This window comes from Budorcas taxicolor, chromosome 17 (genome assembly GCF_023091745.1).
Source record: "Budorcas taxicolor isolate Tak-1 chromosome 17, Takin1.1, whole genome shotgun sequence".
Lineage (NCBI taxonomy): Eukaryota > Metazoa > Chordata > Mammalia > Artiodactyla > Bovidae > Budorcas > Budorcas taxicolor.
The window spans coordinates 63495493-63557448 of NC_068926.1; the positions used below are offsets into that span (position 1 = coordinate 63495493).

The window sequence follows — 61956 nt, forward strand, 5'->3', positions numbered from 1 at the left end:
GCACGGACTCCACAGCTTTCTGGGGTCACGCGGCAGCTCACCACACAGCAGCTCCCTGGCGGAGGGGGTGCTGCAGACAAGGGGAGGTCTGGGGAAGCTGGGGCTTCATCCTCCCGCCCCCACTCCCAGGCCCTTACAAGCACGGTTTCCCTGACCACACTCCCCAGAATTCTCAGCGCACCTCCCACCCCAGTGCAGCTGCTCCCCGAAACTCCTCTCCCCCCCACCCCTTCCCTTCTTGGGACTCGTCTTCCCCCTTCTGTCTGTCCCCTCTCCCTTCCTCCCTGGTCCTTGTAGCATTGCCTATGTCCTGCTGCCCGCCAGCTCTCCACCTCTGCCTTTCAGAACCCCAGGTAATTAACTCCATCCCACCTGGCCTAGCCTCCTCTCACCTTTATCCTGTAAGGACCAACTGGAAGGACCATCTTTCTCCCAGACCCTGCTTTCATCAGGAGCCCACAATGCATTACAGACAGGGTAGTTTTGAAATCTAACTTGGTCTTACAGTTTGCACACATACACACACCCCACTATGGCCTAAGAGTAGCTGTTAGCCCCCTCTTGCCCCACACCTTGCTATCTGCTTCCCTCTCCTAGCCCTCCCTTCCCAGGACCTCTTCCGATATTTCCCTACCCCACCCAGCCCCCTTCCTTTCTGAGGGGGTGAATTGCCTACATAATTACCTATATAGGCGCTTATTGTGGGCAGTCCCTGGCTAAGTGCAATTTCCTACAGTCACAACTGAAACGACCTCCCATTTTGCAGATGAGGAAACAGCCCAGTTGGTGGTGGCGGTGGTGCAGGTCAGCGCATAGGGCCTGTGCTCAGCCACAGGGTTCTCACTGTCCAGGGGAGCTTCCAGGGTGTGGGCTGCAGGAACACAGTGGACGGCAGACCTTCTGGAAGCAGGAGAGGTGAGGGATGGCTCCACCCTGGACAGAGGTGGGGGGCAGACCCAGAGGCACTCCTCTGGTCTCGGAGCATCAGGGCGGGAAGGCAGGGATGCTGGTCTCTGCCCACCGTGGGTGCTGGGGGCTTTAAAGGAATGTTGAACACCTGGGTGGCCGAGCTTGTGTTTGGTTTCCAATTCCTTGTTTTTTTGCCATAAGTATTTCTTTTCTCTTCTGTCGGTATCAAATGGAGACATGTGGCAACTGCTGCTCAAGTCAGACTCTGATCTCTTGAGTGGAGGACACTGCCCAACTCAGCTGTCTCAATGTTCAGGGCAGTGTTCTCTACACAGTGTGTACAGAAATGGAGGACTGGGTATTTAGGGGCAAGAAAATGAACAAAAGGGAACTGCAGCCTTTTAAACCAGCTAATAACCAAAATAAAGTGAGGGAGAGAAAGAAACCACTACCACACTGCAAGGAGAGCATCACAGCGTGGCTTTCACGTCAGCATCACGGAAGGCTGAGAGAGGCCTTCCAGCTGTCTAGCTAGAGATGATCCTAAATGCACGTGACTGAAATTATGTGTCAGGATGTTCACAGAAACCCAGTTTTTAAAAGGAAAAACTGGAAGCCAAATTAGAATGAATAAATAATACCATTTACATTAGCACCCCAAAATGAAACACTTAAGGTATAAAGTCTTAATAAAAATTTTTTTTTTAATTACATGCTTATATCGGAGAAGACGATGGCACCCCACTCTGGTACTCTTGCCTGGAATATCCCATGGACGGAGGAGCCTGGTGGGCTGCAGTCCATGGGGTCGCGAAGAGTCGGACACGCCTGAGCGACTTCCCTTTCACTTTTCACTTTCATGCATTGGAGAAGGAAATGGCAGCCCACTCCAGTGTTCTTGCCTGGAGAATCCCAGGGACGGTGGAGCCTGGTGGGGTGCTGTCTATGGGGTTGCACAGAGTTGGACACGACTGAAGTGACATAGCAGCAGCATATCCTTTGAGGTAGGTTTTTCCCTACCTTTTAGCACTTTTGAGTAATCATAACATTAAGTCATAAAGTAAATAACCCTCTAAAATGAAGACACGATGGTGTCAGACTCCCTAAAATAAAATTACACGTGGTTTCATGGCCAAACTTCATCACGGTCAGCAAGCACTGCTGATGCTAATGTGTTTGAAGGTATTATGATGATGCTCTGTATTTTATGAAGACTGAAAACTACCTAAAAACCCAGATTGTAAAAAAAAAAAACAATTCATTATGGGACTTCCCTGGTGGCCCAGTGGTGAAGAATCGTCTGGCAGTGCAGGGGACACAGGTCCAATCCCTGGTCTGGGAAGATCACACATGGGGGCAGCTGAGACCGCGGGCCACAGCTACTGAGCCTATGCCTTCTCAGAGCCTGCGAGCCGCAACTGTGGAGCCCACACGCCACAGCTAGAGAGTAGACCCTGCTGGCCGCAATCAGAAAAAACCTGGACGCAGCAGTGAAGACCCAGTGCAGCCCAAAACAGATTGTCAAAACCGTAAATATTAATTTACCCATAAGGAAATATGGATGCACTGAATATGTTTATTGCACAAATGGTTCCTTCAGCCCCATGAGTTACAGCTGGCTCTGTGCCTGCCAGGGACATCTGCTCATCTGTGCACTTGTTTGATTCCTGTCCCTGTTCTTGTTCAGCTTTGTAACTTCCCCAGGCCTAGCAGCACATCCTCCCTAGAGAGGATATATGTGCTGAGTGAGCAAAAAGAGTGAAAAATCATTCACATACGGAACATGTGAGTAGTGGCTTCAACACCATCTGTAACAACTTGAACCGTGCAGGAGAATCTGCTGTAGAATGATCCACAAATCATTAATTTTACAGTAAGTAGGAAAAGTTGCTTAAAATAATAAAACCAATATACGCAACCAATAAGTACAAGCTAAGAAGAGTACGTGCTACACCAGAAATAGTTAAGACAGTGGATGCTCCAAATCTGGAAACAAACATTGAGGCCCAGTTCAGAGAGGAAACATTTAAATATATTAGGGTAGAGAACTAGTATAACAGAGACTGCGGAATCCCAACCACTGGACTGCCAGGGAATTCCCTGTAATAAACTTGAATGGTAATAAGACTGCTGCCAGGCTTCACGAACAAAAATCTCAAGGAAATAAAAAATATTCAGTAAATACATGAGTGCCTATTTACCAGGCATTCTGTCCATTTTGAGTTCTATGCTGGAGCTCGGGCAATGTATGACCGCTAGTAATTCCGTGTAGTTTTACTTAGAAGAGGTTCCAGTGGAAATGAGAACGGAGACAATACCACTGACACAAGAAAGTGAAAATATCCAAACCTGTTAGAGATGTGGATTAAATCAGTAAAACTCTTATCATTCTATACAACCCACTTTGCAGCAGTTATTAAAAGCAACAGTGACAAAATCTTGGAAGCAGTGCCATCAAACCAGAACTTTATTTCACAATTAACGAACATCTGAGAGGAGGAAATATGAACGTGCATAATGAAAGCAGTGCTCAGGGGTTCATAGTCAAAAGAAATTTAAGACAAGAAAATGAAAACCAGGCTAAGGATGTACTTCTCAGCTCCATTTGTTTTTATGGCACAACAGAAATGAAAGGCAGTGCCACCCTGAGACTCGGGATTTTTTAATAAACTCTGGTTTTTAATAACCTGGAACAGAGCCCTGTAATTAGTTGTAATTTACTGAAATATGGAATCTTGAGCACGATATAATGAAAACTGAAATCTCAGAGGAAAAATATGAAAAAAAAATACAAGTCATAAAAATATTATTGCTATAAGGAACTTATGGCTATTTATAGAGATTAATCTAGGACTATGTCACATTGATAGGACAGTGAGAAGAGACATTTTTGGCTGATCTGCAGTTGAGTCTGATCTAGTTTCTTCAGGTTCAATGCCCCTTCCTCTGGGGACATAAATCTCAAAAGGCTGCACATGGCTGAGCCCTATCCAAGACACTAGAGGCCCAAGGTGTCCTGCCAAAAGGTTAGCCAGCCAGGTGACCTTTTGAGGCTCAGTTACATACATGTTGGGGTCACCCATCACCCTCAACAAGGCTCTATGCAAATTCTACCAAAATGCTTCTAAAACGAGGAAAGACTCATTTCTCACCACCTTTTCAGAAAGCATCCATGGACGCCACCAAACTGTCTTAGGGTTCATAGTTCTTTTCTTCCAGAAAACAAGACATAATCGTTTGGGGACCTAAATTAATAAACCCTGAAAATAATAAACTAGACCAAGACCCACACGTTTTGTTTTCAATAGAACAAATTTAAATGGCAATTTTAAAAACTGAAAAACTTGTCTCCTATCTGTAATGAAGAGTCCTCACTGGAGGTGGACAATTAGAGGTGAGACAACAGGAAACCTGTAGCCTGTCATGGGATACAACTTATAACTCCTAGCACCAATTCATTTTATTTTATTTTTCTCCTAGCACCAATTTAGAATCCAACATTATTTATCAACATATCACAAGACTGTGACACCACTGTCAACGTGTGACTATGAAGTCCCCTTCTGGAATAAAAAAGGCAGGAAAGGGCCTCCTGTATAGCCATCACAGCTTAAAGTCCAGCCGGACCCTCATGCCATTTAATCGTGGACCTGAACATTCACTCAACTATTTTACAGCAACCTGAACACTGGAACAGAGCCTGTACAATGGTCTGGCAGCAGCATACCAGAGACCTCACCATCCTCACTCTTTGTTCTTCCAGTACCAACTAAGTCAGTTCCAAGCGATTCGGGGATGTCCATAATGCTGAGAAGAAAGAAAACATAAGGCTGATTAAGTCAGTAGTCGCTGGAGCATTAGAAATTAATCTCATCTCAAGAAACAGCTAAAAGCGCCATTTTATAAATGGCTGTTTCCATTTTACAGCTGAAAAGTCTCTGACCCTAAGCCATAAATGAGGCACTCTGATTTGTTAAGTACCAGCCCTAAGTAACACTTCACGTGGCTCTGTGAGTCCCTGATCTGAGACACGCACTGATCCACGGTGCAGGAAGTTTAGAAAACGCTGCTCCCTGCACTCGAGAGCCCCGGCTGGCTAGGACACCGGCGTTCTGCAGCAGGTGTGCGACCTGCTCCGCTCCATCAGCTTCCCAGAGTCTCTGACCAGCGGAGCCGGCCTCTGTCTGACAGCACGTGAGTGCCAGGGTGGCCCTGGTCAAGGAGGGACAGCGGCGACGTGCCTGCTGAGCCCTCGGTCACTTCCCTGGTGCTTTATTCATCAGCTCCCCCAAAGCACGGGTGATGGCCTTCGCTTCTCTGTGCTCCCCTGAGGTCCTGCACCAGGGGTCACTCAAGTACTTGGGGAGACAGAGAAAGAAGGAAGGAGAGAACCAGATGACAGGGAGGGGGTGACCATAGTGCCGAGGGCAGGAGAGGAAGGGACCCAGGTCCCGATCACCCACTCAGCTGGGCACTGCTGTCCCGACAGCTAGGACCCAGCCCCATTGCACCTTCCCCCCTCACCAGCCGCCCCAAACCTCCTCCCAGATTGCTCTGTCCCAGACAGGGTCGCCAGGCACCAGCAGAGCAGTCGGGACCTCAGTCATCAGGCTGCAGTGGCAGGAGCCAGAGCAAAGTTGCTCCAAGGTCTGTTTGAGGCCCGATGAAGGATCGAACAGACCGCGTCCAGGCTCCCTACCGGTCAGGAAAGGAAAAGCCAAGGTGCTGGGAAGCAGCCCTGTGCCCGGGGCTGTGAACGGGGGACCAGGAGGGCAGGGCCGGCTGGGCAGCTCCCTACCTTGGGCTGGTAGACCTGCTTGGCCATCATCTTCGCCTCCTGCTGCAGCAGGGCGGCCGTGAGCTGCTCTTCCCGCCTCGCCTCCTGTTCCTCCTCCTTCTCCTGCTGGTCTGCCTCCCACGCCTGCAGCTGCCGCTCTGCCACCTGGGCACCAAGAGGAAAGTCACCCTGGACGGGCCACGGGCAGGACCCTGCCTCCGATCTCAAGGGACAGCCTGGGTTCCCCTTACTGGAGCATCAGCACTGAGCACCAGTGCCCTCGTGGGAAGGATGCCCGTGGACCCGGAGAGGTTATGTGTGTGGTCATATGTACCTTGTGAAACACTTTGGATGTGGCCACGTGTTTGGAAGATTCTTTTGTGTTAACTATTAGGTACTGAATTGAATAAAAGAGACTTGGGTCCAGAGAGCCAAGTGGTTGCAGAGGCAACCAGGAAAGAGGTGAGGGGCAGGAATAGTAAGCATTGCTTTCCTAGGAGATGGAGGACCCGGAGCGGGGCTGGACCTACAACCAGAAGGGTCAAGGTTCCAGTGGGAAACAAAAATGGATGCCCTGAGCTCTTGATTGTGGGCTTCTTAGACAAAGTCCAGGCCAGGCTGTAGAAGTAAGTCAAGGGCCCCTGAGTCCCGTGCCTTGACAGCGCAGCAACCCCAGCAGGGCCTGCTGCCTGTACGCTCGTCCCAGGGCTCAGCCCCACCTGGGCTTCCAGCTCCTGCTTCCTGGCCGATTTCAGTTCCTCACTCTCCTCTTTCTCACGACGAGCTGACTCTCTTGCCGCCTCAAGATCTTGAATAAGTTGCTCTCTGTGTCTCAGGGATTCCTCCTGCGCCCGTCGGTTTTGTTCAATCTTTTCCTGGATCTGTTGTTGTCTTCCGGTCAATACCTATCCTTAGCAGAAAGGAAGAGGGGAGGTTTTAGTTAGACTTTAACAGATGCCTCTTCCACCAGCCGTGGACCACTCTGCAGCTACACAGACACCAGCCTAATCCTCAGCCTCAGGCCCAAATGCACCAGGCAAGCCTACTACAGGGTCAGCCCAGACAACTAGCTGTACTTCCCACATGTCCCCATCACACACAAGGTTCACGTGGATGGTGCGTGTGGAGACAGCCAAGCACCAGAGACAGAAGCAGGCAGGGGTGGAGCCCTGTCCCCACAGACACACAGCTGCAAGGTGACTCTCACTCCCTATCAGTGAGTGCCAGAAAAAGCAAGAACCATGAGCCACGCAGGCAGCCAGAGGTAGAGTCGGGGTCATCCTGCCAACCTTGTGGCTGTGAATTCACTGCTCAGAGCAGCAGAAACCTGCTGTGCTTGATTCTGGAGGATTCGTCCAGAACACGGTCCAGTCTCGGGAACCACCTGCCATTCCAGACAGCCAGGCTCTCTGGACAGGACAAGTGGCCACAACAAGGAGGGATGTTTTAAATGGGAGGGAAAAAAAGTCAAAAGATGCTGGAGAATATCTGGTATTCCCAAAAGAGCACCAGCTGGGACCCACATTCCCACAGGTTCTAAAATGTAGCATGCTGGCATGCACAGAATACAAGATCCATTTTAAACTACTTTAAGATAACTTTCAATACATGGATAATAAAGGGTTTCTTCCCCCAAAAGACTTCCTTTGAATTGGGGTGTGTCTTATAACAGACTCCTTCTAAATCGCAAGTGAAACAGTCACGCTCTTTAGTCCGCTTCTGGTGTTGCACCCCAGGAAAATAATCCTAAACATGGAGGTTTCTGCACCAGGTGTTCATCGCAGTGTTTCTTAAAAGGCTCCAACTAGAAAAAAATGGACCCACAAAAGGAATAGAAAAACAAACTATTGTCTACCCACGTGATATATGTCATCAAAATGATATTTACAAAGAAGATATAATAATATATTAAAATGATAGAAATCAAATAGCTCAGCATAATAAGTAATATGTAGGAAAAATGTTATGCATAGAAACAGAAGCATAGAAGGAAATAAATAGTGGCTGTGGAGATGATAGGGGTCTAGGTGACTTTTCGGTTTTACTTTTCTGTACTGAAACTTTTTTCTAGTAAACATATTACTTTTATGGTGATATAAAAGACGACAAAATAACCTGAGGAGACTCTGTTCCCTGAGCATTTGGCAGGGTCAACACATGGTCACCAACCCCAGACACCTGCCCGGCCGAGCTGCAGCCCTTCCCGGGATTACCTCGCTCATCAGCCGATCTCGAGCGCTCCTCTCGCGGGCCCACTCTGCCTCTCTCTTTTCCCACACTTCCTTGGCCTCTTCCCTAGGGAGACACAGAGCGGATGACAGCGGGCTCCTTACCACCGCCAGGGGCAGAAGAGAACCAAAGAACAATCACAGCTCCAGGGCGCCAGGTAACGTACACTTTCTGTGGGGTCAACCTCCAGGTAAACTTTCAATGGATTACAGGTAAGGACACTTCACAGAAAATACTACTGTTGCAAGCACTTTCAAGTTCTCTTTTTTAACACTCCCTCTACTTACAGAAAGCACTGGTGATGACATGCACCCAGGACATTTAAACACAGAAGTAAATGAAACCACTGGGACTGGAGAGGAGGAGGGGCACGCCAGCGCCTGAGCTCTGCTATCACGTTTCTGCGGCCCCTCTAGTTCACCCTGTGGTCCGGGCAGGTGAGCGGCCTTGACTATCTGTGGCCCAAGTACTCTGCGAGCCCAGCACCAGCCTGGACGTCAGGATTAAAGAGGAGGAGGACCGTAATGCACTCAGCACTGCCTCTGGCACACAGTAAGTGGTCAATAAGCGTTACCTGTTATTCCATTACTTCACTCTACCAGATGGAGTTTTAGGATCCAGACTCATTTATATAGGCCTAAAACTCACTGCAGATGGTGACTGCAGCCATGAAATTAAAAGACGCTTACTCCTTGGAAGAAAAGTTATGACCAACCTAGATAGCATATTGAAAAGCAGGGACATTACTTTGCCGACTAAGGTCCATCTAGTAAAGGCTATGGTTTTTCCTGTGGTCATGTATGGATGTGAGAGTTGGACTGTGAAGAAAGCTGAGCGCCGAAGAATTGATGCTTTTGAACTATGGTGTTGGAGAAGACTCTTGAGAGTCCCTTGGACTGCAAGGAGATCCAACCAGTCCATTCTGAAGGAGATCAGCCCTGGGATTTCTTTGGAAGGAATGATGCTAAAGCTGAAGCTCCAGTACTTTGGCCACCTCATGCGAACAGTTGACTCATTGGAAAAGACTCTGATGCTGGGAGGGACTGGGGGCAGGAGGAGAAGGGGACGACCGAGGATGAGATGGCTGGATGGCATTACTGACTCAATGGACGTGAGTCTGAGTGAACTCCGGGAGTTGGTGATGGACAGGGAGGCCTGGTGTGCTGGGATTCATGGGGTCGCAAAGAATCGGACACGACTGAGCGACTGAACAGAACTGAACTGAACTGAAGATGCATTCAATGTCTCCATAATTTATAACAATTTCCTTTCAAATTTCTAAGATGTCAGATGAACAGATCCTTACTTTAAACCCCAGTGGTTTCCACCTTACATAACCCAAGGGAAACACCCACAAGCTAGGTCCATTAGCAAAGGTGTGCACCTCACAAACGATGGACAGAGGAACAAGGACGGGTGTTTCAACAGCAGCAGACAACCCTCATGGTGACCTGCTGACCTGCGGGGACCATGGCACGCGGGGACATCAGGATGCCACCTCTTACCTCAGCAGCATCTGCAGCTCTGCCTCCCGCGCCCTCTCGAGCTCCAGCTGCTCCTCAATGACTCGCTTCATCCAGGCCACATCGGCCAGGGCCTGCTCCCGCCGGGCCTGGTGCACACGCTGGTTCTCCTCCTCCTCCTCTAACAGCGCCTGCAGGATGCGCTTGTCCGCCTCCTAGAGGACAGACGAGGAAGCGCAGTTACCGCAGGTAACAGCCTTCCTCCCTGACCGCAGGTCTTCTGGGAAGTCGTGGGCCATTTCCAGAGAAGGCAGGGTGTGATCACTCAGGGCCACTTTAGAGGCCACAAACACCCAGGAGCTTTTCTCTGCCCACCACCGGGAGAGACTCTCTGCACCACACGCACAGCCTGCCCTCAGACACACCTGGCAGCCCAGCTTTCTAGAACACAATTTGCAAGCAGTTCCACTGCAAAGGACATAAGCTACAGAAATGCTCAAAATGCTTCCTGCAGCTGTTCTGTGAGCAGAGAGCCAGCCAGGATGAGAGATCTCTCCTGTCCCATCTCAGCGAGGGAGCCCGTCTAAATACTTGCCAGAAACACTGAGCAGCTAGCCAGAAAGGGCAAGCTCAGTTTAAGAACACTGGTCTTGAGGTCTGAGGTGTACTGTTAGGTACTGTGTTGCGCAATGCCACATCAAGTACATTCAAAAACGAAACCAAGAAGCCCCAAACCCACCACTCCCCTGAATGTGTACAGCTCACCCCTGAACAATGTGGGTTTGAACTGGGCGAGTCCACTAACCACAGTTTTTTGTCAATAAGGATAGTACTTGTATTTTTATTTTATAGATCTTTAATATTTTAATTTTTATTTTATCTTGGAATATAGTTGATTTACCATATTGTGTTAGTTTCACGTATACAGCCAGGTGATTCAGTTATAATGGAATATATCCATTCCTTTTTAAAATCTTTTCCCATATAGGTAATTACAGAGTACTGAGCGAAGTTCCCTTTACAGATCTTTATATTAACTAAGTGGGGGAGAAGTGTCTGACTAGAGATTACAGTGTGCAGACTCAAAAGAGCTGGGGTTTGAGTCCTGATTCTGTCCAAACTGTCTTAGCTTCCTGCCCTTCAGGGAGTCATTTATCAGTTTCTATCAGTTCCTTTGTTTCTGAGGCAGAAACAACAGTTCACAGGTTTTCAATTCCATGGGGGTCAGTGCCCCTAACCCCCATGTGGTTCAGGGGTCAACTGTATATCCAGAAAGATGTATACCCAGACACCTCTGGGGAGGGGCAGGGATTGCAAGGGCTGCTGGTCAACAGGGGATGACCCTTGGTGGTTGCTCATGAGAACGCACCCGTTACTAAGCAACGAAAATCATGTCTTTCAAAAGAAAGTACAAGCAACACCAGGCTGTCACTTCAGACTTACCAGTTCCTCTTGGATCTGCTGCGTGCGTCTATTGAGCTTCACATTATACTGATGTCTCAGGAAGCGTCTAGAAATGAGAAGATATGGGTTGCCTTTAACGTTTGTGATCATAAAGAATTCTGCAGAGGTTAGACTGTTACTTTCTACAGACTGTATCCCTTCTGCTTTCAGGGTTAACAGGGCAAGCCTGAGAAAGTGAGAGGCATCGCTGGCCTGGGATGGGCAGGTGAAGGGTGGGGGCCTTCCCACGCATACCCCAGTTCTGCCTTCTGCCGCAAGGCTGCCATCTGCCTCCTCTCCTCCTCCAGCGTCTCCAGCTCCCAGCGCTGCTTCAGCAGATTCTCCTGCTCCTTCTTCAGTTTGGTGGCCTGTGGTTACCGGACAGCAAACCCGGTTAGGCTCGTCATCCCTCATCTCCCTTTCTAGCAGACACGATGCAACAAGGGCAGCCTGGCCACCTGGTACCCGGGATCCCCTCCCACTTTCAAAGCACTAAGCCCTTTGGCCCAGCTCACTCAGTCATCCTGGCTGGGTCTTTCCCAACCCCACCGACAAGAATGAAACCCTGCCCCACATGACCCTGCACTGCCCACGCTTACTGCAACTGAACCTCTGTCTCCCCGACCTGACACAGCCCCCAGCTGTATTCCCAGCAGCCAGTCTAGTGCTCGGGCACAAAGGACCCAGTTCTTGAGTCATTGAGGCCTGGGGGAGGGGAGCTGCTCCCCTCAGAATTGCTGAGCACAGGATTCTTGGAACAGCCTCCTGGACCAAAGATCCTCATGGTTTGTCCCGAGACCCCAAAACTACTAGCTGGGGAGAGCTGTGGGCTGGCTCAACAGACTAAGTCAAGTCTACCAAGCGCACTTGAACTCCGGGGTCTCAGAGGCCCTCAGACAGCAGGCCTCTACCCACATCTGCGGGGACAGGTGTGATCCCCCGAGGGTTAGCGTTCAAGAATCCGGCACACAGAGTGAGTGTGGAAGAACCACTGGTGAGACCGCATGCCAGGAGAACCCAGTGTGGCTCCCCTTCTTAGAACCACCTCCCGGATGCCATCTCCATGTGGAGCAGCTTCTTAGATGCCTGTTTCCTCACAATGAGCGGCTGCAAGTGAGGAGGCCTGGCGGCCGGGGCATGCCCTCACCTCCATCTCCTTCGCCTTCAGCTCCTCCATCTGCTGGCGCAGCGCCTCCGCCTGCAGCTTACTCTCCAGCTGCCTCCTCTCCTCTTCCACTTTCATCCGTTCCAGCGCTTCCCGGCGGGCCGTTTCATACTCATTTTCAAATCGTTTTCCCTTTTCCTCTTCAGCGGCTTCTTGCTGCATGGAGCCAAAGGAACGTAGGGGTCAGCGTCTGTAACATGGAGCCAGTGAAGACCTCACCGGTGGTCAGCAGGCCGCAGGGCCCGTTCTTCACTCCGACACGTCTACACCTGAGCAGGCTGTGCATTTATCAGCCGTGAGGCCCGGGCTCAGCTCTCACGGTGGGAACCATGGGTGTGGTGCTGCCCTCAGAGAAGAGGCTGGGAGCACAGTGCCTGGCACGGGGCAGGGAATCAGGGACACCGGGTTCCTTCCCTTTCACAAGTCGACAAAGCGCTTTCCAAAATGAACCCAGAGGCAAAACGATGGGTCCACGAAGTGTGGACTGCCATCACCAGAAGTGCTGCTGTCAACCCGGGTTGAGAGTTTATGATGTGAATCATATCCAGAGGGTACTGGCAACAGGACACCCTTAAGGATGCATACTCCATCTACCATCAGCCGGCCCTGGACACCTGGTCTTATTCTGTCCCAAGAGTGGTCACGTGGGATTCTTGTCTGTACAAGAGCAACAGACATTCCATTTTAACAGGTGTTAAGTAAACCGAGCAAAGGTCTATTTCTGGACTGGAGTCACTGAGATGGAAAACAAGAAACAAATTCAAAGACTTGGAGAGAGTCTCCCAACACATACCACACCTGTTTTTTTTTCCTCTTTCTGCGTTTCCCAAGCGTTTATCACATGCCTCTTGTGAAGGTCCGATTCGATCTGAGGATGAGAAGGCAGAAAATATAAACTTCCTCGGTGGCTCACAGGATGGATGTTCACTGCTGAGCACCGCACCGTGGCCTGGAATGTGACCAGGTATCTTACAAGGAAGTGCATGGTGACCCCACCATACATAGTCTAAATGCAAGTCAGTAAAAAAACCAAAGGACCAGGCGATTCTAAGCCATCTCAAGAACTGGAACAAAGTATTAAAAACTTTTCTCCCACCCAGTCCCCTTGGAGCTGAGCAGACACTGAAATGGAAATCCAACCTCAAAGGCTACTGTGGTGGGTCTAACGCCTGTCAAGCCCCAGGGCAGCAGGACCTGGGTGAGGAGCGGACTCAGCTTTTTGCCTGGCTCCCCAAACCTCCCTCTCCAAAGGAGCAGCTGTGAAAACACACCACCTGTATCAATGGATGCAACAAATTTGGGATTATTAATAAGAGATCTGGGTTTAAAGAATCTTTTGGATCAGAAAATGAATCGTAACAATGTCCAAAGGCTTTTGTTTGGAAAATTGTTTATACAAGTTTTAAATTTTTCTCAACTTACAAACATAAACATTTGCAGCTAACTTGAATGTTCTGAATAAACAACTGAGTACCTGACTTCGGAGGAGCCCCTGAAATCTACGAGTGGCCAAGGAGAGGTTTAGTGCTAACCACATGGCATACCAGAGCAGCCAGATACTCTATTATCACTGGCAACTTCTAAATGTAGTTACGTGCACGTAAATTAACACCACCAAATAAGTTGCTCAGATGGTAAAGAATCTGCCGGCCAATGCAGGACACCCAGGTATGATCCTTGGATCAGGAAGACCCTCCGGGAGAAGGGAATGGCAACCCACTTCAGTATTCTTGCTGGGAAATTCCAGAGAGAAGAACCTGGTGGGCTACAGTCCACGGGGTCGCAAAGAGTCAGATAACGACTTAGAGACTAAATACAAATATATACACAAGTTGTAAACTGAACTAAATTAATGATTTCTGTCATGGGATTCTCTCCCTGTAGCCCAATCTCTGCTGAATGATGTCACCCCAGCCACAGAGCCCCCTTCTCTCCTTGCCCCAAAGTCTTGTGGGTCTGCCCCCTTTCTCCTGCTACTCCAGTTCTGACCACCATCACTCACCTGGGCTGCAGCTGCAACCCCTCAATTGACATCACCCCTTCCCGCCCCCTCGACCCTGCTGCTGCTCCCCAAAATGCAGCCAGGGCCCCACTGCACCTCTGCTGAGAATTTCACAGGCGCCCCCAGGTGCCTCCAAGGGAAGGCCACCCAAGGCTGTCCCAGGTGGCCCCATCTGCCTACCCAGCCTCCACTGTTGGGTTTCCCCCTTCCTATCAGATGTCCCAACCTCTTGCAGCCTCTTGTAGATGTTAAATAACCAAATGAACCAGATCTTCTGTGTGGAGCCTCTTTCCAAAGCGGCTGGAGTGATCTCTTTTGCATCCCAGCACAAGATGCAAATTTAGAAACAAGGCGAGCAATGTGATTTCATCTACTTAGGCAAACCAATGGGAGGATCTCTTTGGTTTTCACCTCTCGAAGTTTGGGGTTGTTCTTTTTCCAGTGTTCATACAAAAGTCGTTCAGCAATCTGCCAAGAAAACACAAAGAGGGGAGACTGACATCACTCTTCCAATCCATCCATGTTTCAGGTAACCCACAGTGAAGTTAGGTGAGCCTAAGAGCTCCTCCACTGGCAGCCAGCACCGCACCTGCCCTTCAGACGTCCCTCGGGCCTCAGGAGGTGTCTGGCTCTCAACAGACACCAATCAGGTGCTGATAAATGACTCATTTCTTCGGCTACGCCAAATGACATGTGGGATCTTAGTTCCGTGATCAGAGATTGAACCTGGGCACTCAGCAGTGAGCGTGGAGTCTTAACCACTGGACCACCAGGGAGTTCCCACAAATGACTCTTATAATGGTGATAAAAAGGGGCCAAAATCTGATGCTACAAATGGGTCCTAGATGCTAAAGATCTACTTCAAAATATACAGCAGGCTTAAAAACACAGCTTAGAGACCACCACTACACAGGACTACTTCGGAAGTTAAGTTAAAATACACCAGTCCCAGCCTTTCATGGGACCAGAGAACTAGAATAAAGAAAAGGGACTCAGATATAATGATTTAAGGGGCCCAAGAAAATAAAGATGACTCCTGGAAAATACACATGAAGAACGACTCAGAGTCAGCACTTTTCTCAGCTGGCTCTGTAGTGAACTGCCATCTCTGCTCCTGAGGGAGATGCCTCGTGGCCTCACCGACAGGCCGGGGACTCGGGCTTCGCACCCTGCTAAAGAGCTACGCAGAGTTACCAGCTTCCTTTGCTCCTCTCGGGCCGCCTTCAGGTTCCCGTGCTGCTCCCGGATTCTCCCTTCCCTCAGGTTCATGCTCAGCCTCAGCTCCTCCAGCTGCCTGGCCAGCAAGTCCTGCTCCTCCACCAGAAGCTGCCTGAGCCTCTGCCGTCGGGCCTCCAGACGCTTCCTGCCCTCCTCCTTCATCTTCTCCCGCTGGTAAGCATGCATGCTGGGCAAGAGGGGCCACCATCAGCCTGGGTGCTTCCAGCTGCACAGGGGCTACATGGCTGGCTGTGTGGGTGACAGGCTGAGACACATGGAACATGATGACCTGGGAAGGCGTCCTCCAGCCAAAGTGAACAGGCCAGGTAATAGAACCACTATGCATAATAGAACCTTGTTCTTGCAAGGAAATGTACAAGAGGCGTATATATGCACATGCTAATATTATCTGAGTAGTTACCATGTACTACATAACCTGGATGGTTTTTATAGTAGTCATGACATAAATCCTATAAATTAGGTTCTGTTTTAGCCCCACTTCACTGATGAGGAAACTGAGGCTCATTCATACAGCAAGTGACACAGTCAGAATTGCTATCTAGGTCTGTCCGACTCCAAAGCCCATAGTCAGAATTGCTATCTAGGTCTGTGTGACTTCAAAGCCCATGCTTTTAACTTCCGTGTTTTCGTATGTATCTCTCTCTATAAAAATGGGTGTATGCTTGTATCTATATTTACACACAAACACAGATGAAGAAGTGTACGGGAGGATACGGACCAGACAGTTCACGGTGGTTTTCTCCTGGGGAAATGGGGCTACCAGGGGACTTCCGGATTCTACATACACGTCTCATCATCTTATCTTTTTCAGTCAAATGTGTTACTTCACTGCTGACCTTTTTTTCAGTTTCCAGTTGGAAAGACATCACCATGCGAGTATCCACGGAAATCATCACATTTCCATGTGAGTATCCACGCCGGCCAGCCACCCTCCCCCAGGTCCTTGAGTCAGTCACATCTCCCGGCAGTAGGTGGCCCTCCAGCCCTAAGGGAAGGTGCTCACCGCACAGTTACCTCCGCTGGTAGGAGGCCCTGGAGCTCCACTCTGCCTGTTTGGAGCTGCGGATGTCGGACATCTGGAAGTAGCGGCTGTTCTGGTCCCACTGCTGCCGAAGATGCGCCTCCTGCTCCTGGCGGCGCTGTCGGGCGGCCTGCTGATCTGGGAGCCGCCGGCTGCACCAGGAGGAGGGCAGCGTGGGGAGTGCCATCTGAGGAGAACAGCAGCGCTAAGAACAGGAGCCTGCTGCAGCCCCTCACCTCTTTGAGGCCCGGTCCTCACCCTGGGCTGCACACTGGAATCGCCTGGTAGAGCCTGGGCCCCAAGACAGACCAATTAAGTCAAAAAAAAAATCTCAGTGCAGGCTCCCAGGCACCAGCATTTTAAAAATGACTTGCTACCAGGACCCCAAATCATCTAGCTGAAGAAGCCTGGACTGCACCCAGCTGTGAGCCTGACATCAGTGAGGGCAGTGCAGAGACAGGGAGCCAGTGCTGACGACACTGGACTGGCACACGGGGGGTTTCTGTGCTCTGCCTAAGGTAACAGAGAGGATAACTGCAGGCATGCGGATGTGGGCCAAGCCCTTGACTTATATGACCTTTTTCATTGTTACTAGCGCCCTGCTTTTTTTGGCAGCTGAGGAAACTGAAGTTCAAAGAGGTAAAATGACTTGCTGAAGATCACAAAGCCAGGAAGCAGAGGAAATTTAAACAGGAGCTGGGAGCCTAATTCATGTTAGCCTGGGATGAGGGCCCAAGCTCTGTAGACTGCAAGATGGTACTTGTTGGGACCAACATGCCCTGGTTGTGAAGTGAAATGAAAGTCGCTTGCTGAAATGAAAGTCCTGTCCCACTCTTTGCAACCCATGGACTGTAGCCCAAGAGGCTCCTCTGTCCATGGTATTCTCCAGGCAAGGATACTGGAGTGGGTTGCTATCTCCAGGTGTCACACCCGGTAATGTTCTGGATGAGCATGGAGGGAGATCCCTCCTTCTTACAGATGGAGAAACTACCACCCAGAGGGAAGAATCAATTTGCACGGGTCAAGGGGGCGATCTGGGGACACGGCCGGAGACTCGAAAGCAGAACCAGTCTCTCCGGACACCTCCCCCCAACCACTCCCGGTCCAAAAGCTGCCCCAGGTGCAGGGTCTACACAGTGCCTAGCTGTGACAGTGCTCAAGGAGCTTCGGGCAAATAAACAAACTCAGAGTCCTCCGAACCGGGAGGAAAATGATCTGCGTCTGAGTCAAGCTTAGCCTGAGACTGCCAGGTCAGATCTGTCTTCAGACTGTGGCAGGCCTGACAAACATTTTTCTTTGCTCCATAGGCCGCCTGCGGATAAATCTTTGCACGAGGATTGAGGAAAGTGAAGATTCCGGCCCTAGATGAACCATCAACAACAAGCTGGGAGGCTCTCTGAACAAGTCGCATCCCTCTCTCAGCCACATACAACAAAAGCGGTTATAGAGGAAAGGGTCGGACCCAGGCCGCGCGGGGAGCCGAGTGAGGACTGGAAGCCGAAGCCCCGGGCGCCCCGCGATCGCGTTCCGGGACGGCGAGCGCGCTTCCCGCCAGCGCGGAGCCGACTGCGGCAGAGCTCTGAGGGTCCCGACCCCAACGCCGGCTCCCGACCGAGCCCAAACCCCCGACTCACGTTTCTCTGCGCGCCGGAGTTTCCTAAGACTGCCCAGGCCCAAGGTCCCGCAAGCCCCAACTAATCCCTGCCCGGGCCACGGCGACCCTCTCGGACAGCGCTGCACTTACGCCGGCCGTTTCCCCGCTCGTTGCCGAGGCAACGGGCCGGCGATGGAGCGCCGCGAGGGCCAAGCCTCCTGCAGCGGCGCGCAGAGCAAGAAAAGAAGTCTGTGTTTTTCTCCGGTGCCCCCTCGTGGTGGGCGGGAGCTCAATCGCAGACATCGCTCGTCTAAGAAAAAGAATCCTTTCACTACACCAAATTCAGGATGATGGCTACCTGAGGGAGGCAGGTGAGCGTCGGGGAAAATCAGAGGGATATAATAGGGAAGGGAATTATAAGCCAGTCACCCTCAAACCTGGCTGCACAAGAGAATCATCTGGAGAGCTCTGAAAAATCCAGATGTCCAAACCGGACTCCAGACAAACCCCATCGAGCACTCTGTGGTTGTCTAAGCCCCCCAGGTGTGTTCAACGTGCAGCCAGCTCGAAGAACCGCTGATGTAAGCAGGTTCGAGCTATTGGCAACTTTCTATCGTCTTAGGATGGTGGTGGGTTCAAGGGTGTTCCTTCTGTTAGTATGTTTTATAACTCACATGCTACGTGTCTCATTCTATGTACCAACTATTCTCTTAAAAAATGAAATTAAAAGATTGGCAATTCCCCGGCAGTCCAATGGTTAAGACACCCCACTGTCACTGCCGAGAGCCTGGGTTCAATCCCTGATTGGGGAGCTAAGATCCCACAAGCTCTGCAGTGTGACAAAAATAAATGAAAAGCAAAAGTATTAACTCTTTTATTCAGGCTCTTTTCATTTTCCCATTTTTGTCTTCATTTATTCTTTCCTTCACCCTTTCCTCCTTTTTTTTAAAAATTTTATTTATTTGGCTGCCTGGGGTCTTAGTCGCGGGCACTCCCATTTTCTAGTTGTAGCTTGTAGGGTTAGGTGCTCTGCCACATGTGGGAACCTAATTCCCCAACCAGGGATCAAACTTGGGTCCTCTGCATTGCAAGCTGGACTCTTAACCACCAGACCACCAGGGAAGGCCCGCCCGCCCGCTTCCTTCTTTTATTCACTTCTCTGTTTTCCCTGGATGCAGTATAAAGTCTGGTTGAACAGAGTGACCTCTGTTGCAGCCTCCACCACAACAGTCATGTGGTCCTGGGCAGGTCACTTCGTCACTCTGAGCCTCCGTGTCCTCATCCGTGAAATAAGAATGTTCAAGTAATTGAAAAAGGAGCCCATTAGACTGGGAAGGCTGTGACACCTCCATAGCCAATGCAGGTCAACCTAAACCTAGGCCAGAGCCAATGCACCCAAATTGGAGAAAATGAAACTTAGCACTCACAAACAGCCAACTGGGCTTTCGCAAACAAGGCAACCTCTTAAGTTACAGCCAATCAAACGACTTCCTTGCTTTCACATCTTCTTTCTAAAAACCTCTCTCCTAGATCCTGCCGGTAGAGTGTTCTGAACACCTTTCCTTTGCCTGATTCCGATCAGCAAGTCTTGAAAGTTTTACTGTGCCTCAGGTTAGCTTTAAATAAGAATACCGACAGGGCTGCTTTCTACAGTTGCCCTTATGAGAGGAAATGAAAGTTTAAATGGAGCGGCCTAGGGAGCAGAGCGCCCGGTGCATCTCAGGTGAGCATGCGCTCGCATACCTCCCTTTTTTTTTTTTTCTAGTTTTTTGGCAGCATGCAGGACATGCAGGATCTGAGTTCCCTGACAAGGGATTGCACTGCGCCCCTCTGTAGTGGAAGCACAGAGTCTTTACCGCTGGACCACCAGGGAAGTCCCTCTCACATCTCCCTCAGAACCTGCCCTGCCCTGTGCGTGAGATCCCCTGGAGTTAGCCTGTGATTGGTCCCAACCCCTTGGGCCAAGCTCACAGCCAGTCACCCATCCTGTGTCCACAGCGGAGAAGGGAAGCAGCCACCCACTCTGCTCAGCCCAGCCAGAGCCACCCACATGGCAAAAGAGCCTGATTAATAAATAGTTGTTGATAGGCCTTCTTGAGTGTGATAGGAACTTCAGAAATGTGTGAATTGTGCTGTGGGAGACGAGCCTTCAGGTCCTGGTTTTGCAGCTCTTGGCAAGGGCCTTCCACTCTCTGGGCCTTAGTTGCCTCATCTGTATAATGGCCTTAAAGGACCAAACAAGCTCAACTGCTGGGATCAAGGGCCTAGGGCTTGACTGACCTTGTCCTGGAAGCCTGAGGCCCCGGGCCATACCCTCTGGCCTATCTTCTGGGACAGGAATGCAGCTTGTAGGTTGTGGAATTTGCCCGAGGAACTACAGCTTGTAGGTGGTAAGCCCAGCCTTGAACCCAGCTCTGTCTGATTCCAGGGCCTGAACTTGCTCTGCCGCTCCACAAGGTTAGGAATCATTACCTTCCCTGCTATGGTTCTAGCGCCCAGCACAGCGTAGTCATTTAATAAATATTCATCGAGAATGAATGAGTAGAGTCCCCCCAACTTTGAGCCCCTAATTTTTCTCCAAGAGAAAAAGGGAAAGATGGTGTTGAAGGAAAGCAAAAAGAAAAAAAAACGGAACTAACATTGTTTGAATACCTACCACGTGCCAGATGCTTTTAGATGTATTTTCTTGAGTAAGCTTCCCTCCAGCAGGTGAGGTTCCTGCCCTTGTTCTGCAGATAAGGAAACTGAGACTCTGAGAGGTCAAGCAAATCTCTTGCCGGCACCACGAGAGCCAGGATTTACATCCACCTTCCAGAGCTTGTGAACCTCTTTTCAGTCTGCTTTTCCAGAAGTGTGTGGTTTACAGATACAGCTCTTAAAAGAGGCCAGTAGATGTGGACCAGTTGGGCCATATAAAGTGCTCAGGAATATTAAATATTTTGTGACAGGCTGATAACTATGGCCCACAGAGCGGTAGCCCTGGAAGGGAGCCATTGAGAGGGACACTGCATGCACAGGCCCTGGGCCAGCGCACTGTTTCTTGGGGCTGTTCCTGGGCTTGTTTGGAGGTATTCTGGCAAGAGAGGAGAAAACAGGAATGGGAGTGGCGTGGTAACACTGGGGCGGCTTCCCTATTAGCTGACCCGGGACCGTGCTGGAGGCCGTGCAATGCCCCTACATAAGCAGCAGGTGGCGCTGCCGAGGCACATTTATCTAGGCTGGGTTTTCACAGCTTTTCATCAACCACCCTGGGTTCTCTCTTCATACCTAAGCTGGCCTCCCCGCCCTCCCTGAAAGCAAGGATGTCTTGTAGATAGGGAAGCTCAAAGACTCTGGGGCTACAAGGCTGCCTCTCGGAAGTCCAGTTTTGTGTTTTAATAACAATAACAACAGGAATAATAATAGAGGTAGGTATTATCCATGAGAATAAGGGGTAAAAGGACTTTTTCATCCAAAACAGTGGTTGTCACTAGGGGCCAGGGTTAGGGGTGATTTTAATTTTTCTCTGTGGGTTTTTAATTGTACATTGGTCACTGTTACTTGTGTAATTTTATTAAAAATAAAGCATTGGGTAACTTGCCTGGCAGTCTGGTGGTGAAGACTTTGCCTTCCAGTGCAGAGGGTACTAGTTTGATCCCTGGTAGGGAAGCTAAGATTTCACATGCCTCTCAGCCAAAAATCCAGAACATAAACAATAGAAGCAATATTGTAACACATTCAATAAAGACTTTAAAAATGGTCCACCTCAGAAAAAAAAAATCTTAAAAAATCAAAACGTTAGTTGGTTGATCACTTCCCCCATGCTTTATACTTAAGAGGTGCTTTCCATGCATGAGTCGTCCAACCCTGGGAGTTCTGAATTGCTAGGAGAGCTTTCTGATAAGTCCTGATGCTTGATCCCCGAGACAGAGATTCTGATTGCATTGGTCAGGACCAGGGCCTGGACATCTGATTTTTTTTTAATTTTTAATTTCAGAATAGATTTAGATTTACAGAAAGTTTCCAAAGAAAGTACAGAGAGTTTCCTTATATTTCCCACCAATTTCCTCGGTAATTATTAATAACATCTTATGAACATTTCATACACCCATAGGACAGACATATGACATGGGTTTGGGGGTAAAATACACATAAAAGAGACAAAGATGACCACTTTAACCATTTTTAAGTGTCCTATTCAGTGACATTAAGTATATTCACAATGTACCACCATCTCAAAGTAGGATTTTTTAATTTACTTTGAGTTTCTTTTTTTGATTTTTTTTTTCTGTTTCAACTATTTAATGTAAAAAATCAGGTCATGGAAATACAAGTCATTATTATCATTATCACTCTGCAGCTCAGACATCACACTGTGGGTATGTTTCCATAGCCGGGGTGTTACTGGCAAGAGAAAGCTCGAGAAAACAAAATAACTATTCAAACACTCCTTTCCCCGGGCAGGTTGGCAGTCAGCTGCAGCCCACGTGCACAGAGAGAATTCCGAAAGAATGCCGCTCGGTGGCAGTGAGGCAGGGGCCTGGATTAGTGTGGTTGCTTGAACTCTGCTGTTTCATCGCTCACGCTGGTTTCCCTTCCCACGGCGGAATTTCTAAAGACAGGCGTCACCATGTGCACACAGCACACTTTCTGGAAAGCAGGTGATGTGTGCATCTCCCGCTTTTAGAATCAAAGTGTAATTCTTGGACCATGCGAACCACTGGGGAAGGGATGTCAGGGGTTCTCCCCCTGCTCCCTTGGGGGAGGTGAAACCCAAGAAGACTTGTCTCTTGACAAGTCCCCCTGCTGGATCTGACGTCACTGCAGCTGGAGAAACACCTGGCCCTGCGAGGCGGGGCTCACCTATCCAAATCCCTTCCTCTCTAGGGGAACCAAGGCCCAGGGATGGGGAGGTCGTACCCAGATGAGATCAGTGGCAGAGCCAGTGTCTCTAGTGAGAGCCGCTGGTGGCCTTAGTGCATGGAGGCAGCAGAGGAGAGGAAACTTGGCTGGCACCTGCTTAACACTTAGTGTCTCCAGGAATTATGGGTTATCACAGCTCCATTTTTCAGATGGGGAAACTGAGGCTTAGCGTGGCTGGCCGTATGATGTGTGCCAGGCCCCCACCCCAAAGCTTACACTGCTTCCATCCTGCTGGGCCATCATCAGATCTGGGCACAGTCCACAGAGATAGGGCATGGAGCCAGCCCTGTGTTTTCCATGCCTTTCCCAGACATGGGCACCCACTAGCCATCCCCAGATGGCAGAGAGCCTCCCGTTCCTAACTACAAGGTGTTGGGGCAGCTCCCTTTTCTGCTTGACTTTGAGCCCTCCCTAGCTCCCCATCTCCCTCCACGTGAAGCCACACCGTGAGCAAGCCACTGAGCCTGGCGCGGTCTGGGCCCTGGCCGACTTTGCCCGGCACACTAGCCATCTTTTTGTTTGAGTCTCACGGCACTATTTCTGCCGTGCGGTTCCCCCTGCCTAGAAGGCTGTTTCCCCTTCTGACTCTTTCTCATCCTTCAGGTGTTGGTGTAAACACCTCTTCCTCTGAGAGGCCCTCCCCCCAACCCATCTAACCCGGTCAGGTCACCTAGCCTCAGAACACACTGGATTTTTCCTCCATACTGTTCACTGCAGTGCTCAATAAATGATTTTAAAGAGTAACATCCTGCCCGCAGTGGACTGAAAACTTCATGAGAGCCAGGGACCTGGCTGTCTGGATTCTGGTGTGTGTCCCAGCCTCTTCTGTGCTTCTTGGTATACAATGGGTACTTAATAAATACCCTGAGAGTGGGCGAATGAAACTGTGGCCCATGGGTGCTACACCCTCATAGTCAGGAGTGTGGGGACATGGACTGGAGGGCCACACCTCTGCCAGAGAGGTTTGCCACACAACCTGGGCAGGGTGCAGGACCGGTTTCTAAAAATTCAGTGCGATCTCTGTTGAGCAAGCACCTGGGATGTTCCCAGACTCTTCTGATGAATTTCAGGAGCCTTCTTCCTGTCCCCTGAGCTGCACCTCCACTTCACCCTTTTTGGCACAGTGAAGTACTCACATTACTGGCCTGGGTCCTGCAGCCAGGCCAGCTACCTGGGGCAGCAAGAGTGAGGGACACACCCCCGGAAGCTGCTAGTGGAACCAGACGGCAGAAGGGGCTTTTTTTTTTTTTAATGGCTTCAGCTTAGTTCATTTATTTTATTTTTAAAATTTCATTGGAGTGTTGTTGAGTTATAGCGTCGTGTTAGTTTCAAGTGTAGAGCAGAGCGAACCAGTTATACGTATACATATACTCACTCTTTTTTTGGGTTCTGTTCCCACATAGGCCATCACAGAGTATGGAAGAGAGTTCCCTGCGCTATGCAGTAGGTTCTTTGTTTTATGTATCTATTTATTTGGCAGCATCAGGCCTTAGTCACATCGTCGTTGCCTCATGTGGGACCTTTCATTGCAGCACACGAACTCTAAGTTGTGGCTCATGGGCTCTGTAGTTGTGGCGTGTGGGCCTAGTCGTTTCGAGGCACGTGGGATCTTAGCTCCCCGACCAGGGATTGAACTCACATCCCCTGCATTGCAAGGCAGATTCTCAACCACGGGACCAGGGAAGTCTCAATAGGTTCTTAATAGCTATCTGTTTTCTGTGTGTACGAGTGTGCACATGTCAATCCCAGCCTCCTGACTTATCCCTCTCCCCCTAGAAAGGGCTTCTGAAATACTTGTTCCAGACCCATCTGCTCTGTGGGAGAAGCTGAGACACACAGAGGGAAATAGAGTCTAGAAACCGATCAACAACAGGGTCAGGACTGGATCCAGGGGGCCCCTTAGGGGTGGACCTGGCTGCTTTCACTCTGCGCCCACCCAGAAGTACTGAGAGCTGGGCAGGGCATTTCTAGAATCATCAACAGTCTCACCTGCAGCAGCCCCAAGTGATTTAGGCCCAGCGCCAACCTATGTCCCAAGTGGTTCCTTAAATCCTTAGGTGCCGTCTCCTTGAATATTCTCACTATGTTGAAGGAGGGGCTATTAGGATACCCATGTTACAGATGTGGAAACTGAGGCTCAGAGAGGTTCTTTGCCCAAGGTCACACAGCTAGAAGTGGTAGAGCTACCAATAGCAAAGGTAGTTTGTTGTGACACTGTCTTAGGTCAGTGACCTGATTGGGTTCCCTTATAGCACTTTTTTCCCAAGGCTGCCCCATGGGTAGAAAATGAACCAGAATTTCTCCCTTTACTCTGTGTTGTTTAAATGCCCAAAATACTATTTTCATGCAGCAACTGAAACAAAAAATGTTCAAATATTTAGCTGTCATCTGTGGCACTGTTTTCCTGGGATGGCAGCAAGCAGGCCTGCTGGCGAGCGTCGCCTTCGCGTTAATTAGGGAGAAGCGGCAGACGGGCTCCACGAAACTGCAAGGCGGGTTGGCATGGCGGCTCTTCACACCCAGAGAAGTTGGCTCAACAAAGCCAATTTGGCACGTTTAATCCTGCTGAAAACCTGGCAGCTGGGGAAGTGACATCACTGGAATCAATTACCCCCACAATTGCCAGTCCTGGGTAGAAATAACTCAAGAAATCGATTCATAATAACCACACCATTCATCGAGGGCTGCCTGCCTGCCAATGCCTCCCTACCCCCGGCCAGGTTTCCATTAACCTGTTAAACCCCACATCAGCCCTGAGAGGCCATTACCATGATTGCGATCCTCATTTTACAGGTGGGATAAACTGAGGCTTGGAAAGGGGAAGTGTGGCCAGCTGAGGAACAGCGCTCAGAAAGATCAGGTGCTATCCCCTGAGCCTGTCAGTGTGACCTGATTTGGAAAAGGGTCTTTGCGGATGTGATTAAGGGTTGAGATGGAGAAATCATCTTGGACTATCTGATGGGCCCCAAATGCCATCACAAGTGCCCTCCTTATAAGAGAGAAACAGGGGACTTCCCTAGGGGTCCAGTGGCTGGACTCTTGTGTTTCCACTGCAGGGGGCACAGGTTCGATCCCTGGTCTGGGAAGATCCCACACACCGCATGGTGCGGCCAAAAAAAAAAGAAAAGGAAAGAGACGGAGAGAGACTTCACACACACAGAGAAGACAGAGGCAGAGGCCCGAGTTATGCAGTCACAAGTCAGGGACAGCTGGAGCCACCAGAAACCAGAAGAGCTAAGGGACAAGTTCTCCTCTAGGGCCCTCCCGGCATGTGCAGTGCTGCTGACACCTTGACTTTGCCCCCGAGATACAGATTTCAGACTTCTGGCCTCCAGACTGTGGGAGAATAAATTTCAGTTGTTTGAAACTGGCAAGTTTATGGTCATTTGTTACAGCAGCCCCTGGAAACTTATACAGAAGTATGGCCCATGGCCATACAGCTATGAAGTGGCTCAAAACATAGTAAGCGCTCAATAGACACTGGTGCGGTTGTTTGATCACTACGTCGTGTCCGACTCTTTGGCGACCTCATGGACTGTAAACTGCCAGCTTCCTCTTTCTGTGGGATCTCCCAGTCAAGAACATTGGGGTGGGTTACCACTCCCTTCTCCAGGGGATCTTCCTGACCCAAGGGTCAGAGCCAGGTCTCCTGCATTGACAAGCAGATTCTTTACTGCTGAGCCACCAGGGAAGCCCTCAATAAATGTCATCTATTACTATTATTATGACCATATTATGACCAAATCAGCCTTGGGAAGCTGATTTCCAGGGTGAAATGTCCAAAAGAACATGAACTTGGTCTTCTTTATCCATCCCAACAAACACTGTTGAGAAGGGACCATCTGAGTCACCCACATTTGATTTGGAAAGAAGCTGTTAACACCGGCGGAGTTGGTTCAGGAAAACGATGAAACTTGGTAGGATAAACACTTCACTCCCACTGAGTCAATGCCTAGCACTAGAATTAACTCCACTGGCCAAGCTGGTCCTGCAAATCAATTTGAGAGCAGGTCCGTAGCTGATGGAGCAAGTGTGATGACCCAACAATTCAAAAAGATGAGGTGGCTCCTCTGTGTCTGGAAGTATCTCCCACACAAAACCTTATTTATTGTTGACTTCATCCTCTGTCCTCTTTGTTTCAGCTGCTTCTGCAGCTAAGTCGCTTCAGTCGTGTCCGACTCTGTGCGACTCCATGGACGGCAGCCCATCAGGCTCCTCTATCCCTGGGATTCTCCAGGCAAGAACACTGGAGTGGGTTGCCATTTCCTTCTCCAATGCATGAAAGTGAAAAGTGATGTCCAATGCATGAAAGTGAAAAGGCATGTCCGACTCAGCGACCCCATGGACTGCAGCCCACCAGGCTCCTTTGTCCATGGGATTTGCCAGGCAAGAGTACTGGAGTGGGCATATGTACTGAATGTGTGAGGTTTGCCCCACTACAGTAAGCTCCAGGTGGGGGTTGATGGTCCATAGCTGATGGCCCCAGTTGCTAACGTTTATGTGGCTCCTCCCCGAGCTTCCCATCCCCTCTTCTCCCTCCCCTTCCCGCCCATTCCCTTCCCTTCCATTAAGCTAAGTTGTGTCAGACTCATTGTGACCCCATGGACTGTAGCCTGCCAGGCTCCTCTGTCCATGGCAAGTGGATTCTTTACCACTGAACCCCCTGGGAAGCCCCCTCCTCCCACTTCCATTATATTCAATAACAGTTTGATCCAGGAACTTCCCTGCTGGACCCGTGTTTAAGAATCCATTTTGTAATGCAGGGGAGATTGATCCCTGGTCTGGGAACTGAGAGCCCATGCATGTGCCATAATAAAGAATCCAGGGTAGCCTAAACAAAAGTTTGATCCACTAGGGGGTCCCAGCAACATCAATGTGAGCTGTAGGGGGAGGGGGATAAGACACATGCTGGTCCACAGAGGGGTGTCATAGCCCAATGGGTTAAGAAGAGTGTCCATATAGGGTGAGGGTGGCCCTATCATAGGGGCCAGAGCTTGTGTGAGTGAGGAGGGCATCCTAATGGAAAAGCAGCTTGGCATGGGGGGTCAGGTGGCCTCCCAGGTGGCACTAGTGGTAAGGAATCCAGCTGTCAATGCAGGAGATGGAAAAGATGTAGATTTGATCCCTGGGCCAGGAAGATCTCCCGGAGGAGGGCATGGCAACCCACTCCAGTATTCTCGCCTGGAAAATCTCATGGACAGAGGAGTCTGGCAGGCTACGGTCCACAGAGTCACAAAGAATTGGACATGACTGAAGCTACTTAGCACACACACATGGGGTGTCAGAGATTGAGTAGGGTGTAGAGGGTATCCTTGTTGGGTAGAGGGCTGCATCAATAATAAGAAATCATGATATATGGGGTGGGGTTGGTCAATTAAGTGAACACACTGAAAATACTAGGTTTCTCACTGTTGGAGAGGAGGTTACCAACATGAAAAGCCTAGCATTAACCCTGTGGAGTTAGGTTGGAATTGGATCTATTAGGGTGAACTCATGCTTTTCAACATCAATCGAAGACCATGGAAACAAATATAGATATAAATGTGTGTGTGTGGACATCCCTGATGGTCCAATGGTTAAGAATCCACCTTGCAATGCAGGGGACTTGGGTTCAACCCCTGATCGGGGAACTAAGATCCTACATGCTGCAGGGAGTCTCAGCCCACACACCCCAACTAGTGAGAAACCCGAATGCTGCAACACAGATATCACATGCTGCAATTAAGACTCAACGCAGTCAAAAAGTACAAGAAGAGCCTGGAATATCTTGTGCCAGAAAGTAAGGAAATGTTTAAAGAATGATAGGGAGACAGAAGCCAGCCAAAAAGGACCATCACGGGCTGAGTCTAGGATACACTGGGTGCCCAAATAAATAATAACAGCAATGGATTGTAACCCATGGAATCAGAAGTCTGTACTGATAAAAATAAATAAACGGAAAATCTGATGAGAGATGGGATAGTAGTCTCAAAGTATCTCCCAATGAACTATGTTTTATTTTCAAAGAGGAAAGAGGAGATTCAGAGGCTCTCTGAGAGTGGTGGGGACTGTGGAGAGCTGGGGATCCCATCCCACAGCAGGCACTTAAAATTTTTGTTGTATGGATGGGTAGGCATCAAGACATCGCATTCACTCAGAACAATGACCCATTTCACCACATCAAACCCACATTCCATGGCAAGACAGTTTTTCTAGACTTGAATTTTTGATATCAGCCACAGTCTCTGGTGGTTTGGCTGAGATGGAGCAAGTTGAGAAACCGGGGTGTCATCTGAGGCTGGCAGTCCCCATGTAGGCTGTGATCTCTTTGTTTAATTAATGGCAGGGCTGTGTCTGAAATATGGGTGGGGGTTCTGGGTCCAAGTTCTGGGCGGGCTGGTGAGGGAGGCTTCAAGGAGATGGTATCTTAGGATGCCTGAGGGGGGTGAGGTTGGGTGGGGTGGGAACAAGCCAAGGTTGACAGCTTGGGCTTCTATTCGTGGGTGAGCTGACTTGATGGAACATGTCAGGGTTTGGGTCATGAGTAAGACATGATAATAGTCTTTTCCCCCCCAGATCCTTTCATTTCCTGACTACACATGGGTTTGGAACAGCCTCTTCTCTCATTTGCATCTTGCAAGATTACATTGAAAATATTGAAGTTTGGCAATTATTTTTACTGACACCGGGGAGTTCTCATTGCCCTTAGCTTAAAATCCGAACTTTATACCACACTCTACCTAACCCAGCAAGCCCCTGCTCTCCTCCCTGAGCACAGTTCCTATCAGCATGTCTCTGCCTCATCCTCTCACTCGCTCCACTCCCATCCCCTCCCCCGGTTGCTTGCACACACCAAGCTTTTTGTCACCTTAAGGCTTTGGCATGTGTCCCCGCCACTCTGGCTGTCTCCTACTTCTTCAGGTCCTGGGTCAAACGTCACCACTTCATAGGTACTTACTGCCCCTCACTCCCTACATCCTATCACAAGCACATCCTCAGTCATCCCTGTCACTCCGCCTTATTTTATTTTCTTCATTACACTTAGAATTCGAATTTGTCTTATTTACTTATGCATGGTATTGTAATATAATGTATTATCTTGTCTCCTCAACTAGAATGTGAGCCCCACAGGAGCCAGGATTTTGCTGTACTGTTCATCACTTTATCCTCAATGCCTAGCACAGTGCATGGTGCATGGTGCATGGTGGGAGCATAGTGAACTGCTGATTCTGAGAACGAATGAGAAGCTCTCAACAGCTCTGTGCTAGGTTTTAGGATACAAGCATCAAAGTGGGTTGTGACTGAGATGAATTGTGCTCTAGGTTGTGGCAAGCATGTACCCTAGGCTATTGGGGTGAAGTCAGGTTTGAGGAAACATGCACCAGTCAGGTGGTGATTAAGTTGGATTGTACACTGGGCTGAGTCCATCAGGTAATATCAGACTGTACAGGTCAGACTGGACCCCAGATTTCAGGTGACAAGAGTCCTAGTTATACATGGCTGAGTTAACTTGTGACTGGCCAGTGTCCAACAGGCAGAAGATCATTAAAAAAGAATCAAGGATCCTCACTGTTGTAGCCAAAGAGAACTTTGATCACAGCAGTGTCCAAAAAGTCTCTTGGGACTGTTAAAGCTTAGTCCCTGTTTGTGGGCTAGCAAACGTCCTGAAGGATGCTGGCAGGATGGGACCGTAACCTGGGCTGGTGCATGGGTTGTGAGTTGTGACCTTGCCCATCAGGCGAGGACGCGGCCCGAGCCAGCTCGCCTGATTGCGGGGTGCCACGCCGGGGGTGGCAGGAAACACGTGGGGACGGGTCACCTGGGAGCGGCTCACCTGGGCGTACCTGGATGTTGGAGTCGGCGCGCTTCCGCGCCGGGCGGGCTGGCCCCGCCCCCTGACCAATAGCGGCGCGGAGGTCCACGGCCGTGGGCGAGGATTGGGCTGGCGGGCGCGGCGGCGGACGCGGATTGGGCGCGGGAGGGCGGGGGCGGGGCGGCGCGGCAAGCAGTTTAGGCGCTCGGCCTGCGGGCGGCGCTGAGCGCTCGGCTACGCGGGCGCAGCGCGGGCGGAAGTGGCGACGCTGGCGTCCCCGGAGGCTGCGGAGGGCGGCAGTGACGGCCCCGGCGCTGACGGCGGCGGCCCGGGGGGCGGCGTGGACGCCCGCGGCGCCGGCTGGGGCATTACCGCGGGCCTCGACCCCGAAATGGCGCTGCTGGCGGAGCACCTGCTGAGGCCCCTGCCTGCGGACAAGCAGATCGAGACGGGGCCCTTCCTGGAGGCGGTGTCCCACCTGCCGCCCTTCTTCGGTGAGCCGGGGTGAAAGGGGGAACTGGCCGGGAGCCCTGCCCCAGGGCGCTCCCAGATGCACCCGCTTCCTTTTTCTCTCAAACATCCCCAAACCAGACCTTCCGTGGACACCCCAAATCCTACTTCCCCAGGCACCAAGGATCCCCTTTTTCTGCAGGCACCCCAGATTTCCCCTATCCCAGACTGCTCCCAGATCCTCTCTCCCCAGAACGTGTCACATCCTCATTTTTTCCCGGACATCCCCAAATCCTCTGTCTCCCCAGACACTTCGTCAGATGCCCGCAGATCTCCACCCGCTTGTGCGCCCCAAACGTCCATCTCCCCACGAACACCCCTACTCTACCAGAGCCCTAGTTCTGCAGTCCTCCGTCTCCCCCAAAGCATCCCACCGTCCCCCACTGCCTAGGTCTTTTATCCTTCACCCATCCTCCCGTTCTTCCCCTTCTGAATGGCTCCCAACTCTCTCCCTTTAAAATGAACCCCTCATTTGATAAACCTCCTCTTTTCTGTAAATTCTCCCATCCTCTCCCTCGTGGGACGGTGTGAACCCTTCTTTTCCTCATAATTCCAAATCCAAGACCCCCACCCCCCACCCCCACTCCAGGGGCAGAAAGCCTGGCAAAGTGAGGAGGGGGTTTTTGGAGATGGAGTCGCAAAACTCTCGAGCCCTCTTCCTGCAGAGAACCACCTAAACTTTCCCCTCCGTTTGGAGCAGGGGTCGGGACCAGGGGACCTGCTTTGTGGGGTGACATCTGGGTGCTTGAGGGGGGTCCAAAAGAAAAAGTCCCCTCCCCCATTTGTCATGCCCTGGGAGGTCGCAGGAACACTGGGAGGCGGCCCTAAGCCAGTTGCAGACCCTCATTTCTCCCATCCTCCAACCCAGCCCACACCCTGGATGGAAAATGGGAAACAGAAGACAGTAGGGCCCTGCCCTTTGCCTTGCTAGTCTCCAGTAAAGAATGCAACCTGAGCTCTGCTTTCTCCTCTTCCATGTGGGCTTTCCCTGAAACCCTGCCCTGCTGGTTTACTTGGTGGCCTGGCTGGAAGGGACCAGTCCCCAGGGCAGAGTCCAGCAGAAACCTGCAGACTGACAGAACCTGACACTAACTTGGACTAAAGGGATGGTGGCACCCAGGGCAGTCACTCCCTTTCCCCCGGAGGGTGATCAGGGCTCCCAGTGGGCAATAGTTGCTACAGTGCCGTGGGCTCTGGGGTGGTTGTGGCTACATGAAGTCACGTCCGTGTTCTCTTCCTCCACCCTTTGAGCCTCAGCGTCCCTGTGTGTGAAATGCGCATGCTGATCTCTGAGGCTAGCGGCAAGGACTAAATGGGGTGGAGTGTGTAAGGTTCCAAGGCCTTTAAATGCCAAACACATCTTAGCTGTTGGGGGCGTGGTTGTTATACAAGTTCCTGAGTTCAGTTTTGGTTCCTTCACAGCGTAGATGATTGATTAACGAGTGTTTGAGTGCCTTTGCCTGGTTTGTAGGATTCGCAGACCTGGGTCTTTTCCTGTTGCATCCGTGATACTCAGAACAACGTCTGGTGCACAGTAGGTGCTCAGTCAGCACTTAAATGTACAGAATATTCTTAATATCGGTATCTCCATGTTGAGATAATGCTAAATCTCCAGGCAGGAGCTTGGGAACTGTCTGATTTTAGCACTGAGGAACTGTTGGTTTTTGTGACGGGTTTTTCCCTCCTCTTTTAGTTCTGTGAACATTTGCTCTGAATAAGGATTCAGAATCTGTTTAAGCTCGTCCTTCCCAACTCAAACAGTTTTGCCCCCTCAGGGGACAACGGGCAGTATCTGGAGACATGTTTGGTTGTCACACCCTGGGGGGGTGGGGGGGTGGTGAGGGGCACAGGGAGATGGTACTGGCAGCTGGAAGTCAGGGATGCTGGTAAACACCCTCCAGGGCACAACACAGTCCCCAACCACAAAGAACTGAGCCAGCCCCAAATGTTAGCTGCCTCTCAAGGTGGAGAAACCCCCAGGGTAAGTTCTGTGGCCTTTTCCTCCTGCATCTTCGGCAAGGTTGTCCATCAGTTCTGCGTTCGGGGCCGCCTTCACTTGATGCAAGTATCGAGCCAGTTTTACGGGAAAAGGGGTGGTGGTGGCTGGAGCCGGCGGCGAGCTGGTGCCTGGGTAGGAGAACGTCCCCTCCCCCTTCACTGATCTCAAAAGACCCTTGTCTTTGCTGCGAACTGGTTGCTGTGGGCCATCACATCCGTTGACAGAGCCTCCATTTATACAGAAGCCTCAGTGGGTCGGCCCACAGAGGATAATTCTTAGCGCTGTTTGAAAAACGTGATGATCCGTTCTGAAGCATTAAGGCTTTTCTCGGGCGAGGGTTCCTCCCGAGGGTTAAAGTTTGGGGAGGATGCTCCCACCAGTGGCTCTCCCCTGGCACATGGGGGTTGATGGAGATCGGCCCATCTGCCCTGAAACATGGGCTTTGTCCAGGTCTTGGGAATGTCTGGTCCCTTGGGTGATCTGAGATCTGGGTGCCGTGTGTGTCCCTGACATGGAGCAGGTCTGAAGTTTGAACTCAAGAAGTCTGAATGGCATTGTGGCAGTTCCTTCCAAAGCAGGGTTTCTCCACCATGACACTGCTGACATTCAGGGCTGGGCCATCCTTTGGAGTGGTGGGGGGCGCGGGGGGGCGCTGTCCTGTGCTTTGTAAGATGTTCAGTGGCATTCCTGGCCTCTCTCTGCCAGATGCCAGCAGCATCCCATTTCTCCAAGGTGTAACAACCAAAAATACCTGCAGAGAAACAGAGTCACCCCCAGTTGAGAGCTTCCGCTCTTGATAGGAATAGAGCAGAAGGCTAAGAGCCGTGTTTTTAAAAAGTATCTATTTCTTCAAGGAAGATCTGTTTCTCAGAGGAAATTTGATCAAGAAGAAATGATAAATTAAAAATCTCCCTGCCATTTTTTATTGAGCGTTTACTCCGTGCTAAGTAAACTGTGTAGATGAGTTCACTTAATCCTTTCATGGCTTTTTGAGGCAGAGTTTTTTGTTGTTATTTTTTAAAAACTTAATTTATTGGGCTGCATTGGGCATGTGTGCCTAGTTGCTTCCCGGCCTAGGGGACTTTAGTTCCAGGACCGGGGATTGAATCTGCGTCTTCTGTATTCAATATATAGTCAGAGTCGCTCAGTTGTGTTGACTCTTCGCAACCCCGTGGACTGTATGGTCCATGGAATTCTCCAGGCTAGAATACTGGAGTGGGTTGCCATGCCCTCCTCCAGGGGGTCTTCCCAACCCAGGGATCAAACCCAGGTCTCCTGCATTGCAGGCGGATTCTTTACCAGCTGAGCCACAGGATTCTTATCCACTGGACCACCAGGAAACCACCGGACCACCAGGAAAGTCCCGTTGTTGTTTTGTTTTTTAAGAGAAATCAGTGGTGACATTTCAGACTATTTTCCTTTCAGACCCACTTGTCTCTTTAAGGGAAAAAGGATAAACTGCTTTCTTTTTTTTTTTTAACCCAACCATATAGCATAACCAGCTTTCCATGTCAACCATCATTTTCCAGACCTACTTAGAATTTTGTTGTTTGAATGTAGCGATAAACTATTTAACCAAGCCCCTGGTGTTGGATATTGACATTGTTTCTTTTTTTTCTCTAGTAAACCATGCTACAGTGAACGTTCTTATGTATATTTCTTTGCATACTTCTTTGGTTATTTCTAATTTTTTAAAGGGAAATTGCTGGGTCGAAGCAGGTGAAGGTTTACATACGTTTAGCGCAATCACATTTCTTAATGCTTCATTGGGTGTGGTTTGGGACAGAATTGGTTGGGCTTGATGAATGCCGATTCTTTTGGGCTGCAGGTCCTGTGTGGTTCAGAGCACCTGTATCCTGGGCTCTTTCTTCTGTATCTCTGGTCTGAGTCTCCCAAGCCGGATAGATTTTGCTGTGTCCACCTAGAGGTCAACAACCCTTTGTCCGTCTTCTTTCTCCACCTTGACCCAGTAATTGGATCTCACCTCTGATCAGTTTGCAGTTGATTTCTGTGAGGCCCTCCTCTCTCGGCTTTTACGGTCGATTACACAACCGTTCCAGAGCATTTGCAATTGAAGGGTGGCAATGGAGGGAGAGAGAGAGGCAAATGGAGAGACCTAGCTATCATTTAGTTTTATCACTCTCTGTCTGGAAGCTGCAGTGGCTGGCCTATTACCCCACCTTGAAATCCATGCTGTAGCCTTTCTGAATGGCTTGCAGCCCCAGAGATGGTACCACGACATCACTTGCTTCTGGCTCTATACCTGCATCAGAGTCTCATTGCCTGGGGTACCACTGCTCTCTAGCCCATCACCTTCCTTTCACCTGGATGGGTTCCACTTATGCTAGAGCCACTTAAGGCAATGGGTTTTGCAATTTTTTAAAAAAAAAACATTTTATTGAGGTATAGTTGCTTCCCAGGTGGTTCAGTGGTAAGGAATCTGCTTGTAATACAGGAGACACAGGTTCTATCCCTGGATCGGGAAGACCCCAGAAAAGGAAATGGCAACCCACTCCACTCCAGTATTTCTTGCCTGAGAAATGCCATGGATGGAGGAGCCTGGCAGGGTCCATCAGGTTGCAAAAGAGCCGGACATAACTGAGCCGGTAAACTATAACATAGTTGCTTTACGATGTTGTGTTAGTTTCTGCTGTATAAGGAAGTGAATCAGCTATGTGTGTAGACATATCCTCTCTTTCTTGGATCTCCCTCTCACTCTCCCACTTCCCCCACTCACCCCAACCCCGATTTTGCAACTTTGAACTGAACCAGCCTGCCGACTCCTCTCATCCATTGGAGGTGTATTTGCAAGTAGGGAGTGAGGTCTTGTTAACCTTGAGAAGCATCTCCTGTGTGTTGGTGAGACCCACTCGTGAGTTCACCTGGCCCAGATTAGAGCCAAGCAACACCTAAACAGAGGGCTGCCTCTGGCCCCACTGTGTTAACCTGTTCATCTGTTGGCTGCTTGGGAGGCTTAGAGAGAAGTTGCTTTGAACCCGGGTTTATTGTTGGCTGAAGTCCCTGAATTGGGAGTCTCCAGATCGCGAAGAGTCGGACACGACTAAGCGACTTCACTTTGACTTTCCTCTTTCATGCATTGGAGAAGGAAATGGCAACCCACTCCAGTATTCTTGCCTAGAGAATCCCAGGGATGGGGGAGCCTGGTGGGCTGCTGTCTGTGGGGTCGCACAGAGTCGGACACAACCGAAGCGACTTAGCAGCAGCAGCAGCAGCAGCAGATAGATGGAAATTGGTTTCAGCAGAGCCAGCCTGAGCTTGAATGCCGGTTCCACGGTGTCCCAGCTGTGTGTCCTCACCCAGGAGCTTCCCCTCTCTGAGCCTGCAGCCCCAACTGTAAAAGGGGGAAGCTAGGCCTCCCGGGGTGGGGGGGGCAGTGGAGGCTAACTCCCCCAGATGATGTTGGTGTCCAATGTGAGAATCTCTCCACCTTTTTGTACAGGTGGGGCAGACAGCCTCCAAAAGCCTGAGAATCTGCACCTCTTGCCACATTGCCCTTGGGCAACAAAGTTCTTGCAAAAAGAAGCTGCCTCGGACTCTTGGTGACCAGCTGCCAAGGCTAGGGGCCAGCTGAGCGGCCTGGCTGCTAAAGCAACTCTCATTTATAACATCCAAAGGCCAGCGCAGAGCACGGACCAGTGGTGTCCACCACCCTTGTTCCTCTAGTGAGAAGGAGATCTTGATCTTCTGGGTTCAGAAAAGTCCGGCCCTGAGGTCAAGGATGGAGGTCTGGCCTCTGCTCCTGAAGGGAAGAAGATGGAGAAGCCGGAGGGAAAAGACCCAGACATCCGCTCTGTCCCTGCGAGCTTGTCCAGCCCCCACCTCGTTCCTCATCTGTGGGGTGTCCGCTGCATAGGGCTGGTTGCAGGAACAGTGCCCCATTGTGAATCGTGTCCCAGGCCCCAGCAACATGCCTGGCAGAGCATCGGTGCCCAGCCAATGGGTAACTTGAAAGGGAATGGAAAGAATGCGTGACAGCGGCTTTGTAAGGTATAATGCCTGACCCCATAGCTCGCGTAACCCATGTTTTGAGTGACTTCCATGTGCTTCAGCATTGAACAAGCCGATCTCTCATTTCCAATCCCCCGCCTCACGACATTATGAGTTAGGAGGAATGGGCACCACTGTACAGAAGAGGAGACAGGTTCAGAGTGGTGAAGGCATGTGACCAAGTCATGCAAGGAGGAACCGCTTTGTAGGGGGCCAGCCCTGCAAACAGCAGAAAGGACCTTTTAGAGCTGTTGTGGGGGAGGGGAAATGCTGGAAGTTCCCATCTGGCATTGACAGTGTGCTTATTTCAATGAGCTTGTTAGAACAGCAATGTTGAGTTCTAGCCTTAGGTTGCATTGTTTCAGTTTTAAAAGGGCCTGGATGGATGTTAACTGCTTGTGTTACATTCTTACCCAGTTGCTTGTATCTGGGCTTCCTCCCCCCGCCCCTCCCAAATTGTTATTGTGTTAACTGTATCTGAGCCTTTACAAGTCCTTACAATGGATCAGCGCTCCCCAGGGTCCTATAAAACCTCTTCTCCCGGCAGTTCTGCGGCCAGCTTACTTCCTCTGGCTCAGAAATGATTCATTTTCTGCACTGCTGTTATGCCACCTTCCTCTCACTACTCCCTGCTGAGATCTCAGACTGTAATGGTCAGGAGTGCGGGGGTCCTTAGTTTATAACTGGAGTTCCTGCTAATTTTACCCATATCCACACCTTTCTCTACCTCTCTCTCCTCCGTGTCTTCATCTCTTTCTCTCTCTCTCTTTTTTTTTTTGTCATGCCTGGGGATCTTAGTTCCCCAGCTAAGGATCAAACCCAGGCCCTCAGCAGTGAAAGCACAGAATCCCAACCACTGGACCACGAGGAAATTCCCTTTTTGACATCTTAATCATTGGAATCATTCTTTCCTGGATTTCTTTCCTAAAGAATGATGCTATAATGTATGATAATAATTATTATAATCATAAAGAATAACTTTAAAAAAATTGAGGCAGAAATTATGCTAACCCCTTTATTTCTACAACCTCATTTAAGCCTTGCAACAGCTCTATAAGGTGGGGTCTATTATTAACCTCATTTTACAAATGTGGAAACGGCGCTCAGAGAGGTTAACTGATTTCTCCAGGCCACACAGCAAGTAAGAGAACTCATTTTCCCATTTGCATTCCCAATTGCTGGCTGGTTTTTGCCAAAGGAGACAATTGTGGATAAAGAGAGTTGGCATGTCACGGGTCTGATTTTATTTATTTTTATTTTTTTAATTTTAAAAATTATTCTAAAATTTCTTTTATTTATTTGGCTGCACTCAGTCTTAGTTGCAGCATGCAGGATCTAGTTCCCTGACCAGGGATTGAACCTGGGCCCCCTGTATTGGGAGCACAGAGTCTTAGCCATTGGACCACCAGGGAAGTCCCAGGGGTGATTTTTTAAAGTACCATTTGGTAAACATTCTTTCCTCTTAGGTAGAATTTAGAGTGGGAACTAGTTTTTGAAAGGTGGTCATTCTCGGGCTCTTATGCTTCAAAATAGGCCTAACTGCAGACTGAGCCGTCACATGCACGCCCCACATACCGTCGGGTTAATAAATGATTCATCTCCATCAGCTGTAATCTGAGTGCCTCCCATTATGATCCTTGTAACCTAGGATCTGTAAAGTTACTCTGTCCCATGTGATTAACAGCAAAACCTTACTATCCAGCTATTGAAAAAAAAAAAAAATTGAATTTGAAATAGAACCTCCCCAAACCAGGCCCCTAGCATCCTGGCACAGGCACCCCTGTTCTTCCTTTCTCAAATGAATATTTACGGGTTGGGCCTGGATTTCCCACACTGAACCACACAGACTGAAAGTGAAGGTGTGCATCTGAAAAGCAGAATGCTTTTTGTTCTTGAGTGAAAATTATTCCTGAGATGAAGTGAGAGGGCGGGGGCAATTCAGTCACCTTGTGGCCCAGCGTTGGGAGCATCGCCTATTGGAAGAGAGGCTTGCCTGGAGAGGCAGGCATAGAGGGGGCAGCCTGGATGGAAATTTCCAAATATGTGCTGGGGGCTTGCTCAGAGCACAACAGCAGGTGCTTTCCAATTACATGGAGGCCAGAAAAACAGGAAACGAATGTGATTCCGGGCGGCACGTGGGGACTGCTGGCTTATGGGGAGCTCTGCTCTCTGGACGACCTCAACCATCTGAACGATGGCAGAGACCTGGGCAGAACTGTCACAGAGGTCACAGAATGTTGCTGGGTGTCTGCTTCCTCTTATTTTGTCGGTGATGCTGACAGAGTAGGCTGTTTGTTCTCCCAGTATCTTGCAGAATCAAAGCACTGCCGAGAAAGCAAGAGGAATTTTTAAAAAACTACACAAAGCTGGGGACTTTCCTGGCAGCCCTATGGCTAGGACTCTCCACTGCCCCTGTAGCGGTCATAGGTTCCATCCCTGGTTAGGGAACTAAGATCTCACATGCCACAGGGCACAGCCAAAAAAAAACCCTGTCCTAAAACCCTGGAAACATACCATGTAGACCCATTTAGGGAACAGTTGAGGGGGCCTCTGATATCACTGAGTCACACCTTTATCATAATTCCTAGTTTTGATGATGGCCCTGTTTAGTACACTGCAAATGGCTTGCTGTACAAACGCAGGGACATTTGTTTTACGTTTGGATAAGTTCCACCCAGGATAGCTGAACTAGAGAGAAAGTTGGTGCATTCATCAAATTTGGTAGATGGAAAATATTTCACTGCTTTTTTTTTCATTATTGAGATTAAATGTCTTTTAATTGTCCATTTTCTATAAGGAGGTTATTTCTTATTAATTTTTTAGAGCTCTTTACATATTAGGGATAATAGTCTTTGGTCTATGATATTTGTTACATGGGTCACCCCCTCTCCCAATCAGTTTGCTGTTTGGCTTTGATTGGTGATGGGATTTCCTCCCATGCCCACCCCATCCCATATAGAAGGTTTTTGGGTTTGTAATCAGACTTATTGGCCTTTTCGTTACGCCTTTTGGGTTGAGTGGCATGCTTGCTGCTGCTGCTGCTAAGTCACTTCAGTCGTGTCTGACTCTGTGCGACCCCATGGACTGCAGCCCACCGGGCTCCCCCGTCCCTGGGATTCTCCAGGCAAGAACACTGGAGTGGGGTGCCATGGCCTTCTCCAAGTGGCATGCTTAGGAAAAGTCTAAAAGAGAAGGGGCCATTTGCCACGTGTTCCAGGTGACCAAGGCTTGACTGTGTTTAGAATCCGTGACCCTTTATGAAATAAGATGGTGGGATTGTACTTCATTTTTTTCTCTTGTTTTTGAGATGACTTCTTTTTACTCTGGAAGTGAGACGATAAACTAGAAAGCCACCCAAGCCCCCTCCCTCCCTTGTGGCAGGTTCCGGGTGCCGTTCTAAAGAGCCCATTGGCTGACAATAATGAAAAACAAGTTTGGGATAGCTGCAAAACAGGTATAACTAGAAAGGTAATTTTGAGGTAGGACTGTATTCTGTATGAAAGGTAAAACTGGGTAACCTGACCAGAAGTGCATCGTGTCCAGAGCAGGGGCCGGCGTGAGTTTCAGCTCTTAGGCCACTGAGTGCTCAGGGGTCAAAATCATTTTCAGTTTTCCGGTCAGAGTCCTCTCACTTTTGCCGAGCTCACACACACACAGATGGAAACCTTCTAGAAAGAAAGGCTAGAGGGGATGGTGATACCAGCCTTGGGTCTGGAATTGTGTGTGAGTGCCTGACTCTCACCGGGTGACCCCACACCAGTCACGAGGCTTTTCAGAGCCTGGTGGCGTCAGGCTAAGCCAAAGCAAACAGAAGCCCAGAGCCTTCCACAAGGCATGTGGAGGCTGGCTTCAGGTCACCTGCAGTGCCTCCTGTTTGCCCAGCACCTTGGGGCTCTGGAAAGGGAGGGGCCTGAGCCCAGAGCGGTTAAGTCACTTGTCCAGAGTGACGCCAGAGCTGAGATCTGAACTCAGGACCAAGGCTGCGTAGCTCTACCCCGCTCCTCCTCTGGTCACAGGCGGTCCAGATGCTGCCAACCCGACTCCTGTGTGTGCTTCTATATGTACACACCACCCCCCTCTCCTGGGGGCCATCTCCCAGCCCTGCTTTGCCCCTCTCTCCTTCTGCTCCCTTCCTAGCTCCAGAAGTCCATCCAGGCCCCACATCCCACCCCTCGTGGAGCAGAAGCCTGGTCTCTGCACGGTCCATGACCTGCAAGAACAGCTGCCTTGGGGCCGGCTCTTGCCAACCACGATGACCTCGGGCCCCACATGGCACGGTGTCAGAAGATGAGACAGAAACCTTTCCACCCGCCATCTGGGGGTAGGGGGGACACTCAGAACCACACAGAAGCCATTTCCAGAGCCAGGGAAGCCAAATGTTACTCCCTGTGTCTCTAAAATGCCTGTTGACTGACCTGAGTCACTGTGAGAAACTGGTAGCCACCCACACGTGGCTGATGATCGCCAAACCCTGGTTCCGCATCTCCACGCAGGATGGCGTTACTCGAAAATCAGCCCACAGTGGCAATCAAATCATGGCCAGGCTCTGAGCCCTGACTTGGCATGCACACTGCCTCCCCCACCCCCACCCCCCGTCACAGCAGCCGCACAGGGACATCCCTGTACAGACGGGGAAACTGAGGCCAAGCCCCTTCCCGTAGCCTCTGCCATCTTAGCCGGGCAGGTCCTTAGACCCGTGCGTTGGGTCAGTCTGCCCTACAAGAATGTGGCTAGAAAAAGAACGGTGGGGTGCCTCTCGATCGTGTTTCCCACTCTCTGCCCCCTTGTTCATGCCACTTGCTGGGGTCCGGCTTCATGCCAGCCGCGGGGGTGGGGAGCAGAGCAGGGGACAGAGACCACCTGGTCTCTGCGCTCTCAGAGCTCAGGGGGAGGTGGACGGAAAAGAGACTTACGCATGGAACCACAGTGATGGTAGCAGTGCAGTGAGCTTGGAGGAAAAGGGGAAGGAAGAAGCCTGGCTTTTATGAGCAGGAAAAAAAAAAGCCTGGCATTCTCTTCCAGTATTTTATATGAAAAATTTCGAACATGTAACAAAATTGAAAGAATTTCACAGCAGCTATTCATGTACCTACCATCTAGATTCTACCACTTATATCTGACTGTCCACCTCTGTCCATCTGTCAACCCGCTTCATGTCTTTGGACAGCATATATTTTTGAAAGACAAGGAGGTGAAGCCATGGTCATGCCTTTAGAAGAGTCTTGCCAGTCCCCAGAAAGCCCATCCATGGCACCTGCCTGGCCCCTGTGAGACTCGGAATTGGTGACCCTTGGCTACACAGTCAAGAGGGAAAGAGTCACTAGTGGTGGAGAGTCTTGACTGTCTTGCATTTTTTTTTTTTCTTAAGGAGGTTTCTTTTTATTTTTTGGCCACTCCGCTTGGCATGTGGGATCTTTGTTTCCTGACCAGGGATTGAACCCGCGCCCTGGGCAGTGAAAGCACTGAACCCTAACCACTGGACCATAGAAGTTCTCTGCATTATTATTGCGCATAGTCATGCTTCAGGGGAGTCGTGGTAAGCGTCCTGGCGGAGAACACGGTGCAGGACGAGCAAATTGCACAGGCTTCCCAGGTTGGCCTCGCAGGATGAGGCCAGCGATACATCAGGGAGGATGAAACGGTGGGTGGAGTCATTACCTCAAAAACACCCTTGGCAGGATCTGGTGGGACGGGATGTCTGCACCCCCACCTGGCACCTCAGAGCAGCTCCTGCAGTCATCCGGGAAGGGAGATGTGAGCCCACAGGAGTGGGAGAGAGGCTGGCAAGCTGAGAGGAAGGTTTTTCCTTTCAGCCTGAGGATCTTGTACCCGGGAGCCTGCAGTCGGGCCACGCGGCTTCTCGGGCCCCAACGGGGCCTCAGTTGGGAGTCAGGAGAGGAGAGGTGGCCAGGGGCGCAGGCCGTGTGTTTCCACTCCGCGGAGGCCCTGGAGGACCTGATGACTTCCAAGCCTGGGTGACGTTTGCTGGAGCGCGGAGCCTAGTCGTGTCACAAAGCCATACAGACGGTCAGAGTTCACTGACTGAGGGCTGCTGCGCCGGGCACTCTGCTGAATGTGTTCAGTGTGTGGGTTTCAATCCCCACCACAACCCTGTGAAATAAGTACCGGTGGCACGGTGGTAAAGAGCCCGCCTGCCAGTGCAGGAGATGTAAGAGACACAGGTTCGATCCCTGGGCCAGGAAGATCCCCTGGAGGAGGGCATGGCAACCCACTCCAGGAGAATTCTTGCCTGGAGAACCCCAGGGACAGAGGCATCTGGTGGGCTACAGCCCATAGGGTGGCAAAGAGTCAGACACGACCGAAGCGACTTAGTACGTACGCACGCTGCCCCATTTGCCATGTGAGGAAACTAAGTTACACGGCGCCCAGGCAGGATACTTGCTCACCTGGATTCAAACCCAATCTGTCTGGGTTCCTACCTGATCTCCTTTCTATGGAGTTTGGGGCTTTTTCATATAAAACATCCAGTGTTGTTTCCTCAATGCACCTCTCAACAAATGCAGTTAGAATGTTCCAGATGGCTGGCCAGGTGTGCCGGGTCACCTTGGGTGGAATTCAGCCCACAGGTGGCCCTCCTCCAGTCCTCTGGCCCTGTGCAGTGCCCAAAGCCCCTGCCTGGCCTGCGGACAAGGGGAAGCTGGCGGGGGTGGGGTGTTTCCCTGCTATGGGTTTTGGTACCCACTTGTGGCCTGCTCAGGTGTCTTTGCCCCCTGGGCTCTGTATTGAGGATGCTCAGAGGTGGCAGGGAATTCAGGCTGAATTCAGGCTCTGAGGCTGAATTCCTTGTTGAGTCTGCTCAGGAGAGACCCGGCCCTTCCCTGTCTGTTCCCTCTGAGCCCCGCCCTCAGCAGGGAGCTCTGACCCGTGGGCTGTCTCTGGTCCCCTTGACGGGCTGCTGGGGCCGGGGGGTCACAGAGGCAGGAAAGGAGGAGAAACAAGCCAAAGGCTGCTTATATTTCCCCGGGAGCCCTGAGTTCCAGGCACTGCCAGTTTCTTGGTCCACATTTCGTCACCTCCAAGGCGCCACCTATTTTAAGGTGCTCTGTTGTTTTGGGAACCACCAAGGAAGGAACGCTGCCTCCAAGGGAGAGCATTTGGATGTCAGAGACGAACAAAGTATGTGTCTCAGAAGTGGGTAGTTTCAAGTCATCCTCGTAGGAGCTCCCACCACTTCTGTTGGCCCACTTGCTAGATGGGAAAACTGAGGCTCGGGGAGCAGAAGGGACACTCCCAAGCCCCGACTGCCAGTGTCTGCAGAGCAGGTGTGCAGCCCCAGTTCACTTAGCTCTGTTAAGTGACGGGGGTCCCCCTGCACGTGGGTTCTCCCAGGCTCCTACGCAGTCTCAGGACCAGGGGGCCTCTGGGTCACCAGCTCACTTCTGCCTTAGAAGCTGGTGAATGAGAAGGTTATCTTTCATAAGTCTGGCCCCTCTTCTCCCATGGACTAAGATTTCTCGAGCTGTTTCCTGGACAGCTGGTTTGTTAGCGGCCATCGCCTTGTCAGCCGAGATGGTTTCTCAGAGTGTTAGTTTAGCGAGATGCTCTCCACTGTACTGTCCAGTATGGTAGCCACTGACTGCATGTGGCTATTACATTTAAATGAATGAAAGTTAATAAAATTACAAATTGAGTGCCTCGATCACACCACATTTGAAGTGCTCAGTAGTCACATGGGCCCATATTAGATGGTGCAGATATAGAACTTTATATCCTAGGATGAGAGGGTGCTGTGGAAAAAATATTTGCCCCTTAGAGAATCTGGTTGTATTTTAAAGGCTCTGATAAGTCCTGGAGTAAGAAACCGGTCTCACTTGGAGCCCAGAACTCCAAATTTACTTGCCCACGAACCGTTTTAACACCTACAAATAGTTCTTTCCTTAAACACATCAAATGACCTTTCCTCCTGTCCCATGGCGGTCCTGAATATCACCCTTGTTGGGATTCTAACATCTCACTTCTTGTTTTGTCCCCAGATTGCCTCGGCTCCCCGGTGTTTACTCCCATCAAGGCGGACATAAGTGGCAACATCACTGTATGTACTTGGCCTGGCAGCCCCAGTACCCAGATTGGGACTCTAATCCCACCCTGGTTACCACTGCCCTGCTACCCATTGCAAGTTCCCCAGGCTAAGGAACAGAAGGAGACGTGGAAAACAGGCCTGGCTCCCAGTTCCTCTGACTCAAGGCTCCAGGTTCTTGGTTCTCCTGGCAGTCATGCCATCCAGTCACAGCCAAACTATGATTCACAGTCTGGAGGGTTGACCTGAGAAGGACCTGGCTAGTACTTGGATTCACTCCACCAAACAAAAAATAAACTCCAAGGTCCACAGTTGCACTGACCCAGCCCTTTCCTTCCTCAATCCTTAGAGCTCCTGATGGCATCCCCCAACCACTGACCCTCCCCCAGCAAGGACCCACCATGAGGCCGGTGCTGTGTCATTATCCCCATTTTACAGACAGGGAAACCGAGGCCCAGAGCTGTTGAGGGACTCACAGCAAGTAAGTGGCAGAGGTGGGATTCACATCCAAACTTCCTGCCTCTGACTCGGGAGCCTTCTTCCTGTTGGACATCTCTGAATCCTAAGGACCTACTTGTGTTTGTCCACAGAAGCGAAACTTCAGATACTTGGGGTTCAAGGTGCTGTCAGTAGTGGTTGGAGAACGTGGACTCTGGGGTCTGGTCAGGGCTGGAACCCGTTCTCACCTGCACCAGCTGTGTGACCCTAAGCACATCACTTCGCCTCTCTGAGCCCGCTTCCTCATCTGTAAATTGGCACGACGGCAGGCACGTCAGGGTCGCTGTGGGGATTAGAGAAGGCTGTGACTGTAAAGCGCTGTGGGCATCCAGTGAATGCAGACGGCCCTGGGGATTATTACTGTCACGACCAGCCCCCACTGCTGGTCCTGGCACCTGTGGGCGGGACAGCGAGGCTCTGGTGGGGTGGCATCTGTGGAGGCAGCCTTCCCCAGGGGAACCCTGTGTGCTCTGTTCCAGAAAATCAAAGCTGTCTATGATACCAACCCGATCAAGTTCCGGACCCTGCAGAACATCCTGGAGGTGGAGAAGGAGATGTACGGGGCCGAGTGGCCCAAAGTGGGGGCCACGCTGGCACTGATGTGGCTGAAGAGGTGATGGGCTTGGGTGGCGGGGTGTTTGTGTGGCCGGGGGGCCAGAGGACCTGCCCTGCAGAGGACGGACGGCCAATCCCGCCACTGCCCCAGGGCGTCTGCTCTGACGGGGCGGACGGGCACTTCGTCTTCCACATAGGTGCTCCCCTTGTGCAGCGCTACTTAGAGACAGAGAGAAAGCACCCTGGGGGCCAAGTTCTGCCTGATGGTGACACTTCCTTGCTGGTTCCAGTCTCACCAGAGGCATAACAAACCCACGGATACTCCGGCCGCTGTGCTAAGCTCTTTATAGACACCTGATCATATTTTATGGGCTGTGAGTTAGGTATGATCATCCCCATATATCCCCATGTCCTAGAGGAGGATGCTGGTGGCTTCTGGGGGCCAATTCATGGGCTCAGGGCACAGGGCTAGGGCTGGGACAGAGTGGCTGAGCTCTGCAGTTATACAGGTTGCGCACTGCACAAAGACGTCCTGTCTACAGCCAGCCAGTCACATCACGCACATGGCAGATTTGTATATTATGACAGCTTATTGACAGAACCACAGCATCTAGAGGAAAAAGAACTCTAATTCACATAAATTCGACCTGTGGGCTGGGGGCAGGGCACCCCGATATGGGATTTGAACTCAGATAGTCTCGCCCTAGAGTTAGTTGCCAGTGCTTGTGACCATGTTACATACTGTCCTCGTGGCACATACTTGGAACCGCATATAGTCATTCCATCTTATAGGTGAAGCCACTGAGGCTCAGAGAGGCCAGGCAGCTCGCTTGCTGAGCTCATGCTGCTCTCTGCTAGCTCCCGGATTCCCTCAGCTATGCAGACTCCTGAATCCCTGGCAGCAGCTACGAAGCCAGGGACCCATTCTCTGCCCCACTGATGTTCCCAACATTGCCCCTTCTCTGGGGCCTGGAGGCAGGAGCCAGGGAAGTCACACTTTCCCTGGATCCCCATCCCCAGAAGCTAATCCTCACCCACACTCTGTGCACTTCTTTGGTGACATGGAACAGGAAGAGTCTGCTCCCTGGAGGATGTGGCCAGTGTGGGCATCAGCGGGTAGGTAGGCTGTAACTAACACCCTTATGGCCTATTTTATGACTTCTCCACACTGAGCTGCCCTACTCTTGTCTGTCAGCCCGAGAGTCACACACCTGGAATGAGGAATGCCCCTGGGTCCATCCACTGGCAGGTTCTGTAGGTTTCTCAGGAAGAGCCAGGCAGAGAGTGACGTTTAGGTCAGGAAGTAGGCTGTTTGTGTCCAGAGGAGACATGCGCAGAGCCCGGTGACTAGGAGAGCACATCCTGGTGGATGTCAACAAGTCAAGCACATAATGAGCACCTGCTGTGTGCTGTGCCTGGTGCTGGATGCATGGGATGCTGCTTGAAGAGGCAGGGTCCCTCTTAGGGTATGACAGTCCACCCGAGGCAGGGGGTCAGGCTGTGGGGCAGGTCATGACAGCAGGATATGAGAACCTGGAGCAGAGAGAAATCAGGGGGCGCTTCCTGGAGGTGGGTTACCTATTAGCATCTCTAAGTCTGAGCAGCAGGGTCCCAGGAGGAAGAGGCCTTGAAGGGGTGGGAGGGCAGGAGAGGTACAGAGTATCCACCCCTCCAGGAGGATCTGGTCCAGCCAGGGCCCTGGATGCAAGGTGGGAGCAGGGAAAGATGAGGTGGAATTGGGCAAGGATGAATTCCAGCCCCCTTGGGGGTCCTGGGAAGCCATGGAGGGGCATTAGCAACGGGGTAAAATGGGGCTTGACAAAGACTCACTCCAGCTCTGGGCAGTGGGGGGGATCATAAAGGCTGGGAGAAGCAGGGGCTCAGGAGAGGTGGCCAGTCAGGGCAGGGCTGGGACTAGACCTGAGTGTGGTTCACACGCCAGGCTGATCCGCAATGATTGAGAGTTGTGATCCAAGCATGGAGGAGTTCCTTCACTTCACAGGTGATAAAGCTGAACTTTATCCTTTCAGTCCTTGGGCCAAGCGTTTCTGCCCCAGAAAGCCCCCAAATGAATCCCCACCCCCTCGCAGGGAGGGAGCAGAGGAGCCCAGTTAGGGAGTGAGACAGGCTCTTGCTGTCTAAGATATGAGACTGAGGCTTTTGGAGTACCTCTGTATTCCCCTCCGTGAAGTGGGCAGATTGTGCTGAGCTCAGTCTCACCGGACGACGGACCAAGGAGAGCAGATGAGATGACGTGGAATAAAGGGCTGGCACTGATCTGATTCTAAACTTGGTGGCCTTTCCATGACCCACACCCTGCTCCTGGCTCTTGGAGCATCATCCTACCTCAGAGGAAAGGCTCAAGTGGCCGCTGGAGGATGTGGACCACGGCACAGGCAGGGATGGGAGCCGGGAGCCCACAGGATCAGACTCGCTCGTGTTCTCAGCGTGGCCCTGGCCTGTGCTCCCTGAGCCTTTTGAGGACCAGAGCTGGGCCTTCAGCCCTATATTGACTGGCTTCGTCCCTCAAGCACAGATGGCCACGTGGCCATAGAAATGGGCAGAGCGTATCCAGACCCTGCCCTCTGTAGACTTCACAGCCCAGCAGAGGCCATGGCCGGGGTCAGTGCCAGGCCTGGTGTAGACGAGGTGATCTTGGGACACGTGAGGTGATCCCCTGGTGGGGCGGAGGGTCACGTTACACAGAAGCTCGTGTAGACACGACAGCTCAGTATTCCGGGGTCATGGGAAGTACTTTATTCCGGGTACATCCGGGTCAGGATACATCCGGGTTTCTGTGTGGTGGGTGGGCGGGGCCGGCAGGAGCGAGCTGGGCCCTGACGCACCCTTTCCTTTCCGGCTGCAGAGGCCTGCGCTTCATCCAGGTCTTCCTCCAGAGCATCTGCGACGGCGAGCGGGACGAGAACCACCCCAACCTCATCCGCGTCAACGCCACCAAGGCCTATGAGATGGCCCTCAAGAAGTACCACGGCTGGATTGTGCAGAAGATCTTCCAGGTGAGCCACCCCGCGGGCGCAGAGACCCCTGGCTTGTGGGGTTCGCCCTCCGCCCCACGCTCTCGCTGTGGCCCCCGTGCCCCGTGTCCGTGCTGCCCACCCCCGGCTCAGGAAGGGCTCTCCTCCGTCTGTCTGGGTGAGGCTGGTGCGATGAGAGGCCTTTGCTGCGCGGTGGGCATTTTCCTAAGTGCTCTGTGGCGGTTGTGATAAGGGCCCGATTGGGAGACCATGAGAATAGCCAGGGCAGAGACGAGGCCCTTAGGTTGACGGTGGGCCGACCTCACTGGCCCCTTGGATTCAGCTGGGACCCTGGCACTGGAGGGGGGTGGGGAGGGGAGGAAGGGCTCCTGTGCCCACCCACGGGGTTGTCTGCTGAAGGGACATCTGCTCACGAGGCTCTTGGTGACTTGTGTTGGGGTGATGGTGACCACAGGCCTTCGGCACCAGCCTGGCTATGGGAGAAGCCCACCGGAGAGGCGTCGAGAGCCCACGGGTGCACTGCACACTGTCCTGGCCCCCCTTTCTCCTACAGTAGCGCCCCCTGCCCGCCCATCTTCTCTGCGGAAAGAATGGGGCTCTGAGGGCGGGTCTCCCGCGTGGCTCAGGTCATGGGCAGGCAGAGTCAGGCGTCAACTGAATCCAGGCAGGAAATATGGCACCTGTGGGCCATCCGCCCTGGCAAGGCTGGGGACAGCACCCACCCCGGGCAGGGACTGCAAGAGCCCTGCCCGCCTGCCGCCCACAGAGCCTTGCCCCCTGTGAAGGCCCCACGACCACCATTATAACTGGTTGCCCTGAATGCCTAGCTCAAGGCGGGCTGCCCGTGGAGGGTCACTTTCACGAGAGCCCCTGTCCTTGTCTCCATTTCACAGATGAGGAAACTGATGCCCCAGACGTTAAGTATCTTGCTAGAGGTCACGCAGTAAGAAATTCCTGAGCCAGGATTCCTGAGCTTCAGTATCCTCATCTTGCAAATAGACATAAAATAGGCCCCGCCTCACAGGCTCATTGTGAAGAGTCTATGTATTATTCTGTATACAGTGCGTGGCATTTTGAAGCTATTTCTATTTTGATTCTTTTTTTTTTATTGGAGGATAATTGCTTTACAATGGTGTGTTGGTTTCTGCTGTACAAGGTGAATCAGACATGAACGTGAAAGGTGCTCAGTTGTGTCCGACTCTACGACCCCATGAACTATACAGTCCGTGGAATTCTCCAGGCCAGAATACTGGAGTGGGTAGCCTTTCCCTTCTCCAGGGGATCTTCCCAACCCGGGGATCTTCCCAACCCAGGGACCAAACCCAGGTCTCTTGCATTGCAGGCGTATTCTTTACCAGCTGAGCCACAAGGGAAGCCCAAGAATACTTTAGTGGGTAGCCTATCCCTTTGCCGGGGGATCTTCCTAACCCAGAAATTGAACTGGGGTCTCCTGCATTGCGGGCGGATTCTTTACCAACTGAGCTATCAGGGAAGCCAAATCAGATATAAGTATACATATATATCCTCTCTCTTGAGCCCCCCTCCCACCCACCCCCCCATTTTGATTTTTAATGATAATGTTATTATTTGTAATTTCCTCACCTTTTCAAACTTGTAGCCTAAGCCTTTTTATCCGGTTGCATTGTTTTCCTTCTGGTTCGGAAATTCTATGAATTTCTGGTTCTCTGGGCTTTTCAAATTTCTCTGAAATTTAGGGAAGTGTCGCCCCCTGAAGGTCAGAAGAGGAACAGCACAGATTCGCCATCCTCTCCCCGCCCCGCCCCTCAGTTAGTGGGTCTCAGGAGGAAGCCGTTCACCTTCTCCAGAGCAGGGAACCCACCGGAGGGAAGAGGTCCTTCCTCGCAGAGCACCTACTGTGTGCCTGGTGCTGTGCTCAGCACTTGACACGACCTCAATCCTGATAAGAGCAACCCAGTGGGGTGGGTGCCATTGTTATCCCCATTTTACAAATGAGGAAACTGAGGCTCAGAGAGGCTAAGTAACTTGCTCAAGGCTCACCGCTAGTCGGCAGTAAAAGCTGGAATTTGAAGCCAGATCTGTCTCCCCAGAGCTTCCTGCTGTCCCTCACCTGGTAGAAAGGGACACACACACAACCCCCCGCCACCACCACACTTGGCCTTTCCTGTTCAGTGCCATGAATAACACAGACCTCCTGCCCAGCGCGGACCTTGGGGGCATTCCCTCCCAGAACCTGACCAGGGGCTGGGCTCCCCCTCTAACGCTGTGCCACCCCCTGTCACCCCTCTCAAGGCAGCGCTGTATGCGGCCCCCTATAAGTCCGACTTCCTCAAAGCGCTCTCCAAGGGCCAGAATGTGACAGAGGAGGAATGCCTGGAGAAGGTCCGCCTCTTCCTGGTCAATTACACGGCCACCATCGACGTCATCTATGAGATGTACACCAGCATGAACGCCGAGCTCAACTACAAGGTGTAGGCCAGCTCCACAGCGGGTGCTCCGGACGGCACACCCCCGGACCGCAGACCCCTTGCAGGAACAGGCAAACCCGAATCACTGCGAATCTGGCTGGCCAGCTGCCCCTGTCCGTGGCACGCCCCCAGAGCAGCCTTGAGTCGGGCCAGGGCCCACACGGGGCCGGCCCTGGTCTTTTAAAAGTCACGTTTGGGATCTGCCCTCCTGGAGCAATAAATAACCGTCACACTTCCGAATCTCCTTTGAATTTCATGACAGCACAGACTGACTTTATGCCTTCATTTCAGTGTGGTAAAAATCAATTAATATTTCTAATAAATCAAGTCCTAGGGTTTTTTGGTCCCCTCCAGCCCCCATTCGGAGCATGACTCTGGGGGAAGTGGTGTTAGATCCGTCGCTTTGAAAATAGGCACGTGTCTTTCTGAGGAGCTGGCTGAATGATGTTTTGAGTGTTTTAAGGACCATGAGGGGGTTTGATCTGAAATTATACAGGGCCCCTCTTGTGGGATTGTTTTTCTTTTTAAAGCAAACTGGTGTGTGTGCGCATGTGGTTTGCACAGCCGAACCTCCAGCACTGTCATTAGGGCCCTCTCTTACTGTCTTGCCAGACAGTGTTTTTTATAGCTGAAACCAACCAGCAAGCCTTTGATGACCAAGGGAAGGCTTATTTTAAAGCTATCAGACACACATAACTGACTGTAGATGACTGCATTTGCATTCTTCTGCATAATTACCTTCTTCAGGGACAGCCATTCCAACCTAAGCAACTACCTACCATGTGTATTCTTTTGAGGGGGAGAGGATGAACCCACGAACACGCCTTACTGCCTTAACTGTCCTTCCTGGCTCTAAAAAGAATTGTCTTTTTAATGTGTCGGGATGACCAAAGCAACCCACAAAGAATTGATGTATGTTTAAAAACCCAATGAGGAACAATTGGTGATTTTTACGCAGAAACTAAATAATCCTTAATAAATAAATCTCTATTTTGGAATCACATTGGTGTGCTGTTTTGATTCTTGATTTTTTTTTTTCTTGTTCTTTCTGGATCAAAGGATACAACTGGGGACCAGCCAAGGACTTGCTTTTTAGTCTCTGGGTCCCATTTTCTGGTTTTGAAAAATAGAACTGGCTGCCACGTTGAGAAACCGACATGTCCCAGAAAAATCTTTATTTCTAGCTTCTTAGAGAAATCAAACTGCCTGGCTGGAAATGAGAGATGACTGCCCCCTTGGCTGGATGGGGCGATTGGGTAGATATACTTTCACTTTACCTCAGTCTCCACCAATCCCTATTGCCTCCCCAACCCTGTAACCATTGGTTATTTGCACTTTATCATGGGCAGGTGCTTTTTATGGTGCTAGGGTTAAATGTGGAGGAAAATATTTTACTTCATTCCTGCTCCTGCATAACACACAGTCTAGTGGGCAAGATGGACCAGTAAATCAGCAGAGGTAATATAGAGTGGTCAGCGCCCAGAGGGAGCCTGAGTCCACAGATTGGGGCACACACTGAACCTTGATGGAAAAGTTGGGGTTGTGAGGATCCCAGTAGAGGAGGAAGAGGGGACACTCCAGTTCATAGGCAGTGTCCTTTTGGCTTGACCCAGAGCAGGCTGTGTATGTGAGACATCATGCCACTGAGGAATTTGAGCTTGACTCTGAAAACTGTGGAACATCTTCAGAGCTCTTCTGCACAATCAGCCGGATATCCAGTTTGGAAGGTTCCCTCTGATGTGGCCAAGGGGTAGAAGTCTGAACTAAGTTTTGTGCTGTCTCTGATTTCATGATGTTTCCTAACATTGCTGATAGGAAGAATGCCACTGATCTTTCTAAGCTCAACGTGCTTTTTAGGACTTTTCCCTTTGAATATAAAATTCTGCCAACAAATTTTTTAAATTGTGTGTGTGTGTATACATATATATATTTTAGAAAGAGCTTTTTGGGACCTCCCTCGCAGTCCAGTGGTTAAGATCTCACTTTCTAATACAGGGAGTGCAGGTTCGATCCCTGGTTGGGGAGCTAAGATCCAGCATACCTCATGGCCAAAAAACCAAAACATAAAACAGAAATATTGTAACAGATTTTCAATAAAGGCTTTAAGAATGGTCCACATTAAAAAAAAAAAAAAAAGGTTTTCTGCATGTTTCCAGCATAATATAGTGACACCAGGAAGGCAGTTTCTCTGTGGAAGGTCAGAATTTTCCCAGGACAGCCTTCTTTATTCCTGGTACCTGCCTGGCCCCAGGAGCACTTTGGGATTGTGACCCCAGAGATGAAGTCAGCAGTGCATCTATGCCTTCTCATGTCATCCTTGTCAGAGTGGGATTCACTTCTGCCTGGGGCAGGGAGGAAGGAACACACATCGAGCACCAGCTGTATACCAGGCCCTGCACATCATTTCACAAGTGCCCTGACGTGGGCATCAGCAGCTGCATTTATCAGATAAAGAGACTGAACACCCCAGGGATGGGGCAAGAGAACTCAGCCAGGGTGATCCTGCCAGGTCTGGGGGCACCTCTGGCTCTCATCTGACTCCATATCTCCTCCAAGTCGTGCCCGTTTGGATGCCAGTGGACGGAGTGAGCCCAAAAGTTTGATAGAGACTGACTCTTGGGACTTCCCTGGTGGTCCAGTGGTTAAGACTCCGAGCTTCCACTGCAGGGGCCACCGTTTGCATCCCTGGTTGGGTAAGGTCTGCATGCCATGTGGTGTGGCCAAATAAGGCTCTAAAAATAAAGTATATTAAAAAAAAAAAAAAAGGACTCTCTACTCGTTGCTGCATTTAGTTAAACCTCCCTGAACTGTGATTCAAATTCTCTTATTATAGACAAGAAACTGAAGCTCACTTCCCCATAAAAAGCCTCCGTTTCCTTTTCGGTACCAGGGGGGTCCCGCCAGTAGCCACTCTCACAGGTTGTGAGGCTTACATTCAATACTTGTCGGGAATTCCCAGGTGGTCCAGTGCTTAGGACTCCCAGCACTCGCTGTCCAGGGCCTCTGTTCAGTTTCTGATCAGGGAACTGAGATTCCACAAGCTGCACAGTGGGGCCACATGAAAATGAATGAATGAATAAATACCATTTGTAAAGCAATTATAAACATGAAATAAGCTGTCTTAGTGTTAAATTGCACGAATATTTTGGTGTGTGATGTGTATGGTAACGTGATCAAGTGTTGGAGTCTGGCTCTGTTAGTTATCAGCTGAGTGACCTTGGGCAAATCGCTGCACCTCTCTGAGCCTCAGTTTCCTTGTCTGTACAATGGGGATACTAATAGTTCTTAGTTCACTGAGAATCAGTGAAACCGCCCAGGCAAGCGCTTGGCTGCTAATTGTTCAGTGTTGACCCATTGATCATCCTTTACAGAAGCTTACAGGAAAACAGAGGACGATTCCATTTCCCGGGTTTAGTTGGTTGATCAATGGGTTCCTTTGGTTCAGCGTCGCGGCCTTGGGCGTCCCACCGCCGCGGCGCCTGCGCGCCGACCTCCTGCAGGTCCCGCGGGTCCCGGTAGGTGGCGCTGTGAGCAGAGAGCCGCTCCCCCGGGAGCGGCGAGTCCCCGACGCCTGTCCGCACCTTCTGGAACTCCAGCCGGCACCCAAGGCGTGCCCCACTGACGTGTTCGGGGTGGCTTCCAAGGGCTACGTGAGGAGCCCTATTTGAACACCGTTGGAATAGTCCAGAGCCTCCCTTGCTTTGGGATTCTGACTGAATGTCAGCCGCTGGGTAAGGGTATGTCCTAATACTTGAACTCCTCGGATGAGGGCGACTGCTCTGCGACTGGCCTATGTCTTACTACTTCCGCCGCTGCTGCTACTAATACAGCACCGCCGCCGCCGCCGCCGACTACCGCTACCACCGCTTCACTGCCGCCGCTACCGCGCTCACTCCGATTAATGCTGCGGCTAGTAGTACCAGCACCATCATCACCTCACAGTTTAGGCTTCGAGTTCAGCTTCCATGACTGTAGCCCATGTAATCCTGGGAAGTCCAGTTCACCACTCGGAGCCTCAGTTTCTGCATCTGTAAAACGGGACGGGAACACCTCTCCCTTGCGCGATTATATAAGGTGATGTGTGTGAAGTGCCTGCCACGGAAAGATGTTCAGTAAATAGCATTTATTGATATTTTTATTTATTATGGCGTTGTCGCCTGCCAGGGGTTCCTGAGGGGCAGCGGGCCTCCTAATGCAGTTAGACTGTAGCGTGTTCACTTACTCCTTGTTTTGAAAGATAACGGCGGGGCCCAGAGCAACGCAACAGGAACACCCCAGAAAAAGGCAATATTCCTTGGATTCATTGCAGCAATGATTCATTCATTCCAGCAATGATTCTGGCTGTGATTCCTTGCTCTGGCCTAATCGGCTGTGTGATCTGGACGAGTGCCTTCTCCCCTCTGGGCCTGTTTCCCCCTCTATAAAGTCAGGAGATTGGACAGTGCCAAGTGCCCTCCTAGCTCTGTTGGTCTACAGTGGACTGTCACTGCAACAGTCCCTGGTTTGTATTCATAATTCCAGGGAAATCTCTCCATCCACAAGTGGGCACGTGGGTTTCTCCTTGCGGCATCTAACGGGACCGCATGTGCAGAGTACTTGGCACAGCGCCTGGCACCTAGAAGGTGCTTGATAAAGGGCAGCTATGATGATGAACTCTTAATCAGCTCTCCACCTAGCCCCGAGAGGTGTCTGGAAGGCGAGTCATTCAGCTCCTGTTTGCTGAGCACTTACTGTATGTGAGCCCCGAGTTAGATAAGCCTGCACCCTCCAAGGGGCTCATGGTGCAAGGCAAGAGATTTAGATGGGGAGGGGGGGGACAGGGAAAGCCTTTCTGAGGAGGTGACATTTGAGCTGAGATCTGAAGGGGGAGAAAGAGCAGACCGTGATAAGAAGCTGGCTACAGCCGGTCTTTTCACTGGAAAAGAGCCTGATGCTGGGAAGGACTGAGGGCAGGAGGAGAAGGGGGTGGCAGAGGGTGAGATGGTTGGATGGCATCACCGACTCAATGGACGTGACTTCTGAGTAAACCCTGGGAGATGGTGAGAGACAGGGAAGCCTGGCGTGCTGCAGTCCATGGGGTTGAAGAGACTTAGACGCCACTTAGCGACTGAACAACAGCAGCTGGTGCCAAGGCCCTGCGGCAGAAGAGAGAGCACTGTTCTTAGAGCAGAGAGAGACCAAAGTGTCTGGAGCCTGATAATCGAGGGCAGCGAGGGAGGAAATAGCAATGCCGAGGTCCATGTGACTTTGGTTTTCGTTTCAGAACAAAGGAGATCATAAGCCTCTGTGAGTAGAAGGTGACGAAGCCAATTCTCAGCTTAAAAAGCTGTTAGCTGGGATCCTTCCCTCGTCCCACCCTCTGCCTCTTCCTGGTTGGGAAGGTTGAGCCTTCATCACCGATGTGCCGGGGGTCTGGGTCCCAGACCTCTGCGAAAGTCCTGGGCATCGCAGGAAAAGTGTTCAGGCCCCTTCACAATTTGAGTCAGCCCTCCCAGGGCCTCCCAGGATCCCCCATGGCCCACTCAAGGACCCCATTTGGGAAGGTTGGAATTATTCAGATCCACTGGCACCAAGGTCCCCCACCCCGCCCCCTCTAGGCCCCAGCTCCAGATGAAGCTAACTTTGAAATGCCCATGGCCAGCTGTGGCCAGGCAACCGCACCCACAGGCCACCAGGCCTGCTGCCCAGCAGACTGGAATCACAGCCAGGGGCTGAGGGCGGAGAGTGGTGTGTCCATGGCAACGGGCATCTGAGGGGAAGGGCTTCCTCACCACCTGGCTTCAGGTTTCTGCCCCAGGGAGAATTCCAGTAGAGTCCCATTGACGGTCCCTGGCAGGGCGAGGCCTCTGGTCCTTGGGACAAGGCCAGCTCTTTGTAGGCCCTAGATAGACAGGCCAGCTGATTGTCCCCAGTCTCTGGGTATCCTGTCTCTGCGGCTTCTGGGTGGGGGATGTGATCTCACAGGGGGCCAGCTCCTCCCTGGGGCCAGCTCCCAGAGGAAGACCATCAGACCCCACACCCTCCCGGCTGTGTGACCTGGGGCAGGTTCCCTCACCTCTCTGAGTGCCTTCCTCTCTTATAGCTGGAGGGGCATCAGTGAGGATCAAGCCTTATGAAACGGCTGGCACACAGCAGGTGCTGCATAAATGCACCCTCTCCCTCCCCCCCAACCCCCCACTGTTTCTCCTCATCACTTGAGCCCGTCCCTGGCACTCAGAGGAAGAACTAAAAGGCCAATCAGAATTGCTCATCCCCACAACCCCATGCTCCGCAGTCTCACCTCAGTGGATGGGAGCAGGGCTTCCCATGTCAGAGGTGAGGGGACTGAGGTCCAGGGGGCAGTGTGGCTGCTAGAGGGGCTGGAGAGTGGGTGTTTGAATTCAGACAGTCCTGTTTCAAATCCTGACTGCATTACCAACAGGTGCCTCTGGCAGAGGGCTTTTCACTGTGTGGAGCCTCAGTTTGTCCATCTGCAAAAAGGGCTGGAAAAGACCCACCCCTCCGAGGGTTGTAGGGAGGAGGGGGTGAGATCACCCAGGTCTGCAGGTGGTGGTTTTTGGCTGCACCCCTGAGTCTGAGAACCACTTCAAGCCCCCAGGAACCTAAACACCAACTCTTGGCCTAAACTGAGCTCTGGAGCTGTGAGACTACCAGCTGAGCTAAAGAGGTGCCTAAGGGTAGAGAAGGAGGGAAGAGGCAGAGACAGAGCCACGTGGGGTGTGGGGAGGGAGAGGAAAAATGTTTCTGCCTGGGGGTGTCAGAGGGAGCCACTCTCTGCCAGGGAGGCCTGTTGTCTGCTGGACTCAGTAGTTCTCATCTGTAAAATGGAGACACTGATGCCAACTCACCAGATTACTGGGAAGGAAGATGCATAAGGGGGAGTTCTGGGTAAATGTGGGAGCGCTCTGAGGGGGACACTAGTCTTGGTGAGGACCCCACAGTGCCTGCCCCCACAGGACTATTTACTGAACGTTGCTGTGTCCCGGCGTTGCCCGGCCCTCACGAGCATCATCATGTTTAATCTTCCCAACAGTGGGAGGTAGGTTTCTGTCCCCACGTAGATGACAGAGTGAAGCTCAGAGAAGCAGGGGTACCTGCCCGAGGTTACACAGCTTCGAAATACAGTATAGCCCCACCCAGATCCTCCAGATCCTTTTGACTTCAGAGAGCATGTTCTTTTTTTTTCTTTAATCTCTTGTAACAGATGTATTGAAATACAGTTTGCAAACCATGCAGTGCACTCATTTGATGTGTATTATTTAGTGGTTTTTATATATTCACAGATAGATGCAATTCTTACCACAGCAACTTTAGTACATTCTCATCATCCTAAAGAAAAAAAAAAACCCATACCCTTTAACCGTCACCCCTCCAAGCCTCTCCAGCCCCTTGAAAACACTAGTCTAAGTTCTGTCTCAGTGGATTTGCTTCTCCTGGACATTTCGTGTAGAGGGAATCTTATCGCCTTTGATGTCTGGCTTTTTTAAACTCAGCATAATGTTTTCAAGGTGTTTTTTCTACTCAGCATAATGTTCATCCACATTGCAGCATATATCAGTTCTTTGTTCTTTTCTCTTTTTTTGCCTAGCTGTATGGCATGTGTGTATGCATGCTCAATCGCTTTGTGTCCGACTCTTTGCAACCCTATGGACTGTAGCCTACCAGGGACTCTCCAGGCAAGGATACTGGAGTGGATTGCCAAGGCCTCCTCCAGGAGATCTCCTTGACCCAGGGATCGAACCTGCAGCTCCTGCATCTCCTGCACTGCAGGCAGGTTCTTTACCCACTGAGCCACCTGGGAAGCCCGCTGTGTGGCATGCAGAGTGCTAATTCCTGACCAGGGATTGAACCCAGACTCCCTGCTGTGGAAGCTCAGAGTCCTAACCACTGGACCACCAGGGAATTACTTCATTCTTTTTATTGCATAATCTTCAACAGTATAGATATACCACATTTCATTTATCTGCTCATCATTTGACTGTTTCAGTTTTGGCTAGTATGAGTGATGTTGTGTGAACATTTGTATACAAGTTTTTTGTGTTCATCTGTTTTCATTTCTTTTGGCTGTCTCCCACAGAGTGGAATTGCTGGGTCACACAGTAACTCTATATTTAACTTTTTGAGGAACTGCCAGATTTTTCCACAGTGATTGCACCATTTCGTATTCCCACCAGCCATGTATGAGGGTCCCAGCTTCCCTACTTCTTTGCTAAAACATGTTATGATCTGCTTTTCTGAGACTGTATTCTCATTGACTCTGCTGTTCTACAGAGTCTGCCGGGTTTGGGTTCAAATGCTGCCAGCTGTAGTCTCTCAGGCACATGGGCTCTCTGTGTCCTTTCATGGGAAATGACTTAAGAATCTCAATTTTACAACCAACGAGAACCTACTGTAGAGCACAGGGAACTCTGCTCAGTGTTACATGGCAGCCTGGATGCGAGCGGAGTTTGGGGGAGAATGGATACATTTATGTATATGTCTGAGTCCCTTCATTGTCCACCTGAAACTATCACAACATTGTCAATCACCTATACCTCAATACAAAATAAAAAGTTAAAGAAAAAAAGAATCCCTCCTTCCCGGCTGTCAGGAGGTGACCCGCAGAGTCAGGGCTATGCTAACTGTGCAATGAGGTACACACGGCTTGTTTTTATAATCCAGGGCAGGTGCAGTCGGTATAAAGTTCCTGAGATGCAACCCACCTGGTTCACGGTCTCTCCCCAACACTGGCACTGATTCTGGCATACAGCAGGCGCTTGCTAAGTGTGGACCCTTGGTGCTGCACAGGAACCTCCCTTAGTGGAAGTGGCCGAGCCCCCCACCCACCCGGGGACTCTGAGACCTGTGTGGGACAAGGCGCTGGGCCGCCCTGCAGCCTCTACTGGACTCTCCGTCTGCTTTAATGGCTTTGAAATCTTTTCCTTCCCTAAGAGGAAAAGTTCTTTCTGTCGAGAATCTCTCGTCCTCTCAAAGCAGAGGCTGGACAGTTTTGCCAGCGACGAAAACAGTGACCGCCACTGCCATCACATCCTAGCAGTGACTCTTGTTTATATTTAGTCAAACCAGTGAGCATTTGCTGGGTGCCCTGAGCACCCTGCTTTCTCTTCCTACTCCCCTTTTCCTTGCAAGGCAGGCCCGCAGGCTTTCAATCAGCCAGTACTTTTCCCCCTATTTTTCTTTTATTGTGGTAAAACACACGTAATGGAATTTGCTTTCTTAAGCCATTTGTGTGTACAGTTCGGTGGCGTGAAGATCATTTTTACCGTTGTACCAGCATCACTGTTGCAGGAAGGGCGGGCCCCTTCCAGGGCCTGAGGGTGGGCTCTCGTCTAGCACTCAGAAAGGAATTGTCTGAGGAGACACCCGTGCTTACGGAGCAAGAGACTACTGGGGAGGGGCGCCAGGCGGAGAGCAGCAGGGTAAGGGAACCCAGGAGGACTGCTCTGCCCCACGGCTTGCAGTCTCAGGTTTTATGCTGATGGGGTTAGCTTCCAGGTTGTCTTGGCCAGTCATTCCGACTCAGGTGGTCACCTCCCTGGTGGTGCACGCAGAGCTTAGCTAGGATGGATTCCAGTGGGAAGGATTCTGGGAGGTCGGCAGGATAGATGGACTGGAGTCTCCACTTTCCTTTTGACCTTTCCTGAATTCTTGGTGGCTTGTCAGTTCCATGTTCCTTACCAGGACCTCCTGTCCTAAGATAACTCATGCAAGTGGTTACTGCAGTGCCTGGCAGTTTCAGTCAGTGGTTCCCTTAACATCACCACCATCCATCTCCAGAACTCTTGTCATCTTACAAAACTGAAAGTCTATACGCATTAAACTCCTACCCCTTCCAGCTCAACCAACCAGTATCTTAAAAGAACCTACTAAGTACCAGAGGCTGGTCCAGCAAACAAGACACACACGATCCTTGCCTTGGGGGAACTGATACCCATTGTTCAGATGAGAACACTGGGGCACTGAGAGGGAGAGGCTCTTGCTCACGGCCCCTACCGCATCAGCGGCAAAGCAGAGTTTGAACTCACAGTGGGCACAGGGGCCCAGGATCCAGTCTGCTGGCCCACGATGAGTCACTTCCTTGTATGGGGCCTCAGTGGGCCAGTCTGTGAAATGGAGGTCAGGAGGGAGTAGGGTTAGCCATACTGAAGCTGAGGGCTTCTGCCTCTTCCCCCTCACTCCGGAGAAGAGCAAACGTCATCCCTGACCCTATCTCCTCCAGTCCCCTCCAGCACCCTCCTAAGCCCGCCAGGCTCCTCTGTCCAAGGGATTCTCCAGGCAAGAACACTGGTGTGGGTAGCCATGCCCTTCTCCAGGGGACCTTCCTGACCCAGGCATTGAATGCAGGTCTCCTGCATTGCAGGCAGATGCT

General features: G+C 51.0%; 2 protein-coding genes and 1 non-coding gene across 6 annotated transcripts; 1 reads left to right on the top strand and 2 right to left on the bottom strand.

Moving 5' to 3' along the window:
* Positions 1-3765: 3765 nt before the first annotated feature.
* On the bottom strand, positions 3766-17974 carry TCHP (trichoplein keratin filament binding). 3 transcript variants are annotated; one of them, XM_052654851.1, is made up of 13 exons: positions 17883-17974; positions 16242-16435; positions 15183-15393; positions 14400-14456; positions 12783-12854; positions 11969-12142; positions 11077-11189; positions 10822-10888; positions 9421-9593; positions 7900-7981; positions 6406-6591; positions 5708-5851; positions 3766-4716 (listed from the first exon to the last, which is right to left on the bottom strand). In XM_052654851.1, exons 2-13 carry the CDS (start codon positions 16433-16435, stop codon positions 4684-4686), a joined length of 1506 nt encoding a protein of 501 aa, XP_052510811.1. In that variant the 5' UTR covers positions 17883-17974; the 3' UTR covers positions 3766-4683. The 3 variants fall into 3 exon arrangements, with proteins under 3 accessions (XP_052510811.1, XP_052510810.1, XP_052510812.1); XM_052654850.1 differs by having other exon boundaries at positions 12780-12854; XM_052654852.1 differs by lacking the exons at positions 3766-4716; positions 5708-5851; positions 6406-6591 and adding an exon at positions 7360-7490 and having other exon boundaries at positions 12780-12854.
* Positions 17975-30861: 12887 nt separating this feature from the next.
* On the top strand, positions 30862-52581 carry GLTP (glycolipid transfer protein). 2 transcript variants are annotated; one of them, XM_052654759.1, is made up of 5 exons: positions 30862-31030; positions 45048-45106; positions 46069-46202; positions 49011-49161; positions 51412-52581. In XM_052654759.1, the coding sequence occupies exons 1-5, from the start codon at positions 30928-30930 to the stop codon at positions 51592-51594; spliced, it is 630 nt and encodes a 209-aa protein (XP_052510719.1). In that variant the 5' UTR covers positions 30862-30927; the 3' UTR covers positions 51595-52581. The 2 variants fall into 2 exon arrangements, with proteins under 2 accessions (XP_052510719.1, XP_052510721.1); XM_052654761.1 differs by having other exon boundaries at positions 51416-52581.
* Positions 38393-38465, bottom strand: TRNAG-CCC (transfer RNA glycine (anticodon CCC)). Its single transcript has one exon. It is a non-coding gene; the product is annotated as a tRNA-Gly (tRNA).
* Positions 52582-61956: the final 9375 nt, after the last annotated feature.

Excerpts from the sequence above, each read along its gene's own strand:
- GLTP (XM_052654759.1), top strand. The coding sequence starts at position 30,928 with ATGGCGCTGCTGGCGGAGCACCTGCTGAGGCCCCTGCCTGCGGACAAG. Across the intron at positions 45,107-46,068 it reads ACATAAGTGGCAACATCACT|AAAATCAAAGCTGTCTATGA; the intron begins GTATGTACTTGG and ends GCTCTGTTCCAG. Across the intron at positions 49,162-51,411 it reads TTGTGCAGAAGATCTTCCAG|GCAGCGCTGTATGCGGCCCC; the intron begins GTGAGCCACCCC and ends ACCCCTCTCAAG.
- TCHP (XM_052654850.1), bottom strand. The coding sequence starts at position 16,435 with ATGGCACTCCCCACGCTGCCCTCCTCCTGGTGCAGCCGGCGGCTCCCA. Across the intron at positions 15,394-16,241 it reads AGGGCCTCCTACCAGCGGAG|CATGCATGCTTACCAGCGGG; the intron begins GTAACTGTGCGG and ends CCTCTTGCCCAG. Across the intron at positions 7,982-9,420 it reads GAGCTGCAGATGCTGCTGAG|GGAAGAGGCCAAGGAAGTGT; the intron begins GTAAGAGGTGGC and ends GTGTCTCCCTAG.